General features: G+C 47.6%; 1 protein-coding gene across 1 annotated transcript; it reads right to left on the reverse strand.

Moving 5' to 3' along the window:
* Positions 1–24,273: 24,273 nt before the first annotated feature.
* On the reverse strand, positions 24,274–54,991 carry LOC136627273 (receptor-type tyrosine-protein phosphatase T-like). The gene is made up of 20 exons (XM_066602246.1): positions 54,779–54,991; positions 54,074–54,116; positions 52,464–52,572; positions 51,411–51,454; positions 47,729–47,862; positions 46,424–46,511; positions 46,229–46,299; positions 42,919–42,955; positions 41,494–41,591; positions 41,227–41,343; positions 40,707–40,861; positions 32,598–32,733; positions 32,075–32,224; positions 29,871–29,970; positions 28,266–28,345; positions 27,880–28,014; positions 26,850–26,975; positions 26,610–26,767; positions 25,613–25,748; positions 24,274–25,318 (listed from the first exon to the last, which is right to left on the reverse strand). The coding sequence occupies exons 1-20, from the start codon at positions 54,929–54,931 to the stop codon at positions 25,244–25,246; spliced, it is 2,145 nt and encodes a 714-aa protein (XP_066458343.1). The 5' UTR covers positions 54,932–54,991; the 3' UTR covers positions 24,274–25,243.
* Between the last annotated feature and the right edge of the window lie 17,098 nt (positions 54,992–72,089).

Here is a 72,089-nt window from a genome sequence, read left to right on the forward strand (position 1 = left end):
CTGCAGATCCTGCAGTCATTGCTGATGTGGCATCTAAACATCTTCACAGAAAAATATGTAAAATTATGAAACTACACATAATTGTTATTGATCCATCCATAAAATCCCAAACGGTAAAATATTACATTCCTTATCAGCGTAATTCTGTAAAATAAAGAAATACATAAGAAAATGTCAAAATAGCTGCTTTCTTTTCGTCTCTCTTCTACGGAACAGAAATAAACAAGAATCAAAAACTACAAGTCATCCTACCAAAAATAAGCTCCCATCCAGCTCCACATGGCGCTTGCTGAGAGGTTACAGCGATTATCTTTGAACATTTGTTTTTATAGACTGGTAGAGTTGGAAGGGACTCCAGGGTCATTGGGTACTCTAAGATCATTGGGTCCAACCCCCTGCTCAATGCAGGATTCACTAAATAATCCCAGACAGATGTTTGTCCGTCCTCTGAAGAATCCATTAAAGGAGAACTCTCCACCTCCTGTGGCAACCTGTTCCACTCATTGATCCCCCTCACTGTCTAATATCTCATCTGTGTCTCCTCCCTTTCAGTTTCATCCCATTGCTTCTAGTCTTTCCTTGTGCAGATGTGAATAGGGCTGATCCCTCTGCACTGTGACAGATATTTGTAGACAGCTATTAAGTCTCCTCTCAGCCTTCTCTTCTGCTGAACATTCACACATCCTTTAGCCGTTCCTCATAGGACATGATTTGTAGACAGCTCACCATCTTGGTAACTCTTCTCTGAACTTGCTCCAGTTTGTCTATGTCTGTTATAAAGTGGGGTGGCCAGAAATGGATACAATATTCCAGATGAGGAAGAGTAGAGGGGGATAATGACCTCACGTGATCTAGACTCCATGCTTCTCTTATACATCCCAGAATTGTGTTTGCCTTTTTGGCTGCTGCATCACATTGTTGACTCATGTTCAGTTTCTGATCTATTAGTTTACCCAAGTCTTTTTCACATGTGCTGCTTAGCCCAATTCTTCCTTCTGTATGTACTTTTTTTCATTTTCCTTACCCAGATGTAGGACTTTGCATTTCTTCTTGTTAAATACCATTCTGTTAATCGCCACCCACTGTTCAAGCTTTTCTAGATCTCTTCTCTATCTCTTCCCTAGTGTTAGCTATCCCTCTTAGCTTTGTGTTATTGGCAAATTTGATCAGTTTCCCATAAATTCCCTTCTCCAGATCATTTATAACAATGTTGACCAACACTGGGCCTAGGACAGAGCCTTGTGGTACCCCACTTGATTCATTCTTCCACTTGGATGTGCAGCCATTTATGACCACTCTTTCAGTATGATTATCCAGTTGTGAATCCACCTAACAGTTGCCTTGTCAATCCCATATTTAGTCATTTTTTCAATAAGTATGGTATGAGATACTTTGTCAAATGCTTTACTAAGGTCAAGATATACTATATCCACCACATTTCCCTGATGTAACCAATCGGTGGTACTATCATAGAAGGAAATTAGATTTGTCTGGCATGACTTGTTTGTTACAAACCCATGCTGGCTCTGGTTAATTACTCCATTCTCATCCAAGTACTTGCATACATGCTGTTTAATAATTTGTTCAAAGATCTTTCCCGGTATAGAAGTCAGGCTCACAGGACTGTAGTTTCCTGGATCCACCTTCTTCCCTTTTTGGAAGATAGGGACAATATTTGTTTTTTTCCAATCTTCTGGGGCTTCTCCTGTTCTCCACAAATGTTCAAAGATTATGGTGAGTGATTCAGCAATTACCTCTGCTGCTTCCTTTAGTATCCTAGGATGAAATTCATCTGGACCTTGAGACTTGAATTCATGTAAGTTAGCTAAGTGTTTCCTCACCATCTCTCGGCTTATAGATAGCCTGCATTCTTTTATTCCCCCAATAGCACAGGGAAGATCAGTTGATGTTACATCTACATTCTAAGAGAAAACAGATACAAAATAGGAATTTAAAAGTTTGGCCTTCTCAGCATCATTCTTAACCTATTCACCATTTTCATCTTTTAAGAAGCCAATTGCATCTTTGACTTTTCTTTTGCTTTTGACCCCCAAAATCATTTTTTATTGGTTTTGGCCTCTGTTGCAAGCCTCAATTCATTATTAGCTTTAGCTTTTTTGTAAATACTTTATTATTTATTAAATAAAGAAAACATTGGATCTGCGCTCCTTTAGGAATATTCACTCTCTGGTCACCGATAATGTACTCCAAAAATCTATTTATGGTACAATAAATAGATTTTGGAGTACATTATCGGTGACCAGAGAGTGAATGTTCCTAAAGGAACGCGGATCCAATTTTTTCTTTATTTACCATTTGTATGCCGCTCCCTTCATTTGGGATACGGAGGACCTGCCTGCTCTGCTGTTTTTTAGCCCAACAGGATCATAGGAATCTCTGGGTACACCGGGTAAGTCATACCCTCACTTTTTCATTTGGTATTGAACTTTGGCTAGCTTTTCCTTTGGAGCGCTGCCCTAATTTGTTTATTGTTTTATTATTTATTAAGCATTTGTACACTGAAATAGCAAGAAGTATCATTGTATAAACATTTCCAAAAATTGCTTAGAACACATAATTATTTTACCATTGTTTGTAACATACATAGGGAAGGAAGTTTGCAAGGTGGTGGTGGTGGGGGTGGGTGGGGGGTGGAAGGAGAAAGTAGATTAGGTATTTTGGGATAAGATGCACATTGAGGACAGGATGACATACTCAATCGCATACTCATACCACTAGTTATCACTAAAAAACCAACGATAGATGTCAATTGCAGAGCTGCAAGTCTAAAGAACCATAGATAACGTCAAATATAGTTTCTTAGCAGGCATCTCTAGGACAGGACCTGGACTGCCAAGGCTTCCATATCAAGTTAAATTTAGCTTTTCGACACTTGCCCTACAATTTCTGCAGACCCCATTATATTCTTCTTTAGATATTCCCCCCTCCTTCCATTTGATAAACATATTTTTCGTCCTTTTTAACATGTGTACAAGTTCTGTGTTCATCCATCCTGGGTTCTGTGTTCATCCATCCTGGTGTCTTTAAATGCTTTCCATTCTTCCTTCTTTGTGGAATTTGGTAACGATTGTGCTTTGAGAATCTCATTTCACAATATTTCCCAACCTTCTTGGACATTTCTGTCCTTAAGAACATCCAGCCATTGGATTCTTCCTATCCTCTTACAGAGTAAATTAAAATCTGCCTTTCTGAAATCCAACCTCGAGGTCTGAGTCTCCTCAGGTCTTCCTCCCCTTGTTATCCAACATTCAAGGATATCATGATCACTGCCTCCTAAGGTCCCAGCCACTCTTACTTTCTCAATCATCCCCTCCTTGTTGGTAAGAATTAGGTCCAAGATAGCAGATTCCCTTGTTTTCTCTTCGACCTTCTGGAAGATAAAGTTGTCAGCAAGAGCGGATAAGAATCTGTTGGATCCATTACTTTTACGTGAGAGAGATTCCCAACAAATGTCTGGATGGGTAACATTTCCCATGATCACTATGTTGGGCTTCTTTGAGAGCTTGGCCATCTGATGTAGAAAGAGTTCCCCCATATCTTCTGCTTGTCCAGGCGGCCTATAGTAAATGCCTACAATGGTGTCCTTTCTGTTGTTCTCTCCTTGTATTCTTACCCAAACAGTTTCTACAGAACTCCCAGCTCTGAAGCTTGAATCTCTGTGGAGATGAATGTTTTCCTAACATACAACACAACACCACCTCCCCTTTTATTAGGTCTGTTTCTTATAAATACGTTGTATCCTTTGAGCCTTGTATTCCCACCAGTTTCCGTGATGCCTATGACATCATATTTCTCTTCCTGTGTTCAGAGCTCCAATTCTCCTTGTTTGTTTCCCATGCTCTGTGCATTTGTGTAGAAACATGTTAGTTTGTGATCAGGGTCTCTTGCTCCTCTACTTATCTTCTGAATTTTTGTCTTTGTTCTTTCTTTCTACTTCTAATAGCGAGGGTCTCAAATGTATTAATTGCTGTATATTTTTGCCTTTCACTTCCCTTCCCATATTGTTATAGTTTAAAGCTCTCCTAATAAGTGAAGCAAGACGCCTACCAAATATATGCTTATTAGAGATGAGTGAGCATACTCGTCCAAGCTTGATGCCCGTTCAAGCATTAGGGTACTTGAGATGCTTGTTACTCGAGACGAATACCAAACATCGAACACCAAACGGTACTCGAGTCAATTCCATTTCCTTCCCCGGATGTTTAGCGCCATTTTCTAGCCAATAGACATGCAGGGAAGGCATTACCACTTCCTGCTGTGTTAGCCCTATCCCACCCCACAGCAGTGAGTGGCTGGCGAGAACAGGTGATCACCGAGTACTTAAACTGGTCCCGCCCACGGCTTGCCTCAGACACACGCTGGCAGAGGTTAGGAAAAGTGCTGCTGCTGATATAGGAAAAGTGTTAGAGTAGGATCCAGTCTTCAAGAAGCCTAACGGTCCTTCTTAGGGCTACATCTGACCGTGTGCATTACTGTTGTGGCTGGCTGGGAGCAGTAGTGCACCATTTTTTTTTTTCATCTCAGGCTGTGCAGGCCATTTCATCTATAAGTACTGCTGCTGATATAGGGAAACTGTTAGAGTAGGATCCTGTCTTCAAGAACCGCAACGGTCCTACATAGGGCTACATCTGACCATGTGCACTATACTTGTGGCTTGTTGGGAGTTGTAGTGCATCCATTTTTGTATTACGCATTTAGGCCTGTTCCCAGCCTTTCAGTAATAGGCGTTCTCAGCCTGCAGTGCCGTACAACCAGCTCTCACTGTGAAACTGCACTCAAATATTTCCTAGCCTACTGCTCATGACTTCATTTATACCGTTCTATGTCTGCAGTGCATTAGACAGCGGTCTCACCGCTAAACAGTACTGTAATATTTCCTGGGCCACTGCAAAGTATTTCAGCTCTGCCGCTGTGCAGAGCGTCTCACAATACCCTTTCCTTGGTTTGCTAAGCCTACTGAAGACAGGGCTTCAGAGGGACAGGCAAGTGCAGCAGCAGGACAAGTTGGAAGAGGCAGTGGGGTGGCCAGGGGTAGAGGCAGGGCCAGAGCGAAGAATCCCCCAACTGTTTCCCAAAGCACCCCCTCGCAGCAAGCCTCAGTGCAAAGGGCTAGATGTTCAAAGGTGTGGATGTTTTTCAGTGAGAGTGTGGACGACTGATGAAAGTGATGTGCAACCTGTGTCGCACCAAGATCAGCCGGGGAGCCACGACTACCAGCCTCACCACCACCAGCATGCGCAGGCATATGATGGCCAAGCACCCCACAAGGTGGGACAAAGGCCATTCACCACCTGCAGGTCACACCACTGCCTCTTCCCCTGTGCCCCAACCTGCCACACAGATCCAAACCCTCTCCCAGGACACAGGCACGAGCGCCTCCCGGCCTGCACCCACACCCTCACCTCAACGGTCCTCCACTCCATCCAGCAATGTCTCTCAGCGCAGCATCCAGCTATCGCTAAAACAAGCGTTGGAGCAAAAGCGCAAATACCCACCCACCTGCACGCACAAGCTTTAAACGTGCACATTGCCAAATTAATCAGCCTCGACATGCTGCCGTACAGGCTTGTGGAAACGGGGGCTTTCAAAAACATGATGGCGGCGCCGGTCCCGCGCTACTTGGTCCCCAGTCGCCACTATTTTTCCCAGTGTGCCGTCCCAGCCCTACACCAGCACGTCTCCACTATATCTACCTGACAGCACATTGGGTGAATTTGGTGGAGGCTGGGACCGAGTCAGAGCCTGGGACCGCTCATGTCCTACCCACACCCAGAATAGCGGGTCCTACCTTGGTGCTGGTATCTGAGGCATTTTTATCCCACCTCCTCCAAACCCTCCCCCTCCTCCGTCACCTCAACCTCTCAATTAAGAAGTGTGAGCACATCGCCAGCAGTCGGTATCGCGCGGCAGCACAGCGGTGGGCAAGCGTCAGCAAGCCGTGCTGAAACTAATCAGTCTAGGTGACAAGAGGCACACGGCCCCCGAGCTGTTGCAGGGTCCGACAGAGCAGACCGCCGACTTCTGGCGTTCGTCGCTGAGCCTCCAACTGGGCATTGTCGTGTGTGACAACGGCCGTAAACTGGTGGCGGCTCTGCAGCTCGACAGCTTCACACACGTGCCATGCCTGGCCCACGTCTTCAATCTGGTGGTTCAGTGGTTTCTGAAAAACTACCCCCACTTGTCTGACCTGCTCGGCAAGGTGCGCTGCGTCTGCACACATTTTCGTAAGTCCACCACAGACGCTGCCACCCTGAGGACCCTGCAACATTGGTTTCAGTTGCCAGAGCACCGACTGCTGTGCGACGTGCCCACAAGCTGGAATTCTACGCTGCACATGTTGGCCAGGCTGTATGAGCAGCGTAGAGCAATAGTGGAATACCAGCTGCAACATGGGCGGCGTAGTGGTAGTCAGCCTCCGCAATTCTTTACTGAGGAGTGGGCATGGATGACAGATATCTGTCAGGTCCTTGGAAACTTTGAGGAATCTATCCAGATGGTGAGCGGCGATGCTGCAATCATTAGCGTTACCATCCCGCTCCTTTGCCTGCTGAGAAGTTCGCTGCAAAGCATAAAGGCCAACGCTTTGCTGTTGGAACAGGAGACGGGGGATGAGAGTATGTCGCTTGATAGCCATACGACCCTCATGTGTAAATCTCAGCGCGTTTTGGAGGAGGGGAAGGAGGAGGAGGAGGAAGAAGGGGAAGAGACAGCTGGCCACACAGCAGAGGGTACCCATGCTGCTTGCTTCGCATCTGTTCAGCGTGTATGGGCTGTAGAGGAGGAGGAGAATCCTTAAAGTCATCTTCTTAGTGAGGACAGCGATGTGTTGCGTACTGGTACCCTGGCACACATGGCTAACTTCATGTTAGGCTGCCTTTCCTGTGACCCTCACGTTAGACGCATTCTGGCCAACACAGATTACTGGGTGTACACCCTTCTCAACCCACCGTATAAGAAGAACCTTTCCACTCTCGTTCCTGAAGAGGAAAGGGGTACGAGAGTGATGCAATACCACAGGGCCCTGGTGGAAAAAGTTATGCTAAAGTTCCCATCTGACGGCCCTCGGAACTGCGTCTTTTGCCACTAGTGCTAAGTAGCAGACGATGCGCGGGGATCAGGCAGCATGTCCAATGCAGGCAGGGGAACACTCTCCAAGGCCTTTGCCAGCTTTATGGCTTCCCAGCAAGACTGTGTCACCACTCCCCAGTCAAGGCTGAGTCGGAGGGAGCACTGTAAAAAGATAGTTAGGGAGTACATAGCCGATCGTACCACCGTCCTCCATGATGCCTCTGCTCCATACAACTATTGGGTATCAAAGCTGGACACGTGGCACGAACTTGCGCTGTACGCCCTGGTAGTGCTGGCCTTCCCTGCCGCTAGGGTCTTGTCAGAGAGGGTGTTTAGTACCCGCCTGTCAACTGCCAGTGCCGACATGCTTACACTCATAAAGATGAACAAAGGCTGGATTTCCCCAGACTGCTCTTCTCCACCGGCAGAGAGCAGCGGAACCTAATGATTCTTTTTGCTGCAACCGGAGAAATAAGCATTCTCTATCACCGGGAAAAAAGGGGGAATTAGCTTTGTCAATCACTCTGGGATACTATTACTCCTCCTCCTCCTACTGTCCCTCCTAAAACAGCATGTCATCACGCAGAACTGCCAATTTTTCCGCGGCCGAAAAGGCTCTGCTTATAATTTTTGTACAACTTTTCAAAGTTTCAAAAGTATTGATACTTTAACAGAAACCAATTTTTTTTCACAGTGCTGCCTCCAGGCTCTGTTACAAATTAAGTAACAGCGAGCTGTATCTTTAAAAAATGTTTATGGGTTTCACCAGCCCTCACAGTTGAGCAATTTTTCAGGAGTGCACTTGTACTCTTGGTCCACCAAATTTTCTGGCCCTCGTCTATACTGTTATCTGACTAATTTTTCCGGCCTTCGACTACACTTATGGTACATCAATGTTTCAGGGGTTCGCCTATACTATTGCTAGAGAAATGTTACCGGGGTCTGCCTATACTTCTGCTACAGAAATGTTACAGGGGTCTGCCTATACCTTTGCTACAGAAATGTTACTGGGGTCTGCCTATACTTCTGCTACAGAAATGTTACTGGGGTCCGCCTATACTCTTGCTACAGAAATGTGACTGTGGGTGCACAAAGACTTCCCATCGTAGTGTTTTACCTATGTGGCACAAATACACTGACTGACTAGGGCAGAAATGTGAGCCGAGGCCAAGGTCTTTGGCGGCGTGAAACTATCCCATGTTTGGTCACTCTGATTTCTTCCTGTGTAATACCATCTTTGTGCACTGACAGCATAGGTGAGCCCAAGGAACTCAAAGACCCATTGTGGTGTTGAGCTATCTGACACCTACACAGAATGAATAGTGTGGGGACACATGGATTTCCCATTGCTATGTAACTCACGGCACCTTGGGTCACACAAGGTGGAGTCTGGGACCAAGCCTGACCCTGGGCCCACTCACATACTTCCCACACAGACTATTGCGGGTCCTACCTCAGTCATGGTTTCTTGGCCTTGCTATGCCGCCACCTCCTCCTCCTGCTTGGGGTCAGGGGATCTGCACTGGGCATCATGTATTTTCTCCCGTGTTACCACAGTTATCTGAGACACTGGTTTGGGCCAAACAAAAGGAGCGTTACTGCATTAATGAAACGTTCACAGCTGTACTAGCATCGGAGTCTGCTTTATGCCCATGATTGCTGAGGGTGTGGGCAGAGGCCGAAGTCCTGGGGGAAATGCAACTGCGCCAGGTTTGGCCCGTGAAATTTCTTCCTGGTTCATCCAGTCTTTGGAGCCTTGAAAGCAACCGCAACTAATTCAATGAGACATTCACAGATGTACTAGCATCAGAGTCCTCTTTATGCCAACGATTGCTGAGTGTGTGTGCAGAGGCCACGGTCTTCGGCGGAGTGAAAGTTTTCCATGTTTGGGCACTGTAATTGCTTAATGTTTAATACTTTCCTAGGGTTCCTTTGGATCGCATATGCTGTGAGTGCACAAAGACTTCCCATTGCAGTGTTTTACCTGTCTGGTACAAATACACTGACTGACTAGGGCAGAAATGTGGGCTGAGGTCCTTGGCGGGGTGAAACTCTGCCATGTCTGATTTCTTCTTTTGTAATACCATCTTTGTGCAACGACAGCATAGGCAAGCCCAAGGAACTCAAAGTCTTCCCATTGCGGTGTTCAGCTATCTGACACCTACACAGAATGATTGTGTGGGGACACATGGATTTCCCATTGCTATGTAACTCGCGGCACCTTGGGTCACACAAGGTAGAGGCTGGGACCAAGCCTGACCCTGGGCCCGTTCATGTGCTTCCCACACAGAGTATTGCTGCATTGTGGAGATGTGTAGAAGTGCTGGCACCTGAGTCCCCACACTTTTAAAGAGGGTCGCTGCCTGGCCCTGCCAATCCTCTGCAGCGTGTGCCTCCGGTTCCTCCTCATCCAGTACGCACTTATAAATAGACATGAGGGTGGTGTGGCTATGAAGCGAGCGTGTGGCATGAGGGCAGCTGAACGCTGTGCAGGGAAACTTGTGTGTGTGCTGTGGATTTAGGATCGTGCGGGGGGGGGGGGGGGGGGTTGGACAGCAATGCCAGCATCATGTAACCTAGGAGAAGAGGCAGCGTTGTGACCCACAGGCAGTGATTGTCCTTGGTTGCAGGTAGTGTGGTGCTTAGCTAAGGTGTGCCTTGCTAAGAAGGGTTTGTCCGAAGTAAACTGTTAGGGGGGTTACAGCCAGACTCTTGCCCCCACTTTGGCTTAATAGTGGGACCTGGGAGCCTCAGATGCAGCCATGCATGCTGCCCCTGCCCTTCCATATCCGTTTCTGTGGTGTTTCCATGACTTTCTGATGTATCCTGGTGTTTGACAAGTCATCAGCTATGCGGAGCATCGGTCCCATACAAAAATGCTTGAGTCCTCCATTGACTTCAATGGGGTTTGTTACTCCAAACGAGCTCTCGAGCATTATGAAATGTTCGACTCGAGCAACGAGCACTCAAGCATTTTGTTGCTTGCTCATCTCTCTAATGCTTACCTGTTTTTGTAAGATGCAACCCATCTCTGTCAAGCAGTCCATCATACAGGTAATTCACTTCATGGTCTTGGAATACAAATCTTTGCTGACAGCACCAGCGACGTAGCCAGTTGTTCACCTCAAGAATCCTGTTCCATCTTCTTACTCCATGGCCATCCACTGGGAGGATGGATGAGAAGACCACCCGTGATCCTAGTTCCTTCACCTTCCTACCGAGGTCTTCAAAGTCTCTGCAGATAGTTGCAAGGTCCTTTTTTTGCAATGTCATTTGTCATTACATGTATTAGTAGGAATGGGTGGTGTTCAGAAGGACTGAAGAGTCTTGACAGCCTATCAGACACATCTTTGATTTGTACACCTGGAAGATAGCACACCTCTCGTGAGGTGTCAGGTCTGCAGACAGTGGCCTCTGTTCCTCTCAATAGGGAATCCCCCACAACCAGCACTCTCCTTCTCTTCTTAACAATAACACTTATTTTCCTCCATTCAAGAGCCATTTCTTGCTGTACTTCTTTCTCCTTCTGCTCAGGAACCAGTACCATGCCCCCCTGTGTGAGAACCTAGTACTGGTTCCCGAGCAGTATGGGTGCTGATTGACTCCTGATCCTCCTGCTTCTTTGGGTCACATGCTTCCATTCCTGTAGTTCTGCAGGTACACTGGACATTTCTTTTCCTTCAGCATTCTGAAGACTTTCTTCTACTCTGTCTTGGAAATCCTCAGCTTCCTTAATGAGCTTCAATGTAGTGTAGCATCACGGGGGTTAAAGAGTACGCCAAATGGTCACTTTTACTTATTGGATAGTTTATTCACACAAGCTTTAGCAGAACATAAACGACTGGGTCTCCAGAGAAATAATAATGTTTGCAAAACAAAGTCCTTTTTCAATTTGACCCTCCACAATCCACAGGAGGAGCAAGTAAATCCACAGCTGAAAAAACAGTAATAAGTTCATTGGTTTGCACAGACCTGTGGTTGTCCAGAGCGCAGCTGGTCCTTAAGCCTTCAGTATCTCCAGACCCTAGTCCAAGGGCAAGCGTTCCCCAAGGGTCCTGCTGGAACAACGTTGCTCCTTGTCCAGAGCGCCTCTCTGCTCTCAAGAGAAGTCAAGTTTCAACTGAAGTCTGGTTCTCCCAGATACACACACCTGCTCCTAACTTCCACCTGTCTCCTTAAATAGCATGCTGGTTTATGTGTAAGATCTGGCCCGGAGTAAATTGGACCGATCTACATCACAGAGGCTAATAACCTCTGTGACACATAACTGCCACTCCGGACCACACCTCTCACCCTGTTACAGTAGCTATTCTCTCCTGAAGTATGTGCACCTTTTCCTCCAGTAGAGACACAAGCTTGCATTTCTTGCAGGTGAAGTTTGGCTTTTCCTCTGATGGGTCTGTAAACATATAGCATAGGTTGAAGCTCGCTGTATGGCTCTCCTTTTCGATGTTGTAAGTTGATGTCCACTTCCAAACTTCTAAAAGTCACAAATTGCTCTTTTCCAATCTTCTGAGACTTCTCCTGTTCTCCAGGAATTTTCACAGTTTCCAGCAAGTGGTTCAGCAATAACCTCCGCTGCTTCCTTCAGTATCCTGGGATGTAATTCATCTGGACCTGGAGACTTGGATTCATGTAAGTCAGCTAAGTGTTCCTTCACCATCTCTCGGCTTATAGATAGCCTGCATGCTTGTATTCCCCCAATAGCACAGGGAAGATCAGCTGATGTTCCATCCACTTTCTTTTTTTTTTTTTTTATCAATTTTTATTGAAATTTTTCAGATAAATTCCATGCCACATAAATTTGCAAGAGAAAACAAAAACAGGGTCACTTTCATTTCAAGCAGAGAAACTTACATCCGTCTTTCAGTTGTAATCATATACAATAAAAATTATCTAACAAGACTCATATTAGTACATAGATAGATAAAAACTCTGTGAGTCATGTACGCCTAATAACGATATTGTAAGAATGAGAGAGATCAGGAATGAAAAATGAAAAACATGAAAAGTTTAGAAGAGAGAGAGAGAGATATGGAATAGGGGAATAGGTGGGGGTGGGAAGGTGGTGGTGGGGGGGAAGTTATTAAGCGAAAAACAGGCGCTGATGTTCTCACCAGTTCCCGGGCCGACACGCGTACCATCCGCAACGCCAGAATCCAACATCAATGTTCAACGTCCCAGGTCTCAATGAACTTTATGCCCTCGAAGAGATGAAACTGGATCCAGCTCCTAGGAGAGGGGTCTGTGTTGTCCTACCCTACCACCCAAGCCAAAAATTTAGGCTTTCATGTGACTAAGATTTCTGTCTCAGTTCCCTCCATGGGCTCCAAATCTGGAGGAAGCTGTCATGAGAACCTTTTGCCCAGCACGATAGTTCCTTCAGATTGCAAAGCAGATCTGCTTTTTCCTTCCATAGGGCAAAGGAGGGGGTGTTTTTTGTAGCCAGTGGAGGGGGATCAGGGATTTAGTGGCATCCAAAAGGAATGCCATCAGTTTATTTTTCAAGGGATGAAAGTTAGTAGAAGGTTTCTACAGGAAAATCATATCCGCTGAGATAGAGAGATTTGGGTTGAGAGACCTCAGGACTTTCTATACCTCTCTCCAGTAGGGGGCGATGCTTTGGCAGTCCCACCAATTATTATGATAGGATCCAACCTCAGCATCGCATCTTCAACATCTATTGTGGGGTGCCAACTTATAGTCATGAAGCCATTGTGGGGTCTTGTACCATCTAACTAGCAGCTTATAATGGCTCTCTTGCATGAGAATGCACGGGGATAGGCCATAGGCCATTTTCAAAATTAACTTAACGTCAGCAGTAGACAGAGACATGCCAAAGTCTTTTTCCCACGAACTAAGAAAGGAAGGCTTAGAAAATATTGGTGGAGCAATAAAGTATCTCCGTAGGTTTGAGGTTTTTCGCAACTTTAGATTGTTTTCATTAGGGGACTTCTCAAACTGGGTCTTAGGTCAGGTAGATTTATACTTCGCCAGAAACTCCCTGAGGACCCTCTTAACATGTGTTATTTGCAGGAAAGAGAAGGTTTGGCTAGGAAATAGAATCTGTACCATTTCCTCATGAGAGCTGTGCGCTTAGGCCTGTAAATCCCCAACCACCCCATCCTGAGCTTCCTTCCAGATGCTAGAAACCCCCAGATCATGCGGGAACCCCATTAGTTTGCATAAAATCCAAATCGGTGTCATCGGTGAGGAATTTTGGAGCCAAAGACTCGCTGATCCTGTCCCAGGTCTCGCAGGGACCTCTAAGCAGGAGGTTAAATCCTTTTGCTCTATAAGCATCTTTGGACTGAAAACAAAGGTCTTCCAATAAGGAGTCAACATGTGCACCTGCTGCAAGGTCCTTAGCTGTGATCGGGTCCAGCAAAGTAGATGCGTCCTGGTTGTCTAATTTAGTTAGATTCAGAGAACTTAAGGAAGAATCAATTTGATCTTTGATTTTCTGTCTAGCGGGGGAGGCCTCACCGACCCTAAGGTTGTGTAATTGTGAATAAAAATGTTGGAATTCTTTAGCTATCTCTAGGGTTGAAGAGACCACCGTACCTGATTGTGTTTTAATTGCGCGGATAAAGTTTCTAGTTCGGGCCTTCTTAAGAAGAGATGTCATGAACTTGCTACCCCTATTGCCATGTGCATAGATGACTTGTTTGGGAAAAATATGCTTTTTGTTAAATTTTTCGTTAAGGCAACGTCGGAGTCCATGTCTCAGGGAAGCTAATTCGTCAAGATTGTTTTTTGTCTGTGAGAGTTTAGTTGCCTGTTCTAGTTTGGTATTTGTGATAGATATTTATCTATCTCTTTTTGTTTCTGTTTTTTCACCCTGGAACCTAAAGCTATTAGTAACCCCCTCACAAACGCCTTGTGGGCTTCACAGACCATGGGGATTTGAGGCTACCATCTTAATTGATCTAAAAGTATTCTTCAATCAAGTCTTCTAACGGGATCTTTCCTCCAAGGGGTGTAACAGGGAGGACTCATTTATCTCCATCTCCACTCGCGTGGGGTTTCGTGGCCAAGATGAATATCTGCATGCACAGGTGCATGATCTGATAAGGTTATGGAATCGATTTTGGCTTTCTCAAGGCCGGACAGGAGACCAGAGGAGACCAAGACATAATCCAGTCTTTGGAAAGTGGCGTGTACGTGGGAGAAGAATGTAAAATCTTTAGTAGAGGGATGTAATGATCGCCAAACGTCCACCATTCCTAGCTCCTGCAGAGATCTGCCTAGCCTTTTTAGTTTTACCTGGGAGACCTGGGACCAACCCGTCGAGGAGTCCAGTAAAGGATTTAAGGTGGCATTTAAATCCCCTCCGAGTACAATGTGACCCTTTGCAAACTGTTTGAGAGCCTCTAGTTGTTTAATCAACTAAGGGATTCGGTCTGAGTTGGGGGCATACATATTAGCGATCGTTATTTTGGTATGGTTAATCAAGCCTTTGAGAAAGAGTGATCTTCCCTCCCCATCCGAGTGTTGAGCCTTAAGTGTAAAGGGTATAGATTTATGAAACAGGATGGAAACCCCTTTGGAAGCGGAACTTGGGTGTGAGGTATGGTAGCTTTGTTGGAACAGCCTCCACGGGAGAGGTAAATGTCTATCATTTTTGAAATGTGTCTCCTGTAGCAATAAAATTTTTGACTCCTACTTTTTTAGAAGTTGGACGACATTGTCTCTCTTACCCGGTGAGTTTAGACCCCGGACGCTGAATGACGTGAAATGGACGGCGTCTATATCGGCACAGGCCATGGGAGCGGGAGTCAATGCCTAGAGAGCTCAAGGGAATAGATACAATAAGCGCGAGGAGAACCGGCTACTTAAAGATAAGAATTAGGGATGAGCGAGCGTACTCGGAAAAGCACTACTCGCTCGAGTAATTTGCTTTATCCGAGTATCGCTGTGCTCGGGTCTGAAGATTCGGGTGCCGGCACGGAGCGGGGAGCTGCAGGGGAGAGCGGGGAGGAACGGAGGTAAGATCTTTCTCTCCCTCTCTCCCGCCCGCTCTCCCCTGCTCCCCGCTGTGACTCACCTGTCAGCCGCAGCGGCACCCGAATCTTCAGACCCGAGCACAGCGATACTCGGATAAAGCAAATTACTCGAGCGAGTAGTGCTTTTCCGAGTACGCTCGCTCATCCCTAATAAGAATCTGCTTTCAAATCAATCTGTAAAGTTTACAACCGACCCAGGGAAGAGAGACAGATGGGGAAAATGAAGGGGGATAAGGGGGAAAGTGAGGAGTTGCCTGATACTGCGTGATGACACAAGGCTCCGTTGCATAATGAGGTGTAGAGAGTTCTGCCTAGCGCGCAATGAGAGGATCAACGCGTGCGCAATAGACTTGTTGCCTGGTGTGGAAGCCCCTGGAGTGTGGTGACGTAGTTGCGTTGAGCAGGGGACGGCGCATGCGCGGTGTGATGCAGTGGTGCCAGAACGTAGTGACGTGGTGACGCAGTGACGCAGTATGGAGCATGGCGCATGCGCAGTGAGCTGCAGAAACGCTATGGTACATTGGAGGAGTTTGACTATGTATATGCGTGAATTGGAAGTTGATATCATCTGCACCTGGACACCAGATGCCATCCTATTTACATTTAATGATATGCAGGTACTGTTCTCTCACATCTGTGTTGGAGGGGATGGTGATTTGAATTGAGGATGGTCTGACTATCTGATTGGCTATACCGATACATGTTTTAGTATTTAAGGAGGGTAGGTTTGTAGTATGACTCATGCTTGAAAAAGACCGAGTAACGGTCGAAATGTTGCGTGGTCATTTTTACTCTATAAATGGAGGAATAAGCTTTGAAAAGATTTTTACTGCACTAAAGAAGTCTGCTGCTGTTTATGCTTCGAAGGATTGATGACTTATGGGGAAATTGGAGTCCACTCCCTAATACAGCGTGGCAGTGTGAGAAACCTCCCCTGAAAAGGGGGTTTAAAGCAGTGGAGCTGTTGGTCCAATTGTTGTGCATTGGACCGGAATCAAATAACAATGAGAATAACTGTGCAGTTTCAAAGTATATGTCCCGGCCCTCGACCAGCAAGTCCAAGAGAGTGTACATCTCAACCTAGATGTCATTTCCTTTCAGTCAGGTGTCATCAGGCAATATCTCCTCTTTATTCTTTTTGTTCCTTCCTCTGAGTAACTTTGAGTTCCCCGCAAAGCGACAGCTTTCTATGGGGGTCAGGTGAGGGAAAGTAGGAAGATCCGGTAATGGAAGCCAGCAAGGCAGATCAATTGGCTCCATTTCCAGTTGCTGCCAGCACTTTTGTAAGTCCTCGGGGAGCGGATAGTAATCCTCTTGCCACTGAGAGTGATTCCCAGACCGAATGGAAACAGCCATGTATATTTAATGTCCCTAGCTCTTAAGGCCTCCAGCAAAGGCTTCAACATCCGGTGTTTAGCAAGGGTTGTCGGGGCTAAATCTTGATTAAGCTGTATGGGCACCCTGTCATATTGTAGATCTTTTTTGTTTCTGGCTGCTTCTAATATTGCGAGAGCATCTGGGAATGCCAGAAGTTTACAAATTACATCCCTCGGCGGGTCTGAGGTAGATGGGGGAGGTCTCAAAGCCTTGTGAATGCGTTCGATGGAGATGTGAGACGCTCTATCAGGTCCCAATAAAAGTGTAAACAGTTCTGTGGCTACTAATGCCCATGACTCAGGGAGCCTTTAATTCTCACGCTACTGCGTCTGTTATGATTTTCCAAGTCTTCTTGCATAATCAAAGTACGGTTCAGTTGGGAGTGGTGTTCTTTGATTGCTTGCGCTAGTTCTGTTGAGTGGGATGTAGTAGTAGCTGAGGAGGACTCAAGTTCTTCCACTCTCTTAACCATATGTCTGATCTCCTCTTTTATTTTAGGTGGCTCCGACATGATGGGGCGAAGTGCTCTAGTGATCAAGTCTCTCATAAAGCTCTTGGAGATTTGTTCATTGTCTTCGCCCTCCGAGTAGACGTCCTCCTCTTTATCCGTACTATGATTTGTTGATGCTGTCAAGTTCAGAGTCTTTTTGCTAGATGGAAGGGGCGATCTGAAGCTATGTTCTTTGAGGAATCGCTGCATGTCGGCTTGCCCTTTGGCTGGACGGGGTGTGCTCAAAATATCACCATTAGTTTTCCCCATAACATGAAATGATTTGCTTTAATTAAAGTCCCGCGATGGTGCCTTTCCCAACAAGGCTACCATTTCAGGGGGCCATCAGAATCCGAAGACTGACGTTGCCTTTAGAGGTTTTCTACTAAAAGTAGATAAATTTGCTGGCAGTTAGAAAAAATTATGAAAAAATTTATTTAGAGCTCCGCTATGGGGACTCCAGAAAAATTCTGTCCGGGCCTGCACTGAGGAACTCCCTCAAGTCTTTTGTTATGTAAGCTCCACTCCTTGTGTATTAGACCTCAGAAATAGTAGAGCGTGATAGAGGGGTTGATGGTATTGTTTTGCTGCTGGAGAGTAAACAATTTCAGCAGGGGGATGAGAGAAGGTAAAGGCACAGTGATGTAGGGGAGCAGTGTAAATTCCTGTCTGCATTGGCCTGCAAGTCCAAGTAGGTGGCACTTCTTTTCCTGCCTGGTGTTTGTGCTCTGTACTAGCTTCCCTGCTCTCTACCTTTGGGCTCTGCTGTACGGGCTTCCTCCTCTCTCTCCGCTCTGACGCGCGTGGGGGTTGGCAGACCACCACACAGCTGTCAATCACCCGAACTCGCTACTCCCCAGCAGACCTTACACCAGAGGCTTTTGATGTCTCAGCTGGCTGCTGTATTATCATCGCTGCTATTGCGGCTCCTGCTAGTGGTGGACTTCTGGTCCGCTCTGGTGCAGAAATCAGGGCCCCGACTCTCCTCGCGGCACTAGGCCCCGACTCTCTTCCACGGCCGTTCCGGTCCTGGACCCCTCAACTTGCTCCTTGTCCTGCAGGGTAGCTAATGCCCATGTTGAGTGGATCGTTTAAGGGCCAGGGACGCCAGAAATCCAGCTTTTCCGCTCTGGCTACAGGAGCCCTGAGTCCGTGCGACTGCTCCCTTGGCAGGTTAGGCCACCCCCCCCCCCCCCCCGTTCCATCTACTTTATGAGAGAAAACAGATACAAAATAGGAATTTAAAAGTTCGTCCTTCTCAACATCACTCTTAACCAATTCACCATTTCCTTCTTGTAAGCATCCAATAGCATCTTGGACTTTTCTTTTGCTTTTGACCCCCAAATCCTATTTTATTGCTTTTGGCCTCTCTTACAAGCCTCAGTTCATTATCAGCTTTAGCTTTTCTGACATTTGCCCTACAGTTTCTGCAGACCCCATTGTATTCTTCTTTAGATATTCCCCCTCTTTCCATTTGATAAACATATTTCTCTTCCTCTTTAACATGTGTACAAGTTCTGTGTTCATCCATCCGGGTCTCTTTAAATGCTTCCCATTCTTCCTTCTTTTAGGGATTGGTAACGATTGTGCTTTGAGAATCTCATTTCACAATATTTCCCAACCTTCTTGGTCATTTCTGTCCTTAAGAACATTCAGCCATTGGATTCTTCTTATCCTCTTTCTGGGTTAATTGAAATGTGCCTTTCTGAAATCCAACCCTGAGGTCTGAGTCTTCTCAGGTCTTCCTCCCCTTGCTATCCAACATCTAAGGATATCATGATCACTGCCTCCTTAGGTCCAGGTCACCCTTACTTTCTCAGATGAAGAAAGGAAGGGGCGTTGGGGAAAAAATATATTATATTTCTTATTCCCAGTCATTGTTACAATGCTGTACTTAGGTTGGTTCTGGGGCTGTATTTGTGCAAGGAGCTTGGTCCTGGTATTGTATCTATGTACTTAGCTTTTTGTTCTGGTGTTGTATCTATGTACTTAGGTTGGTTCTGGGGCTGTATTTATGCACTGAGCTTGGTTCTGGTATTGTATCTATGCTGAGTTTGGTTCTAGGGCTGTATTAATGTACTGAGGTTGGTTCTGCTGCTTTATGTACTGAGGTTGGTTATGATAATGTATTTGTGTATTGAGCTTGGTTCTAGTACTGCATTTATGGTATGATCTTTGTTCTGGTACTGTATCTATGCACTGAGCTTTGTTCTGGTGCTGTATGTATTGAGCTTGGTTCTTGTGCTGTATTTATGTCATGAACTTGGTTCTGGTACAGTATTTAGTCACTGAGCCGTTCTGCTGTGGTTGTGCTACCATCTTGCTGCTTTCTATACTAGCAGAATAAAGGCAGACTGCCTATCAGTACATTATATATTTTATTTTTTTCTTTGGACCGGGAGAGGCACCAAAGTAATTCCACATAGGGGGCCATATAAACTTAGGCCAGCCCTGGGTGTGGTCAGGGCTGATCATAGATAATTAGGTATGGTCATGGCTGATCGGTGATAGGCGTTTCAGGGCTAGTTAGGAATTGCTGAGCTGCCACCTCTCCACTCATGGTGTGTTTGGACTCAGAGCTGATATTTCTGCATTAGGTGGAGTCATTTATAGAGCAGAGGCAAGAAGTATTTCTATATCCTCTCCCCCTGTGTATACAGTACAGGCGCACATCATAAGTGCATATGGCTGTGACTGGTGATGGATGGAGTAATGACAGCGCAGCCGCCAAATGTATCATCTGGCAAAGAGAGACATACATGGACACCCAGAAGCAGACAAGCCCCCCCCCCCCCTCCCGTGCACGTGTGAGCACACAGCACCCCCTAGTGCCCAATAAATTACACTGCCCAATTATGATTTTGTTTCAGGCTCAGAATTAGCGTATTCTTATGTATTTTCATCTGCTGAATTAAAAAATCACCATAAAAACGACGGATCAGCTCTTGCTTTGGAGAAACGGTGATGTCATTTTTATTTAGTGGGAATTGTTTTGGAGGGGGAGTTGTCACGCCTCTCAGCGGACAGAACTCGACGTTCTCCATGTGTTTGTAGGCTATAAACATAGTAAATGTTGCTATGACTGAGTTTCCTTTTTCTTTTTTTTCAGAATTTCTTTTTTCAAAGTGCTTATGAAGTGTAAAATTTGTTATATCAAAATGCCCCGAAAATGTGTAAATTTAGTGAAAAATTCTTGTTATATTTGTGGTGAAATAACATTTTCCTCACAGAAACGCAATGTGACGCCTCTTGTGAAGACCGCCCATCATCATTATTGTGGTGTGAAGGTCGGGGACCAGGATAAGTCACGGGCTCCACATACATGATGCAACTCTTGTTCAGTTAAACTACAAGAATGGCCGAAAAATAAACAATGATCTATGGCTCTTGCTGCACCCATGGTCTGACGGGAGCCTACAAACCATACAGATGACGGCTATTACTGCTTGACTCCGCCTCTAAAGGCAGGATTGTCAATGAAGGAAACAGGAACAGACCAATACCCGAATTTTTGATCTGCTGTTCGACCTCTTCCACATTCAGATAGTTTACCAGTTCCTTCTCCACCCCAACATTATAGCTTGAAGCCTTCCACATCCCATGACCCTGACTGTGAGGTAAAAGATGATACACCGCACAGACTGAGTCAAGCGGGACTGAGTGATCTTATTTGAGACCTTCACTTGTCAAAGGAGAAGGTGGAACTTCTAGAGTAAAGACTGCAGCAATGGAATCTTCTCCAACGTGATGTCAGGGTCTCACAGTACAGAGAACCTCAGAGGGATCGACTTACTTCTCGTTGTTTGCTGCGACGTTAATGGCTTGATGAAATGTTTGAATTTGAATCATAATCCAACTGAATGGAGGCGATTCATAGACTCCTCCAAACTTAGTTTGAAAGCTGTATTACTTCACAATGGCAATCGTCTTCCTTCTGTTTCTGTTGGTCATGCAGTTCACATGAAGGAGACTGATGCAAACATGACGGCCCTCATCGACTCAATCAAATATGCTGAACACAAGTGGAAATCTGTGGTGATCTAAAAGTCATCGCTGTACCCTTAGGATGCAACTGGGGTCACTAAATACTGATGCTTCTTATGTATGTGGGACAGTAGGGACAGGAAATCACATTACATTCAAGCAGACTGGCCTGCAAGAAATCTTGACTCTACCGAGAAATATGTCATTGCCAAGCCTCTCGGGGACCCAAAAGATGTTCTTCCACCCCTTCATATAAAGCTGGGTTTAATGATACATTTTGTCAAAAGAATGACCCAGGAAGGACGGGCATTTAAGTACTTAAGAAACAAGTTTCCTATATTGAGTGATGCAAGGGTTAAGGAAGGTATTTTTGTTGGGTCACAAGTTTGACAACTTGTAAAGGATCCTGCGTTTGACCAAGTTTTGGAGGAAAAAGAAAAGGAAGCTTGGCAGCCTTAAAGGGAGGTATTCATGGATTCTTAGCCAACAGATGATAACTACACTCAGCTGGTGACAGGACTTCTGGAAAATGCCATCAACTCAGATGCAACATGTCCCTTAAAGTCCATGTTCTCCACTCCCATCTAGACTTCTTCCCTCCTAGTCGTGGAGCGGTCAGTGATGAACATGGAGAAAGATTCCACCAGGATATTCCTGTAATGGAACAAAGATATCAGGGCCGTTGGAATGAAGCAATGCTTGCGGATTACTGCTGGTCTGTGTGTAGGGATGCTCCGGAACTCACTTACAAGAGGCAAGCCAAAAGAAAACGATCCCATGAGGTCACCGCATGATTCTCTTCCCACCGAACCGCCGGCCAGGAAGTCTTCCAGCAATTTACAACTCTTAGAATGTAACTGGCATTCAATAGAATGTTAAATGCACTGTCACTGTAGTTAGCATATGGAATTAAAATGTATCATTTTCTCTTAATCCGTTAAAATAACACACTTCCACCTGTTGTGTATCACAGGAACGAACACTGATAAAACTTTCTTTGTCATATTTGTTTTTCTCACCCCAAATTAGTAGGATTTGACTCATGAAGTTAAAGAAACATTTCAAAATATTATTTTTGTTGGCCAGTGTTATCGATATTAGAACAGTGATAATTGTCTCCTGTCACAGATAGGGAGGAACGATCGCTCTAACCGTAGCATCCAATTTGTCACAGCAGAGTCCGATCGCTCTAGCAAGATTGCGGATGTGGATTTACCACACTACAGGTGGGTTTGTAACCAGTTTTTATGGGGTCCTGCCACATGTAGATCGAGGGCACAAATCACCTCCTGATCCGGTCTAATGCACTCCAGCACTCTACAATGCCGCTCACACACACTGCCACCACCAGATGTTAAGGTAAGATGGGACCCAAAGTATGAATTATGAACACAGTCTCTTCGGAGTTATGGTTTGTTTTAAAATGGACAAAGCTGACTAATAAATTGCAGTATGAAAAGGTAAAGAGCCAGCTTCATGTGAAAAATGCTTTGCCTTTATTTAAATAGTGCCAGGACAGAAAGTCTGTCTGATGCATCCTGGCATTATTTAAATAAAGGCAAAGCATTTTTACGTGAAGCTGGCTCTTTCCCTTTGCATTAATCTCATGTGTAGTGCCGTCAGGACTGGAAGGTGAAGCAGGTGATCCGTGAGTTGCTGCCAACGTAAGCCTGGGTGCCGGTGGGTGAAGAAAGGGTGAGCAGAGACTTCTGTTTTATGTATATGCTAAGAAATTGCAGGTTTATTTAAGAAAAATTAGCAGTGCAGATTATATACATACATACATACACACAGGATATACATGTTACGTCGGAGTATAAGCATATACAGGCATACACAACAAACAGTATTGTAAAATAAACAGGAAGGCAATAAAAGAAGACCCCAGATTTGGGATGTCCGGCCCAAGGTTCTGATTCGTGCAGAGTCACTGAAGCAAACGGGAACAGCCTTACGCTGAGGCGTATCTCTGGAGACTGACCCAGCAGAGAGGGAACCCCTCCGTTTTAAGGTCCCTTCCGGCCTCCTTTAGACATCACCAAGGGGTGTGCTCAGTGTATGCGAAGCCCACTTCAATCAAAACTCAATTTAATTTTTTGGCCATATTTCCACAGAAGAACCTCCCATCGGGAATAAATCACCCCCGACCCCAGGAGCTCCCAATCTAATCTCCTTATAACACATAATGTATCATTCCTGTGGGAGTATTCCTTTGTGGTATCGTGGCCTTATCAACCAGATATTCCTGATTATTATCCGATGCGCAGCGAGGAGCAGTCAGGTGATGTCTATTATCTCCTTGAAGGGTTTTATTATTGGATGATTTACAGAGAAATGTAAATCAGTGAGAAGAATCATCCGACTACCGGAAGTAACACAAGTACAGCCGATGGTTACAAATCACAAACAAGGTCTTCTATGATGTTTGCATATATTAGTGCTTTATACATCCTCTACAGCTTGTTCTGCTTCTGACCACTTTCATGAGTCTTAAGTGAACGATAATGACCCAGAGGAACAATGTGCAGAAACAACTGCTGGATTACTCTTACACTCCCATCATCCCTGACCCCAGGAGCTCACAATCTAATCCCCTATCACACAATGCATCACTCCCATCATCCCTGACCCCAGGAGTTTATAATCTACTCCCCTCCATCACTTCCATCATTCCTGACCCCAGGAGTTTACAATCTAACCCCCATCAAACACAATGTATCACTCCCATCATCCCTGACCCCAGGAGCTCACAATCTAATTCCCCCCATCACACACAATGTATCACTCCCATCATCCCTGACCCCAGGAGCTTACAATCTAATTCCCCCCATCACACACAATGTATCACTCCCATCATCCCTGACCCCAGGAGCTTACAATCTAACCCCCATCATACACAATGTATCACTCCCATCATCCCTGACCCCAGGAGCTCACAATCTAATCCCCCATCAAACACAATGTATCACTCCCATCATCCCTGACCCCAGGAGCTCACAATCTAACCCCCATCACACACAATGTATCACTCCCATCATCCCTGACCCCAGGAGCTCACAATCTGATCTCCTCTCCATCACACACAATGTATCACTCCCATCATCCCTGACCCCAGGAGCTCACAATCTAATTCCCTATCACATAATGTATCACTTCTATCATCTCTGACCCCAGGAGCTCACAATCTAATCCTCTATCACACAATGTATCACTCCCATTATCCCTGACCCCAGGAGCTTACAATCTAACCCCCCATCAAACACAATGTATCACTCCCATCATCCCTGACCCCAGGAGCTAACAATCTAATCCCCCCCCCCCCCCCCCATCGCACACAATGTATCAGTGCCATCATCCCTGACCCCCGGGAACTCACAATCTAATCCCACAATCACACACAATGTATCACTCCCATCATCCCTGACCCCAGGAGCTCACAATCTAATCCCTCCATAACACACTGTAGTAGACATGATGATTAATTAGCGTAAAATGTCTATTGATTTGTATAAACTAGATGTATTACGCAGCTGTAGTGATTTAACTCTATAGAGGCTAATGGCCACATATTCTCATTATGGAAATTGCTGGACAATGGCATGGTGAAAGATGTGTGCTATAAGTTAACCTAATGTAAAGCTCCTCTTCAGCCTCTTAAGGGTTAAAGTCACATTGCTATACGGCAAGACTGAAGAACTGTATCCACGTTGAGCGTTCTCCCAGCCCTCCCCCACCCTCAACTTCTGAGACAAAGAAGATACTTTTGCCTGGCCACTTGGTGAGGAGACAAAGACTGGCTCATACACTGGACTTGAGAGGGGTGTGGGGAGGGGGCGCAGAATTCTATATGGCCCAACGAATGAAAACCTATATATGTTACTGATGTAATGTGTTATACGCCCATAAAGGGCAGGCATTATGTGTTTCAATAAAATGAGGGTCTGATCAATGTACTGCCCAGATCCAGTTTAGACCTGAGACTTATAGCTTGCATCTGACTGGTTGTTATAAGGCGTGCACATGCCATACTACACAATTAGGAAGCTGCAGCATACCCCAGAACATGCTGGAAAAAATACCATCCAGTTCAACAATCTAATCCCCCCATCACACACAATGTATCACTCCCGTCATCCCTGACCCCAGGAGCTCACAATCTAATCTCCCGATACATGATGATATTTGGTCCCGATGTCTCCAGAAGAGTGAGGTGTGATGAGGACATCTCTGGTCCCACATTGTCAGCAGTCAGTGAATGGAACTCGGCGTCCTCGGGGATCGTCCGCAGGGGTTGTTACTACTTAAAGTTTCCATATGTTTCAAATGACTCCAAGTATTTCTGAGCCATCAGATAGCAGAAGGAGTACTGCGCCTGCCAACGAGAAGGAGCCGGAGTGAGACTGACAGCATTGACAAAATGGGCGGGGCTTAAGGAATTTGGCGATGTTTTGGGGGCGTTCGCAGTGTATTTGGGCAGGGCCTAAAAGAGCCCCAAGAATAAACATACAAATTATGGCGGGTAGGATGTGTATATATGATAAGGGGTGAGTGGAAATGATGGAAGGCTGTGTGAGGAGCTGCAGACATGATACGACACACCAGCCGGGTCACCCTAAACTTCACTCCACCTGCATTATACAAAGGGGTCACACGATGGGGCACCTACCTTACTAGGGATAAACTGGCAGCGTCTCTTCCGGAGCAACCGCACAGCCTGAGACACGTCTACCATTCCATCACTGCGGATCTGATCACAAACCATCAGGCCGGCGCAAAATAGGCCGGAGCGACTCGCCCCATCGCTGCGGAGATAGAGGGACCAATTACTACTGCTACTGCTAGGCAGACGCTGAACTCCACTGCAGTCACTATTCTGCTCCCACATCATATTTTATCCTCCAGTCACCTCCAGAGCTGCAGTCACTATTCTGCTCTCACATCATATTTTATCCTCCAGTCACCTCCAGAGCTGCAGTCACTATTCTGCTCTCACATCATATTTTATCCTCCAGTCACCTCCAGAGCTGCAGTCACTATTATGCTGCTACATCATGTCTTATCCTCCAGAGCTGCAGTCACTATTCTGCTGTTACATCCCATCTTATCCTCCAGTCACCTCCAGAGCTTCAGTCACTGTTCTGCTCTCACACCATGTCTTATCCTCCAGTCACCTACAGAGCTGCAGTCACTATTCTGCTGTTACATCATGTCTTATCCTCCCACTCACCTCCAGAGTTGCAGTCATTATTATGCTGCTACACCATGTCTTATCCTCCAGTCACCTCCAGAGCTGCAGTCTTTATTATGCTGTTACATTCCATCTTATCCTCCAGTCACCTCCAGAGCTGCAGTCACTATTCTGCTGCTACATCATGTCTTATCCTTCAGTCACCTCCAGAGCTGCAGTCACTATTCTGTTGTTCCATCGTGTCTTATCCTCCAGTCACCTCCAGAGCTGCAGTCACTATTCTGTTGTTCGATCGTGTCGTATCCTCCCATTCACCTCCAGAGCTGCAGTCAATATTCTGTTGCTCAATCGTGTCTTATTCTCCAGTCACCTCCAGAGCTGCAGTCACTATGCTGATAGTCTCCTACATCTCACTGCTGCCCCCTGCTGGCTTACAGCATACCGAGAACTATATGGCACCAGGGCGGTCACTTACCTGCAGGTGACTAGGATGTGGCTGCCTGCCATCTGCTGCTGACACCTCTCCACCTCCCCAATGACGGTAACAAGGGCAGCGGGGTTCTGCGGCAGATCCTGGTCCAGCGGCCATGAGTCCAGCTGCCACAGCTTCACCTCCAGGCTGGGGTGCAAGGGCTGAAAGATAACAGGTGCCAGGAAGAATAACCCCCATCATTAGTCACATGACCAGCCCACTACAGCACCCATCTATACTCACCTCGTCCTCCCTCCGGAGGCTCAGCGACGTCCACCTGTAGCCACTCCCTGACCCTTTTGTAGTTGCAGCGACAGTGAAGCTGCCATAATGGGATTCTCCTTTGTGTGGCCAAAAGCGCAAACCGAACTGGAGGACGAGACGAGAGAAAGCGAAATGTAAACCGTTGAAACCTGTGCTGTGTCTATAGTACCTCAGTACAATGTATCAGTGAGGGCAATGCTCTGTGAGTGCAGCACTAATCTCTGCTGTCCCAATAATTTGCTACAATGCATCAGTGAGGGCAATGCTCTGTGAGCGCAACACTAATCTCTCCTGTCCCGATAGTCTGATACAATGTATCAGTGAGGGCAATGCTCTGTGAGTACAGCACTAATCTCTCCTGTCCCAACACTCTGCTACAATGTATTAGTGAGGGCAATGCTCTGTGAGTGCAGCACTAATCTCTCCTGTCCCAACACTCTGCTACAATGTATGAGTGAGGGCAATGCTCTGTGAGTGCAGCACTAATCTCTTCTGTGCCAATAGTCTGCTATAATGTATCAGTAAAGGCAATGCTCTGTGAGTGCAGCACTAATCTCTCCTGTCCCGATAACCTGCTAAAATGTATCAGTAAGCACAATGCTCTGTGAGTACAGCACTAACCTCTCCTGTCCCGATAATCTGCTACAATGTATCAGTGAGGGCAATGTTCTGTGAGTACATGACTAATCTCTCCTGTCCCGATAATCTGCTACAATGTATCAGTAAACTCAATGCTCTGTGAGTACAGCAGGTATCTCTCCTGTCCCGATAATCTGCTACAATGTATCAGTAAGCTCAATGCTCTGTGAGTACAGCAGGTATCTCTCCTGTCCCGATAATCTGCTACAATGTATCAGTGAGGGCAACGCTCTTTGAGTGCAGCACTAATCTCTCCTGTCCAGACAGTCTGCTACAATGTAGCTACGATGCAGAATTGTTCCGTGTATAATGATGGTGGCATGTAGGTGGGGGCAGGGCACATCAATGGGCGGGTTTAGATGGTGCTGACCTGCAGCACGTCCTGTGCTCGGTGCATCACCACCACGGACGCGCACTTATATTCCCAGACCAGTGACCAGAAGTCCTCCAGAGTCTCCCTCATGGGAAGCTGTGTGGCAATGACCACATCGTCAAGACAGTTAGACTGCAATGGAAAAGAGAGTTGTCAGTTGGCGTAAGGTGGGCAGAGCTCCAGGAGCCGGGGCCCTCTGATTCCCAGAGAGCCCCACAAGTCGGGGTGTGAGACATAGCTCTGACTGTACTGACAGACCGGGGCTTCAGGAGGAGATCTCTACCCATTGACAGCAGGGGCCCCTCTGTGCTGTAGGACCCGGCTCCTGGGCCTCTGAATGTCCATTATAGTGTCAGGGACCATTCTAGAAGGCTCTGCCTTACATGTACAAATACAGCATTGATGTAGACCGGAGCGCCATCTCTGGTCAACTGAGACAAAAGGAGGGGCCGACAGTCATCACCTAAGGAGAGAAGAGGAGAGTACAGGACACTTCTGTAACCAGTCCAAACATATTCCACACCCTTCACCAGCATCCTAATCCATTCTCCAGCTCACCAGAGTCCTGACCCCACCCCCACCTCTCCAGAGTTCTAACCCATCCCCCACCTCACCAGAGTCCTAACCCCATCCACACCTCACCAAAGTCTTAACCCATCCCCCACCTCACCAGAGTCCTAACCCATGGCCCACCTCACCAGAGTCCTAACCCATCCCCCACCTCACCAGAGTCCTAACCCCACCCCCACCTCACCAGAGTCCTAACCCATCCCCCAGCTTCCTAGAGTCCCAACCCATCCTCCACCTCACCAGAGTCCTAAACCTACCCCCACCTGCCCAGAGTCCTAACACATCGCCCACCTCATCAGTGTCCTAACCCCACCCTCACCCCACCAGAGTCCTAACCCATCCCCCACCTCACCAGAATCCTGACCCAACCCCCACCTCACCACAGCCCTGACCCATCCCCCACCTCACCAGAGTCCTATTCCCCCTATCACCAGTGTTCTGACCCATCCCCGACCTCACCAGAGTCCTGATCCATTCCCCACCTAACCAGAGTCCTGATCTATCCCCCACCTCCCCAGAGTCCTGACCCCATACCCACCTCACCAGAGTTCTAACCCCATGCCAAGCTCCTAACCCAAACCCCAGCTCATCAGAGTCCTAACCCATCCCCCACCTCACCAGAATCCTGACCAAACCCCCTCCTCACCACAGCCCTGACCCATCCCCACCTCACCAGAGTCCTATTCCCCCCATCACTAGTGTTCTGACCAATCCCCACCTCACCAGAGTCCTGATCCATCCCCCACCTCACCAGAGCCCTGATCCATCCCCCACCTCACCAGAGCCCTGATCCATCCCCCACCTCACCAGAGCCCTGATCCATCCCCCACCTCACCAGAGCCCTGATCCATCCCCCACCTCACCAGAGCCCTGATCCATCCCCCACCTCACCAGAGTCCTGATCCATCTCCCACCTCACCAGAGTCCTGACCCATCCCCCACCTCACGAGAATCCTAACCTATCCCCACCTCACCAGAGTTCTAACCCATCCCTCACCTCACCAGAGTCCTAACCCATCCCCCACCTCACCAGAGTTCTAACCCCACCCCCACCTCACCACAGCCCTGACCCATCCCCCACCTCACCAGCGTCCTATTCCCCCCATCATCAGTGTTCTGACTCATCCCCCACCTCACCAGAGTCCTGATCCATCCCCCACCTCACCAGAGTTCAGACCTATCCCGCACCTTACCAGAGTCCTAATTCCACCCCTCAACAGAGCCCTGACATATCCCCTACCTCACCAAAGTCCTGACCGATCCCCACCTCACCAGAGTCTTTACCTAACCCCCACCACACTTGAGTCTTAATCCCCTAAATTCCCTAAAGAAATCCTAAAATTGGCCAAATAACAATCAAAAAGGAAACAGTATCCTATAATGGGACCCTAATGCTGGCACGGCGCTCTGCCTCTCACCTGGCAAGATGCTGGAGCTACGGTTCTTTTTCTGGTTTTCTGGTTTTGTTGCTTCACTACACGAATAAATCTGATATAATTCTGTCATTTTTTCCAGAGCCTGAAAAAACAAAAATTCCCATCAGTGCCCTGAGCCCTCACTAGTGCCTGGGGTCACCGGGGCTCACCTTACTAGATCAGTGATCAGCACCGCCGGCTCCACTGGATCACCACAACACTAGTGCATTATTATCAGTACTAGAACCAGAGTATAATCCTATATAATACCTTGTGATGCTGACCTATCACTAGTACCTGGTGTCAACGGGGCTCACCCTACTAGATCAGTGCACTGCCGGCTCCACTGGATCACCACAGCACTAGTGCATTATTATCGGTACAAGTACCAGAGTATAATCCTATATAATACCGTGTGATGCTGAGACACTACTAGTGACTGTTGTCACCGGGGCTCACCCTACTAGGTCAGTGATCAGCACCACCGACTCCGCCGGATCAGCACAGCACTAGTGCATTATTATCAGTACTAGAACCAGAGTATAATCCTATATAATACCGTGTGATGCTGAGCCATCACTAGTGCCTGGTGTCACCGGGGCTTACCCTACTAGCTCAGTGCACCGCCGGCTCCACCAGATCACCACAACACTAGTGCATTATTATCAGTACTAGAACTAGAGATGAGCGAGCATACTCGTCCGAGCTTGATGCTCGTTCGAGTATTAGGGTGCTCGAGATGCTCGTTACTTGAGACGAGCACCACGCGGTACTCGTCTCGATTAAACGAGCACTGACCATTGAATTCAATGGAGCCGGCAATACAGCCGGCTCCATTGAAAGCAATGGGCTGCCGGCGAGCGCGGGATGAATTTTCGGGAAGGGCTTAAAAATATAAGCCCTTCCCTGAAATTCATCCAGAAATGTGTAAAAAGTTAAAAAAAAATATATACTCACCTAGTCCCGGCAGACGGAGTTCAGCCGCGGCCGGCCGGCAGTTCTCCTGAACTGCTGTGAGTAGTATTCAGCAGCCGGGGATTTAAAATCCCCGCCTGCTGAATGAGCTGCCTCTGATTGGTCATAGCCTCACCAATCAGAGGCAGCTCTCACTCACCCATTCATGAATTCATGAATGGGTGAGTGAGAGCTGCCTCTGATTGGTGAGGCTGTGACCAATCAGAGGCAGCTCATTCAGCAGGCGGGGATTTTAAATCCCCACCTGCTGAATACTACAGAAAGCAGTTCAGGAGAACTGCCGGCCAGACGCGGCTGAACTCTGGCTGCAGCGGAAAGGTGAGTATACATTTTTTTTTAATTTTTACACATTTTAGGATGATTTTCAGGTAAGGGCTTATATTTTTAAGCCCTTCCCGAAAATTCATCCCACGCTAGCCGGCAGCCCATTGCTTTCAATGGAGCCGGCTGTATTGCCGGCTCTATTGAATTCAATGGGCTAACATCGTTCTGCTCTGCCACAGCTGTTACAGCTGTGGCAGAGGAGAAGGATCGTTATGCTGACAGTGCGGGGGGGGGTCTCACTCTTGCCACTCTTGCCCTGCATGTTGCTCCTCGCCTGCCCTATCCATTTCTGTGTTTTTACATGACTTTGGTGATTTGCTAAGATTTTCACAAATGAAAACCTTAGCGGAGCATGGGTCATATACAAAAATGCTCGAGTCGCCCATTGACTTCAATGGGGTTCGTTACTCGAAACGAACTCTCGAGCATCACTGAAAGTTCGACTCGAGTAACGAGCACTCGAGCATTTTGGTGCTCGCTCATCTCTAACTAGAACCAAAGTATAATCCTATATAATGCCATGTGATGCTGAACTATCACTAGTGGCTGGTGTCACCAGGGCTCACCCTACTAGATCAGTGATCAGCACCACCAGCTCCACCAGATCACCACAGCACTAGTGCATTATTATCAGTACAAGAACCAGAGTATAATCCTATATAAGGCCTTGTGATGCTGAGCTATCACTAGTGGCTGGTGTCACCGGGGCTCACCCTACTAGGTCAGTGATCACCACAGCACTAGTGCATTATTATCAATATGAATTTATATGAATTGATATCAGTATAAATACCAGATAAACACCAGCACCAAATTAACTCGGGCGAAGCCGGGTATATCAGCTAGTCTTATATAACACCGTGTAATGCTGAGCCATAACGTCTACCACATGAGGTGAATACGCTTACCTGGAATTCCCGGTCGTATCCATCCATTTGTGTGTGGGGGTCCCATTTGGTCATGTGACTGAGATGTTTTTCTATGTGTGGCACGGGAACGCTGGTCATGCCGCACAGCAGCATTTCCAGGAGGACGTCATATAGGAAGGCATATTGTTCCTGTAATAACAGTGATGTCATCATTAGAATTAGGGGGTTGAGGGGGGGGGGGGGGGCGGGAGTGTTGTTCATTTCAGGGAATGTTGGAGCTTTGACCTCCAGTAGCCCAATAGATTACACATTGTAAATGATAACAGTAATAGTCATCTTCTCCTGCAGTCATAGACATGATGTGCTTGTTCTGGGGTTACCATAGTAACATCAGTAGACTTTCTATCATATAAAAGGAGCCTATGGAAGGTTACCACCCCATCCTCTTCCTCATTTATGCTTTGTAATATACTTCACCTCAGAGAAGGGACCTGCTCAGGATGATATGTACAACTAACACAACCTATAAGGAGTGTAGTAGAAGGCAAATCATCTGCTGCACCTTGTTTTGCACCATGTTTACACGGTTCTTCCGTAGCTGGTGGACGCAGCCAAACACGTTCACCTTCTTCACCGTTTTTGCCATCTTCAGTAAGATGTCCAAAGCCACGAACGTTCCAGTTCTACCAATCCCAGCACTGCCAACATAGGAAAGACACATCTTCATTAATGGGGTACCAAGGGGGACTAATCAGGCATCTAGAGGGAAATAATGGGAGATCCAGGGGAGGCTAATGGGAAAATTCTGAGGGTTCTAATAGGGGATCTGGGGGGGAAGGAGGGGGCTAATGGGAGATCTAGGGAAAAACTAATGGAAGTTTCAGAGGGGACTAATGCGGAGCCAAGGTGGGAACTATTAAGGGGATCTAGAAGTGACTAATGAGTAGAGATGAGCGAACACGTTCGGCCCCGCCCCTTTTTCGCCCGAACACCGAACTTTGCGAACACTTCAGTGTTCGGGCAAAAAAAGTTCGGGGGCCGCCGTGGCAGCGCGGGGGGGTGCGGCGGGGAGTGGGGGGGAGAGGGAGAGAGAGAGGGCTCCCCCCTGTTCCCCGCTACTGCCGCCCGCGCCGCCGCGCATCTCCCCGCCCCCCGGCGGCACCCGGACCTTTACGCGCGAACACTGCAGTGTTCGGCAAAGCCGGTGTCCGGGTGCGGATGTGTCCGTAACGGACATGTTCGCTCATCTCTACTAATGAGTGATCTTGGGGCTCTAATGGGGCAATCTAGGGGTGGACTAATGGAGGATCCATAGGGAGAATAATGGAGGATGCAGGAGGGGACTAATGGGAGATCTAGGGGAGACAGATGAGGGAATTTAGAGGGCACTAATAAGGGATCAAGGAGGGGACTAATGGGAGACAAATGAGATATCCAGGGGAGACTAATTGGAGATTCAAGAGGAGAGTAATGGGGGATCCTGGGGAGACCAATGAAGGGTTTTAGAGGGGACTAATGGGAGATCCAGGAGGGGACTAATGAGGGAATTTACAGGGCTCTAATCGGGCATCTATAGGGAACTACTGGGAGATCCATGGTAGACTAATGAGGGGATTTAGAGAGCTCTAATAAGGGTTCTGGGGGGAAGGGGGAACTAATGGAAGACCTGGAGGGGATTAATAGAGTATCCAGGATGAGCCTAATGGAGGATCAATGAAGAGACCTAATAGAGGATCTAGGAGGCGTCCAATGGAGGAACCATGACGGGAATAATGGAGGAACCAGGAGGAAAGTAATGGAGTAACCAGGAGGAGAGTAATGGAGGAACCAGGAGTGGACTAATGGAGGAGCCTGGAGGGGACTAATGGAGGAGCCTGGAGGGGACTAATGGAGGAGCCAGGAGGGGACTAATGGAGGAGCCAGGAGGGGACTAATGGAGGAGCCAGGAGGGGACTAATGGAGCAGCCAAGAGGGGACCAATGCAGGAGCCAAGAGGGGACTAATGCAGGAGCCAAGAGGGGACTAATGCAGGAGCCAAGAGGGGACTAATGCAGGAGCCAAGAGGGGACTAATGGAGGAGCCAAGAGGGAACTAATGGAGGAGCCAAGAGGGAACTAATGGAGGAGCCAAGAGGGAACTAATGGAGGAGCCAAGAGGGAACTAATGGAGGAGCCAAGAGGGAACTAATGGAGGAGCCAAGAGGGGACTAATTGAAGAACCAGGAGTGGACTAATGGAAGAGCCAGGAGGGGCGTAATGGAGGAGCCTGGAGGGGACTAATGGAGGAGCCTGGAGGGGACTAATGGAGGAGCCAGGAGGGGACTAATGGAGGAGCCAGGAGGGGACTAATGGAGGAGCCAGGAGGGGACTAATGGAGGAGCCAGGAGGGGACTAATGGAGCAGCCAAGAGGGGACCAATGCAGGAGCCAAGAGGGGACCAATGGAGGAGCCAAGAGGGGACCAATGCAGGAGCCAAGAGGGGACCAATGCAGGAGCCAAGAGGGGACCAATGCAGGAGCCAAGAGGGGACTAATGGAGGAGCCAAGAGGGGACTAATGGAGGAACCAGGAGTGGACTAATGGAGGAACCAGGAGGGGACTAATGGAGGAGCCTGGAGGGGACTAATGGAGGAGCCAGGAGGGGACTAATGGAGGAACCATCCCGGGGTGGAGGACTAAAGAAGGCTTCATAATAATGCCAGCTTTAGTGTTTCTATAATAGTGCGAGATGTACTGTCACTATAATAGTACCAGCCTTTGTGTCTTTATAACTGTTACCATGAGGCCCGTTAGGGACCACGGGTGGCAGTGGCGCGGTTCGCAGCGGCAGCCTGGGATGGTGTTGCGTCCACGTTCAGGTTGGTGAGCGGCAGCGCCGTGCTCCAGTGTGCGGGCGCCTGTGCCTGCTATGGGAGGTGCGTGCGCTCTACCTCTGTGAGTTATAGTGGCTGGCTGGGAGCTCTAGTCAGCCGGCTTGATTGGTCTCCACCAGACTCCTGAAAATAGTCTGGCAGCTGCTGATAGCAGTTGCCAGTTATTGGTTCTGTTCCCTGCGTGTCTGACCTCGGTCCTGCTCCAGTGGAAGGTACCTTGTTCAGATTCAGCGCTGCCTGTGTTCTGTGGTTTTTCTGTCATGTTGGTTTATTCTATCGGCCTAGCCTGTCGGTACTAGTAAGTTGTCATCTGCATAGGTACGGCGGTTACTTCCTGTCCTACCACTAGGCAGCCTAGGGTCAGTGTTGGCAACCTGGACCTGTCCACCTTTGGGGCTACCTCCAGGAAAGGACATTGGCGTGGGTGAAGGTCCGGGAGTCCCGTGCCGTGCGTACCGGTGCACACTACTAGTACTGTAACATAATAACTGGCCCCCAAAAAATATTTTCCTGTGGTTTTTTGAGGTGGGATTCACGGTCTGAATGGAGTCCTACAATACGATTACCGGTCAGATTCATGACCCGGCCATGATGGTTCAGGTCCTGTCGGGGGGTCTCAGCCATCATGAGTAGCGGTTAGTTGTGCCCACTGATTCAGTACCCGAACCTAAATGCCCATTACCCAAGGTGTTCTTGGGGGACTGGAAAACATTCTTTGTCTTCCGGGAGGCTTCTAAGTTGTTTTTTCGCTTGTGGCCTTGTTCCTCTGAGTCCGAGCCGCAACAAGTGGGGATTGTCATGTCTTTGCTCAGAGAAGGGCCGTAGTCATGGGCCTATTCTATACCGGCTGAGTCTGCTGGTCTTCAGTTGGTAGACTCTTTTTTTCATTGAGCTTGGGAATATTTTTGATGAACCCGAGCGTGCAGGTTTTGCAGTCAGTAAGTTGTTAGCCCTACGCTAGGGGTGCCAGTCTGCAGAAGAATATTGCTCTAGTTTAAGGCAGTATTCAGGTGAATCTGCATGGAATGACTGTGCGCTCAAAGATTTGTTTTTGGTAGGCCTCTCTGACGCAGTAAAGGATCTATTGCTGTCCCATCCGTCACCCTCTACTTTGAATCAGGCTATGGAATTGGCAGTCAGAGCTGATCGTAGACTCAGGTCTAGAAGGGAAGCTAAAATAGAGTACTGTCAAGAATGTGGTGCTAAGCCTCTGACGACTTCTACAGCCTGTACCCCATTGTCAACCCCCGGAGCTGAAGGTGTGGAAGTGGACCGGTTGAGTCCTGAAGAACAGAGGCGGTTCCGGGTTGCTAACCAACTCTGTTTCTACTGCAGCAAGGCTGGTCATCGCATCGCGTCCTGCCAGGAAAGGCAGATACGGAAGCAGCAGGAAAACTTCAGCTCCTGGTTGACTGTCGGGAGGGTCATCTAGGAGGTCAGGTACTCCCTAAATTACTGGTGCCTTGTAGTGCGTCTTACAAGGCTTTTGACAGGGTGGGACAGGCCTTTATTGATTCTGGGTCGGCCACGAACTTTATCCATTTGCAGTTTGTAAAACCACTGTTATCAAGTTTTACCACGTTAGGTGTGCTGATCCACTTTACCAGTATCGATGCAACCCCTTTGTCCTCAGGGGTAGTGCGGTGAAGGACACCAGAACTTCGGTTCATGGTGGGCGCATTACATTCGGAGGTTATGTGTAGGGTTCTGTCAGGATCATCTAGTGCCTGTTACATTGTGCTCCATTGAGACTATTAGTATTTCGGACTATTTACGGGATTTTCAAGATGTGTTCTCTAAGAAGCTTTCTGAGGTATTGCCCCCACACCGCGAATGGGATTGTAGGATTGATCTGGTCCCGGATAGTCCCATCCCTAAGGGGGCCATATTTAATCTGTTGGGTCGGAAACATGAGGATCTTAAATCCTATATTTCAGAGGCTTTAGCCAAAGAACATATCAGACCATCAAAGTCACCAGCTGGAGCAGGCCTATTTTTGGTTGAAAAGAAAGATGGGTCTTTGCAGCCTTGAGTTGACTATCGGGCTTTAAACAAGATCACCATAAAAAAATCAGTGCTCGCTCCCTCTGATCCCTGATCTGTTGAATCAGGTAGTGTGAGCACGCTGGTTCTCTAAGCTTGACCCCCGGGGGGCTTATAATCTTATACGTATTAAGCCTGGTGACGAGTGGAAGATCGCGTTCAACACCCTGTTGGTTATGCCCTTCAGGTTATGCAACGCCCCTGTGGTTTTTCAGGGGTTTATGAAAGCGGTCTTCCACAATTATCTAGGGCTTTTTATAGTTGTCTATTTGGATGACATTTTGGTGTACTCGTCGGATTGGGACACGCATGTCAGACATCTCCATTTAGTGTTAGAGCGGCTACAGGAGTATCAATTGTATGTTAAATTGGAGATGTGCTCATTCGGGGTCAAACGCAACTTAAGAGGGCTTTTTCCACCGCGCCAGTGCTTGCTCAGCTGGACCCTCAGAAGCCCTTTTACGTCGAGGTAGACGCTTCTGAGGTTGGGGTGGGTGCAGTCCTCTCCCAGGTATTGGAGGGCTATTTAGGGTATAGTCGGTGTGCCTTCTTTTTCCGTAAGTTCAGTAGCGCCGAGTTCAACTACGATGTTGGGAACAGAGAGCTGTTGGCAATTAAATGGGGATTTGAGGAATGGCGTCATCTTCTGGAGGGGGCTCGACACCAGGTTACTGTCTTCACCGATCACAAGAACTTAGTGTATCTTGAGAATGCTAAGTGTCTTAATGCGCGGCTTGGCATGGCATGGGAGGTCCGGGAGTTCATAAATCGGTGTTCAGCTTTTGAATGTGATGAGAGTCGCCGTATGCCGCTGTCAGTACCTGGTAGTCCATGGTCGCATGTGTCCATGTATTTTGTCACTGACCTGCCTCTGTCACAAGGTTGTTCAACCATTCTGGTAGTTGTCGACAGGTTCTTGAAAGTGGCCCATTTTGTTGTTTTGGAAAAATTGCCGTCTGACGCTGAATTAGCGAAGATTGTCATTAGAGAGATTATAAGGTTGCACGGAATACCGGTCAATATAGTTTTGGATCGGGGGGATGCAATTCGTGGCCCAATTTTAGAGGGCCTTCTGTAAAAACTTGGGAACATCTCTGTCCTTCTCATCAGCATTTTATCCGAATGGGCAAACGGAACGTAAAAATCAAGACCTAGTACAATACTTGCGTCTTTTTGGGTCAGTCGGTGGGTAGAGACTAAAATATAGAATCTTTATTAAGGATATTTATTTTAAAAACATAAATAGGCTAACACACAAACACCACACACAAAGAACCAAAAGGTCAAAAAGTTATCACGATACTAGCCTCTGTCTCGATGTCAAAATTATAGAGGCTAAGTAATGAGTCAGTGCTAATGGAAGACACAAGCAACAATGTTTTAGGCTCTTTTGGATAGAGAGAAGAACAGGAAAGGGAATCTTCCTGCAAAGAAGACTCTTGTAGAGAAAGGTACTCACAGTAGGATTGTTCGGATATAACAAACTCTTCCTACAGTGCAGACCTTTAAAAAGTGAGAAACTCACAATAGAATTGTTTAAATATAGTAAGCTCGACGCGTTTCCCCACAATGAAATTGTGGTTCATCAGGAGCCTAGATTGAACATATAGATACTAGTACGGCATTTTTTGTCATAATAGACCAGTAGACTGTACAAAGGGATACTAGTATAGTCCTTTTGTGTCGTAATAGATCAAGGGGATACAGAAATAGCAGTTTTTTTGTCGTAATAAACCAAAGATATAAAGATATTTAGGATATTAACATAGGGTGATTCGAGGATGATCACTATAGATACTTGATGGATAAGAGGCTTAGGTCCCAGAGAGTGATTTTCAAGTGACTCATGTGATATGAAAAAACTCCAAGCTTGCTATATTTAAACAATTCTATTGTGAGTTTCTCACTTTTTAAAGGTCTGCACTGTAGGAAGAGTTTGTTATATCCGAACAATCCTAATGTGAGTACCTTTCTCTACAAGAGTCTTCTTTGCAGGAAGATTCCCTTTCCTGTTCTTCTCTCTATCCAAAAGAGCCTAAAACATTGTTGCGTGTGTCTTCCATTAGCACTGACTCATTACTTAGCCTCTATAATTTTGACATCGAGACAGAGGCTAGTATCGTGATAACTTTTGGACTTTTTGGTTCTTTGTGTGTGGTGTTTGTGTGTCAGCCCATTTAGGTTTTTAAAATAAATATCCTTAATAAAGATTCTATATTTTAGTCTATAACTGTGAAAAGGCCCATTTTGATTTCTATAGATTTTCTCCGTCTCTGTGACAAAGTCGGTGGGTAGAGTTTTTACCTTTGGCCAAATTTTCCATAAATAATCATATCAGTTCTGCGACGGGGGTGTCACCTTTCTTCTGTGTGTTCGGTCGGCATCCCCGGTTCCTGACTTCCATTCCAGTACCTACAGTTTGTCCCGCTGTTGATGTTGTTACTAGTGAGTTGCGGGAGGTCTGGAATGGTGTGCACAAGAATCTGGAGGAAGCAAGTGGTTGTATGCAACTACGTAGTTGTAAAAGGTCCACTGTGTCGGAGCCATTTGACGTCGGTCAGAAGGTCTATCTGTCCAGGAAGAATTTAAAATTGAAGCTCCCCTCGGTAAAGCTTGCGCCACGTTTTATCAGTCCCTTTGCCATAACGCGAGTTATTAATCCGCTAGCTTATGAGTTGGATTTACCGAGTTCTTGAAGGGTACATAGGGTGCTTCATAAATCCCTTTTGAAGTTGTTTATCCCTCCGCTCTACCTCTGTGAGTTATAGTGTCTGGCTGGGAGTTCCAGTCAGGCAGGTTGATTGGTCTCAGCCCAAGGGGCGGAGACTCCTGAATATAGTCTGGCAGCTGCTGATAGTAGTTGCCAGTTATTGGTTCCGTTCCCTGTGTGTCTGACTTCGGTCCTGCTCCAGTGCAAGTTACCTTGTCTCGATCCAGCTCTGCCTGTGCTCTGTGGTTCTCCTGTCGTGTTGTTTTTTTCTATCAGCCTAGCCTGTCATCTGCATAGATACGGCGGTTACTTCCTGTCCTGCCACTAGGCAGCGTAGGGTAAGTGTTGGCGGTCTGGACCTGTCCACCTTTGGGGCTACCTCCAGGAAAGGACATTGGCGTGGGTGTGGGTCAGGGAGTCCCGTGCCGTGCGTACCTGTGCACACTACTAGTACTGTAACATAATAACTGGCCCCCAAAAAATATTTTCCTGCGGTTTTTTGAGGTGGGATTCACGGTCTGAATGGAGTCCTACAATACGATTACCGGTCAGATTCATGACCCGGCCATGATGGTTCAGGTCCTGTTGGGGCGTCTCAGCCATCATGAGCAGCGGTTGGTTGTGCCCACTGATTCAGTACCCAAACCTAAATGCCCATTACCCAAGGTGTTCTTGGGGGACTGGAAAACATTCTTTGTCTTCCGGGAGGCTTCTAAGTTGTTTTTTCGCTTGTGGCCTTGTTCCTCTGAGTCCGAGCCCCAACAAGTGGGGATTGTCATGTCTTTGCTCAGAGAAGGGCCTTAGTCATGGGCCATTGTGTCTCTATAATAGTGCCAGCCATAGAGTCTCTATAATAGTGCCAGTTGTAGTCTCTATAATAGTGCCAGCCATAGTGTCTCTATAATAGTAACAGTTGTAGTATCTCTATAATACTACCAACCATAGAGTCTATATAATAGTGCCAGTCATAGTGTAACACACATACTTATGGGGAAATGATGGAAGACAGTGGGCAGTCCTGCACCCCTCTGCGGCCACTAATTTTACCTGCAGTGCACTATGATAGCGCCCGATCCTGGGGTGTTACACTTGTTCATCTGCTCCACCAGCTGCAGTAAACCATCCGTCTTTTTGGGCACCCCATGGTCCGGCCAGTCCAGATAGTGCAGCTGCTCCACCGTCATCTGCACTGTAGACTGTACCTGTGGAGGAGAAGAGTATCAGCAAGGTGCCACCATATAATGTGTGTGACAGGAGTGTCATCATGTGACGGGGCTGGCAGGAGGGGAGGGGGGGAGGCAGAGCAGAGTATTTTAGGAGAAGAGTAGAGTGCCATATAATGTAAGATAATGTGTGCGACGGTCATCACATGAGGGGGCCGAGCATTACATAGGAAGAGGGGCAGGTTACCGGCAGAACAGAGTATTTAGGGACAGATGTGTTCCAATGTTGGGTAAGTCAGACTTGGAGTTCCACAGTGGAAGGAGCAGGTGTCCTTAGTGGACAGGTGTGAGGCTTACAGGTACAGGTATGCTTAGGTAGAGTGTAGCACATGTGAGGCTCTCACCCTCTTCAGGCTGAAGCTCCTAATGGTGATGGCCCCAGTCTGAGCTACTTGCTGTAACGAGACTGTGATGTCCCCGTAGGTCTGGGTGTGTTCTGGCCAGTAGCACTCACATTTGACCTGCATGGCATGAGCATAAAAACATATAAGACTTCTATATACAGGACTAACCTCTGAAGAAGAGTGTAAGGAAGTCGCACGGTGACCATGACCTCAGTGCACATCTACTGACCTTCAGCACACCCAATCGTATATCATCCGCCAGCTCACCTTATTCTGCTCCTTCAATGCAGTCAGCATGACAATGACTGAGCTGCGCTCCTGCCACACCATGCTCCAGAAGTCCGCTACTGTCTCAGGGAGGGGGCCTGCCAAAAATAGGGCACATTTCACATTTACAACCATTTCTAGCAGTCATCAACCAGATTGTTATCAGACCCCGGAGATATTGAACTGTATTAAAGGAGTTCTCTGTTTTGGACAATCCCCACTTGTTAGAAGAGTAGTCGGACCCTGCTGGGACCTCCAGATATCATCTGCAAAGAAACCTGGTACTACATGTGCTATCTCTCTGCAGCTCCCCCATAGGAGAATTGAAGTATTACACAGTGTCCATTCACATCAATGAGTTAATGTGTAATGCAGGACAGGACGGTCCTCCAGAGTGACAGATGCTTTTTGTGACCTCTCTGGCGAAGAGATGAAGACACTGAAGAGATGACCTCTCTACTACCTCTCTAATAGGGTGATGGAAATGGGTTTTCTGGACTGTACAACCCCCTTTAATGAAAATGGAAAGGAAACTATTCCACAACACGGTGGGAGCCAAACTAATGTCTATAATTACCATCAACAGCAGCTGGGCCTTATCACCATCACCATACGCAATACCCCCCTCATTTTACAGGTATTGAAAGTGCCAATACCCAAGATACCCAACACATATTGGAAGCAATGAGACTTTTCTGAAGTGACAGAGTAATAGTAGTAGTGACCCCCTTAACTGCCCCCAGTAGTAATAGAGATCCCCATTAGTTGCCACAATATTATTAATGCCCCCCTAATGGCCCCCAGTAGTAATAGAGTCCCCAATAGTGGCTCCATTTGTAACAGTGACCCCAACAGTGGCTGCAGTAGTAATAGTGACCCCCGTAATGGCCCCAGTAGTAGTAGAGTTTCCAATAGTGGCTCCATTAGTAACAGTGGCCCCAGTAGTAATAGTGATCCCTATAGTGGCCCCAGCAGTAATAGTGCCCCCAGCCATGCAGCAACCTGACCATCATTTAACTCATTGCTTTGGTGGTGGTTGGGACCGCCGTTGATGTGATTAGAGTGTGATCCCTGACCTCTTCACCCAGTGTCTGTGTGCAGGAACCCCAGAGGAGAGGTGAGGGGTAACACTCTGATCATAGGAGCGGCGGTTCCGACCACCACTGGAGTGGCAGAGCAATGAGTTAAATGATGGTCAGGCTGCTGCCCAGGCCGCTTACAGGTGCCCATTATTTCCTACTAGCCAATATTATAGAACATGCTGCGTATTTCTTTCACAAATCAAATGCGTGCGCACAATACGCTCCAGTGAATGAGTGCGATGCGCAAAAAGCTGCCTTAATTCACCCGTGTGACACCGGACTTACACCCCATTTACTGCCCCTACAACGACCCCGGGTTATACTGAATGATACAGTGACTTACCTTGCGCTGCAATGTAGCATTTTGGGGCTCTGTAACCCTGTAGATGGACACAGTAATGAGGATACAGCTACTTGTAGCATACGCACGCAGCCTGGCAGCGCTCATGTGTATGAGTTCCCATAATAAATAGAGGGAAGGGTCATTCCAAGGGGGGCCAACATGAAGTAGAGCGGGTGTTGGGTCCCAAATGTGGTGGTTCTAAGACGTGGGCACCAAGATTAGGGAGGATTCACCAGGTGCCTCATGGGATGTGTAGAACCACCCTGAGGAAACCAAGGGGTAAGACTGATCAAACCTCCGTCTGCTCGCTCCTTTAAGGGGTGGCCTCATAAATGCCAGAAGAAAACAGTGCAGCCAAGTGTCAGAACCCCTGAAATGGGACCGGAGGAAAGACATTATGGCCAACGGCCCCATCAGGCACCACCAGGGTCTCTCGTTTTGACAGAACAGAGCGGAAATATGAACCAAGTCTAATATTGCACAACTATCCTAACGGTCTTCCTCAGTGCTCTGATGGGCGCTGCGAGAGTCATACCCTCCACATAACCTACCTACTGATGGGCGCTGCGAGAGTCATACCCTCCACATAACCTACCTACTGATGGGCGCTGCGAGAGTCATACCCTCCACATAACCTACCTACTGATGGGCGCTGCAAGAGTCATACCCTCCACATAACCTACCTACTGATGGGCGCTGCGAGAGTCATACCCTCCACATAACCTACCTACTGATGGGCGCTGCGAGAGTCATACCCTCCACATAACCTACCTACTGATGGGTGCTGTGAGAGTCATACCCTTCACATAACCTACCTACTGATGGGTGCTGCAAGAGTCATACCCTCCACATACCCTCCTTGTGATGGGCACTGCTTCAGTCATACCCTCCACATAACCTACCTACTGATGGGCGCTGCTACAGTCATACTCTCCACATAACCTACCAAGTGATGAGCGCTGCAAGAGTCATACCCTCCACATAACCTACCTACTGATGGGCGCTGCGAGAGTCATACCCTCCACATAACCTACCTACTGATGGGCGCTGCGAGAGTCATACCCTCCACATAACCTACCTACTAATGGGGGCTGCGAGAGTCATACCCTCCACATAACCTACCTACTGATGGGGGCTGCGAGAGTCATACCCTTCACATAATCTACCTACTGATGGGTGCTGCGAAAGTCATACCCTCCACATAACCTACCTACTGATGGGCGCTGCGAGAGTCATATCCTCCACATAACCTACCTACTGATGGGCTTCTTTAGGATTGATGTGCAGGACAGGGATAATCCAGTAATGACCTTAGAGGTTTTCTATACGTTGAGGTGCCTGATGGAGCTGAACTTCTCAGGGAAACTTTACATTGTTTCACAGAGTTTATTATTGGGAAAGTGCGTTTCTAAATCAGATCCCGGCTCTAGGATTTCAGAGACCTCCATATGCCCAAGCGCAGATTTAAGGGAAAGTGTCACCCGAACATGGCTTATTGTTTAAATGAAGATTTATGTTAAACACTTTTTTTTTTTTTGCAAGAAGTTTTGCAGATTTTTTTATAACTTTCACATCATGATGTATATTTAAATATATAGATCCTAAAATGCTGCAGTTCTTACACTCACCACTAGGGGCCCTTTTACACGGAACAATCATTCAAAGAAAAAGAAAAAAAATGCGGTATCGTTTGAATTTGAATGATATCATTCAGTGGAAAGAAGGCCAACGACTGAACGAGCCAGGTAAAATAAAAGAAAAGAAAATATTTAGGTTTGTGTTTAAACTGAAACCCGAGCAGAGAGTCCGAGAGTCCGAGAGTTAGTGTTTCCTCATTCATTGGGGTAATCAAATTCTCGCTCCATGTAAAAGTACCCTTAACCTAATAACAGTCCGACACTTCCTGTTCTGCAGAGAACTTCTTAGCTGTCATCTCATCATCACAGGCAGGATTACACTGGAGAGGAGACACCTATATATGGATAATACAGGGCCCTCCATTCACAATAGTCACAGCTCACCTCCTCCCCCTCCCTGCACAGACAGGATTACACTGAGAGGTGACACCTATATATAGATAATACAGGGCCCTCCATTCACAATAGTCACAGCTCACCTCCTCCCCTCCCTGTACAGACAGGATTACACTGAGAGGAGACACCTATATATAGATAACACAGGATCCACCATTCACAATAGTCACAGCTCACCTCCTCCCCTCCTTGCACAGACAGGATTACACTGAGAGGAGACACATATATATATGGATAACACAGGACCCACCATTCAAAATAGTCACAGCTCCCCTCCTCCCCTCCCTGTACTGAGAGGAGACACCTATATATAGATAACACAGGATCCACCATTCACAATAGTCACAGCTCACCTCCTACCCTCCGTGCACAGGCAGTATTACACTGAGAGGAGAAACCTATATATAGATAACACAGGACCACCATTCACAATAGTCACAGCTCCCCTCCTCCCCTCCCTGCACAGACAGGATTACACTGGGAGGAGACACCTATATATAGATAACACAGGATCCAACATTCTCAATAGTCACAGCTCACCTCCTCCCCTCACTGCACAGACAGGATTACACTGGGAGGAGACACCTATATATAGATAACACAGGACCCACCATTCACAATAGACACAGCTCACCTCCTCCCCTCACTGCACAGACAGGACTATACTGAGAGGTGACCCCTATATATAGATAATACAGGGCCCTCCATTCACAATAGTCACAGCTCACCTCCTCCCCTCCCTGCACAGACAGGATTACACTGAGAAGAGACACCTATATATTGATAACACAGGATCCAAGAATTCTCAATAGTCACAGCTCACCTCCTCCCCTCCCTGCAGAGGCAGTATTACACTGAGAGGAGACACCTATATATTGATAACACAGGACTAACCATTTACAATAGTTACAGCTCACCTCCTCCACCAGCTCCCTGCACACGTCACTAAGTATTCCCACAATACACTCCTAGAGAAGTTCATAAATGAAGGTAACAGTTAACCTTCTCTCCCTCCCTGCATATGTCCACAAACACTCTTCAATAGAAGACAGATAGATGATGATCACAGCTCACCTCCTCCCTCTCCCTGCACAGTGACCTCAGCACATATCACAGAACATGCGTGCTATACTTTCCCATAAAACTCCAGTCAATGGGTCATTTCACAGCTCACCTTCTTCCCATCCTCTCCCTATGCAACGTGACCTCAGTTGTAGAGTAACACATATAATAGTAGCTGTAGTATAACTCACATATAATGCCAGTATAATACATACATCAATATAAGAAGCATTAATGTAATCAGATCCTGAGGGACTCGAACTCAGAACCACCCGGGAATCATCATCTGTAAGAACCAAGAGGACAACAGTCAGTAGATCCAAGAGTTTCCAATGATTGTGGAAATGGGTAAATGCTGGAAACTTCTAACACTGCAACACAGCAGAGGATGGCTGATCTTCTGCACTCACACGGTATGACTTTTTTATAGCGATTCTTCATCCGGTTTTCCTCGGCCTCACCGATTTTACATGGATACAATAATCCGCTGGGAAGTTCCTGGGGAGAGAAAACTAGATAAATAATGGAAGCCTGCAAGACAGATACACTCATTGTCAAAAACACCCTACCCCCAGAAGAAGTTGTGCTTTAGCTGCACAACCCGTTCTGAGCTTCCATCTCAGGCAGATCTGTAAATGATGAGAGTTGTGGTGATTAGATGAACGGTCTTGTCACCAGAGGCCCTAAAAGTGGTTCCACCCTTGACCTATAGGTGTTGGGACCAGTGGATGTGTGAGGGCACACAAGGTGACCATGCTAAGGACCCCCAATAGACCACCAGTAGAGAGGAGCATCTAACCAGACTGTTAGGAGGTGCTGGGACCGGTGAATGGGGTGACACAAGGTGACTGGGCTCAGGACGCCCCCTACAGACCACCAGTAGAGAGGAGCGTCTGACCAGACTGTTAGGAGGTGTTGGGACCAGTGGGTGTGTGAGGGCACACAAAGTGACCAGGCTCAGGGCGCCCCCTACAGACCACCAGTAGAGAGGAACATCTAACCAGACTGTTAGGAGGTGTTGGGACCAGTGGATGGGGACACACAAGGTGACTGGGCTCAGGACGCCGGACAAACCACCAGTAGAAAGGAATGCCTGACCAGACTGTTAGGAGGTGTTGGGACCAGTAGATGAAGGCACACAAGATGACCGGGCTCAGTACGCCCCCCCCCCCCCCCCACACACACACCCTATAAACCACCAGTAAAGAGGAACGTCTGACCAGATTGGTAGAAGATATTGGGACCAGTGGATGGGGACACACAAGGTGACTGGGTTCACAACGCCCCCTACAGACCACCAGCTAGAGGTGGTACAACAGGGTACTGGATACTCCTTGCCCCCATAACACACCTTGTATCCAAGCTAAAGGCGAAACAGCAGGGTACTTGAGCCTCCATTCCCCCCATATCACATCTTGCATCCAATCTAGAGGCGGTACAACAGGGTACGAGAGCCTCCATGCCCACCCATATCACATCTTGTATCCAAGCTAGAGGCGGTACAACAGGGTACTAGAGCCTCCCTACAAGGGGTCAGTTTTCCTCAATAAATTCTCCTTTTGCTCTGATATTGTAATCACTTTCTTATATCATTGTTACAATAACACTGAGAACGTTTCATCCCATCCAACAACTTCTGGGGGAGGGATGTTACTGACAATGAGTGTTTTAAGTATGTGCCCCCTCCTGGTGTCATGTACAGTCTCAGTAGTGACCTTGTACTCCAGATAACGTCCGGCGGGCAGGATGTTGGCATTCTCCTCGTTTTCTCCTTCATTGTCACATATTTCCTGATAGCGCAACATCTTAACGGCGTCCAACAGCTTGTCAGCAGGAAGGTCCCGCTTACCTGTAGATATAAGTGAGGTCAGGGTCTCTACTGTTATTACCATCATTACTGGGAGTATGTCATGTTGTTCCAGGCTTCATTCAGCTGTTGTTCCAGTACATATAACTGATAAATATGCATGGTCAGGTGATCGGATGTCGCTCATTTTACAGTTATAGTGACCCAGAGTTAGTGGGGCCCCTCCATAATGTTATATGTCTGTCTCATACCATTGCCCTGCCAGTGTCTTAATTGTGGAATGCATCAGAGTGTATTGCACCTGTGCAGCACTGAATGAGTTAATGTCTGGGTTATATCTGGAAAATGTATCATGTTGTGTGTCATGTGACTATGTCTTATATATGTGGTTGCAGGGATACTATGCTAGGGCAATCTATGTTAAGTTAGTCATGCAACAGTTGGGAGTCTGAGTTTGCAAGTGAGAGTAGTCTGACACCCACACTTCATTGATCGGCCTGTGGGTGGAAAGAATGGAGGAAACTGAGCGATTCCTTATGCTTGGCCTGAGATCAGTCTACCCAGAGATGCCAGTGCTACCACTAAGCACTGAGTGAGAGAAGAATTGTTACTTGGTAAGAGAAGGGCACCAGAAGCATAAGTGTTGACCGGTAGAGAGTTGGAGAGAGAGTCGCTGGGAGCAGGATCACACCGATAACTAGGACTGTGGATTGTCCAGAATACCCCGAGAATCCTCCCTGTCACACCACCTTCTCTGGTTGTAATTGTGCCAAACCGTTGTTGTAAAGTGGACTTTGTTGAAGTTGCAGTAAACGGACATTACCGACCATTCCCGGTTTGTCCAGAACGTTTCCCTGTGTGTGGACTACTTTATTCTACCATCAAGGTTCACCACAAATTACAGGTAACCTCTGGTTACTTTTCCTCATGACCTCCCCCAGCAGTAACTGGTGCTGATCTACCCCCATGGAAGAAGATGGTAGAGCCCCATGACAAGGCCTTTATCTACCCCGCTATCTCCTCGGCTGTGGGCCCGCTCCTCGGACGCTGCACAGGTACAATCTGCTCCCGTTAGCTCTACATTTTTGGAAATTGATTTAATGAACAGAGTGATGGCGGTGCGGTCAGTGACTGGTGGGCTCACTGTTCTTGCTTTGAATCAGAAGAGATGAAGGATATATGAAGGATACCTATTATTATACAGTGTAACCTGCTGCTGAGAAGCTCTGCAGCGGCTCCGAGATTCCATGTTCACTAACAATGAGACATTCCTGCAATACACAATCCGTCCACTGAAAGCATCATCAAAATAAGTAAGCTAAGATGTCACTACTATGTGGGGGTATTATACTGTGGGAGGCATCACTAGCGGAACTTTCTCTGTTTGGTGGCACTAAAAGAGCATCTCTACTGTTTAGGTGGCATTGTATTGTGGTGTGGCATTACTATCAGCACTTCTGTGAGATGGCGCTAAAGGGACATCATACTGTGTGTGGAGGCACTAAAGAGGCAGGCTTATTTACTGTGTGAGCGCACTAAGGGGGCATCCTTACTGTTTCAAGGATGCTATTACTGAGTGCCACACAAAGTCACAAAGTACTATAAAAGACTGTGGAGCACAAAGAAGCACTATGATTGTGTTATATAAAGGGGCACTATGACTGTGTGGGGGCACAAAAGGGGCACCATGACTCTTTCACAAAGGATTGCTGTTGTAAGAGGTACAAGCAGTGCCCTGCTCCTCTCTCACTTATGTTAGCAGCTCAACCACTTAGTGGCTCTCCAGCCTGAGCTGCTAGAAGTTCGTGGAGCAATTAGAGAATATGGACATTGAGAATATGGAGATCGATTCAAGACCTCCTGTGCTGCATGCTCTGGGGCTCATGGGAGAATTCCACAGGAGGCATCAGGGGATGCCAGCCCCTGGGATGTCTGGGGGCCATTCTAGAAGGAGGAGGTTACTGTCAGGGATTGAACCAGGAACCTCAGGTGCTTCAGTCGGCAGCTCTCCCTACTGAGTCATCCAGCCCTTTGGACAGTTCCCCTTCATGACCTTAGCCTTGTTCCCAGATCCTGCAATCCACTCCCTGTTCTAGCTCCGTCCTATTCCTGATTAGGCCAACTATAAAATCCTGACCCTGCTACTGCACAGGTGCATGATTATTGTGCCTCACAACTATAGCCAAGCTCCTCTACCATCCTTCTCCTCTACAAATGAACCAAGACCTCCTGTTACCGACCACTGGCATTCCTCCTGACAATGTTAGGCGCCTCCTCCCTTGTACTGTGAACCAAGATCTCCCATCACCGACCACTGGCATTCTTACTGTCAACATTGAATTGAGACCCCCTATTGCCAACTCCTGGCTCTCCCCTGACTACTGTCTGCATTTTCATGGCTACTACACCCATGGCTCCAATCCACTGCCTGAAACACTACACTGAGCTTCCAGAAAAATGACTCTGTTTGGCTGTGTAGCCCCATATGATTCAGTGCAGAAAGGGTCAGCAGCCGTGTTGGGACTGTGACACAGCCCTGTTAAGTGTGATGCACTTAACAGCAGAACAGAGAGCTGGCACAGAGCCTATCGAAATAGTGAAGGATGCATATTAAAGAAAGTGGAAAAGGCTGCATTCCCCTGCAGGCGGAGCAGCTGGGAGAAGCACCCATGACCCCAGCAGTCAAGTGGACGTCTGCAGCGTGGACTGAAAGTGGCGCCAGCTGTGAGTGCAACCATTCCCCAGTCTGGTCAGGGACAGCTAGGGGCTAAGTGACACTGAGAGGATCCTGATGAGCTGTAGACCAAAGATGTCTATGCACCTTGTGAAATAAAAGGGAGTCTCCTTTCCCACATGGGACTCAGTCCTGGAGCAGATGACAGCGCCATGGACCTGGGACAAAGACAGAGCGGCCGACACATGAGACCAGTCTCCAGCATAACTATGTATTGTGAACACTATAGGGACTTTGACAACTATATTTGGACTGCGGTGATATGGGGAGGCGATGACATACTATTGTACGGTTAACCTGCTATGAAGAAGATAAATATCACTACTAGTAATCTGATGTGATGTGTGGAATACCATGTGACAGTTGTGTATGATGTCATGTGACATGATGTAGTAGAGCATTATGCACCAATGAAAATGTACGGTTACAGGAGTGATGTTCTGCATTCTATGTAGTCCGCTACATTTGTAGTATACCGCGGATCTCTGAAATGACAGGAAGCTGACTTATGGAGAAGGAAGATGGCGACGAGTGAAGCCGAAGTGACTTGTCACTCCGATGTAAATATTGTCAGTATGTGTCCTCCTTAAAATCAAAACATTTAAGTAACTTGCGCCCTCCTACAGAGTGATGTACAGCGACACGCTTGTTTGATAAGTTTATTGTGTTTGAGAAAAAAAATTGTCGCCATCTGCCAGCTACTGCGCCATCATGTGACCTGCAACTCAGGCGCCTCACCTGTGACCTATTTCACTATGATTGTGTTGTGGGTGCACGGGGAATACTACAATTGGTGCTTGTCCCTCTTTGAATGTTGGGCGATACGGCACATGTGATATACATTACATATACTCACCCAGTCCGGACTTTAGCGGGATTTCTTCTGTACGCTGAAATTTTCTGCCAGAAGATTCAAATGGAAATAAAAATTAGTACTGCAGGCTATAACAAGAAAGCGGAGGAGGATGCCTCAGGGTAACCAGGAATGGAGCCAGGACTATACTGAACATACCAGCACCAGCCCAGGTGCTCTCCATACAAAGAAGCCTCCATACATAAGTGTCTATACTGTAGTATCAGCCCCAGTAGTATCTATGAAACGGATATGACTCCATGTTCTATCATATGCGTAGATATTCTGTAAGCCTGTAGCATCTTCTGTACCTCTTTTCACTGTATCATTTGTCCTCTTTCTGGAGGATTTATGGATATTAAATGGTTATTTACTAAGCCTTTAGTAAAGCACTAAGGCTATATGGCATTTAGACTGGCCGGCAGGTCAAATTGACATGTTTCTAGCTGTTCACATATGTTCCCAAACATTCTATGTAAACAACTTGTTGTTTAGATTTACTGTTCCAAGAAGTTAATCATGTATGGTCAGCTCTGCGCCTGCGTGTGTTTTGTGGGCTTTTCAGATGTTAAATTCTTTATCTTGTATATTTATATTTTGTTTATGTTCTTTGACCAATGGTAACAAATAAATTATAATAGATTTGAATCATTGTAATTGAACATGTGACCCTATAAAAAGTATGGCCTGTTACTCAATAAACAGATTACTATGGATCACATGCCGTGCTGTGGGATTTAATATTAGTCTCCTAAACTCAGATTACCTCTAACAATTTAATTTGGACCCCAATAGCATATTGTATAGCAAATATTGGTTTGCATTAACATATCCTTACAAGTGTGCCTTTATATACCAGTGACTATATAGTAGAGGCAAGATGCTGTGTGGGAATTTGGAAAGCGTCAGATAATAATGAAGGGCGTACACTGAAGGTACCGGGGTGCCAAGAACAATAATCGGTGGGATCAGAGTAATGTTAATAACACATCATTTCTGGGTTTTGTAGATGTTTCCTCAAGAACTTTCCATATACAACAATATGAGAAGACAAACCGATAAAATCCTGTCCTCCACAAGACAGCCAGAACCAGCACAACCAGCAGTAAGAGGAGAGCAGTCACCAACCCCGCGATCACATGACTCGCACTGACAGGAGTTTCAGCTGAAATAGAGATCGATATATGGATTATCCTCCCCATACAGGCTGGAAGACCACGCCCACTTTTAATGTCAATCTTCAAATTTGGCTATAAAAATCACAAAATTTGCTGCTAAAATGAACAACGTAGACATGTGCTTTACACCCTAAAATGGCCCCAATGACCCCATTGTAATGATTTTATGCTCCAGGAAGTCTATGTGTAAGACTCCACCCATTCATGTAATTTCCCTTTTCCTGTCATGTGACAGCAGAGATCTTCCCATAGTGGACTTCTTTATAACATTGTCTGATGGCTGTATGCATACATACCCTTCCTAAGACCTTGAAGAGGCATACGGGCCAAACCAAAGGTATCCAGCGATCCTTTGTTTGGCTGATATCCTTAGTCATACAAGGCTCTTTAAAGAGAGCAATAGCTGGAGGACAACTTCAACCGCTTTTATTCTTCTTTATTGAATTAAAAGAGCACTAGGCTCACAGACATGGTACGCACGGATGCTGAACGCGTTTCACCAGAATGGCCTTTGTCAACAGCATCGAGGTACTGCAGGAGAGGTAGCCCACTACTTTAAAAAAAGGACTTGTTGCTGCTCTTTAAAGAGGTTGTCTAATTGTAAACTATTGATGGTCTACCCTCAGGATCAGTCACAACTAGTAGATTGGTGGAGGTCGGTGTACTTGTATACGGAATCGAATTCTACAGGAAGCAGACAGCTCCGTTCTTACTATATTCACCAGGCTTGGTATTGCAGGCATTGAAATGAACAGGAACTTTGCGCTTAGTCTCAATCTATCTATTTAGTGGTGTCCGACTCTCAGTGACTCTATAGGCGAACATTCTCCATGCTTCCCTGGTGAGCATGGCTTCTTTTGACTGCTTGATATACATATTGGTATCCATGTTGATAGTGTCGAGCCAGCGAGTTCTTTGTCAGGCCTTTATTCTGGTTCCACTGATCATTCCCAACATTATTGACTTCTCTAATGAGTTTGCAGGCATAAAGCGGCCCAAGTAAATCAGTCAGTCTAGTGACTTCAGCTTCTAGCAATGTCTGTGATTTTATGGTCTGCTCATGCCAACTTGGTGCTTTCCGCGAGCAGAAACTGTGCCCATTCAAACCCACATCACAGGCTTCTCACTCAGCCAAGCAGAACCCTACTGTGCACTGTCAAAAAACAAACAAACTGCTGTGTGTAGAAGGGTATGTTGGCCTTAGACTTTGAGAATTGAAGGAGAAGACTTTGGTTTGGCTTATATCCTAAGTCATGTTACAGGAAGGTCAGACATTGATTTATAGGGAAGTCACCTTCCAATAGGTGGCACAGTAGAGGCATTGTACCATCTGTGATTTGCATACTTTTCACCAGGAAGCTTTGCCTATAAAATGCCCTACACCAGTTGGAACTTCAAAGAGCTCCCTACAACCCCCCATTGGTTTCATGTAAGTAAACAGGGACAATGTAATAACTGCAGGAATATTTGATGATCGGTTTGTCTTACCTGTGAAGAGGCCCAAAGACACGCACGATGACTTATCCTGATCCTTCAGGGCACAAAATAGAGAAATCAATTTAAAAATAAATAAAACAGCAAAAACAACAGATTTTAGGTTCATTCATTTATGGGGAAAATATGGGACCGTAATAGGACATTTTCACGTAACGCACATAATTAGCTACTCACTCATCCCCAGAAAGGGTTTTTCTGGTAGATAAAACAGCTTACAGCAGTCCCATAGTCATGAGCCCGAGGCATTATGAGAGGAGCAGTTTAACCAGACTAGCCCCATTGACTGCGGATGTAGCAGTGGCATAACTATAGATGTATTCACCACCACAATCAGAGGGTTAGGGTTAATTCGTGAAGTCTCTAAGGTCTCCAATGACTGAAGACATTTGGAAACATGTAGGATAAAATATTGAGGTCCCATAAAACTATCATGTCTCCGTGGTGCAAGCCGCGAAGCATGGAAGTTAGGGGTGACTTTGGGGTCTAGGACATTGTGGAGAAACATTGGACATCTCCAGAACAGGAGCAGAAACCACCATGATGGAGAAGAGTAATGATAGGAGACACTTGGACACGTGTTATAAATTCCATAAAATAATGGGCAAACCATCAGGTTCTCGGATTACATAGATAAAATCTCCAAAAGCGAACATAAAATGATGATCTGACAATAGATAATATCACTAGATCTCCTACCTTCCACTTGCTGGTGACCTGCACAAACACGGAGTAATTGCGGTTTGGGATGAGAGGAGAATTAAGGAAGCCGCCATAATGTTGGTTATCTCCCAGGGTTATCGACTCCGTAAGGTTGTGTGCAGGGAGGAGTGCCGCAGTGTACGGAGTCATCGTGGAGTTGTAAGGTGTGTGAGTGACTTGTAGGCAGTCACTTGTGTTACTTCTCCCATCAGTAAAGATAATTATTGCATAATGACTGTGTATAGAAGAAAAGAATAGACATCAGTCGCAATGAGTCAATAATCTATGTCAGATCCCCTGGACAGGGGGTTGTGATACTGAGATACACTATGTTGACAAGAGTATTGGCCCCCCACCAATCCTGTGCAGTCAGGTGATGTGTGAGAATTAGGTATAAAGGAGAGGATCACGCAGAAGATCCCAGTACAGAAACCATCAGATGCCACCAGGTGTAAAGCTAACAATAGGGTCTGGTGGGGGGGATGTCACCATGCGTACATCTGACAACAGGGTCTTGTGGTGGGATGTCACCAGGTGTAGAGCTGAGAACGGGGTCTTGTGATGGGATGTCACCAGGTGTAAAGCTGACAACGGGGTCTGGTGGTGGGATGTCACCAGGTGTAGAGCTGACAACGGGGTCTGGTGGGGCGATGATGTCACTTGGTGTAGAGCTGACAACGGGGTCTGATGGGGGGTTGTCACCAGTTGTAGAGCTGACAATGGGGTGTGGTGGGGGGTTGTCACCAGGTGTAGAGCTGACAATGGGGTGTGGTGGGGTGTTGTCACCAGATGTAGATCTAACAATGGGGTCTGGTGGGGGCTGTCATCACCAGGCGTAGAGCTAACAACAGGGTCTTGTGGTGGGATGTCACCAGGTATAGAGCTGACAACGGTGTCTGGTGGTGGGATGTCACGAGGTGTAGAGCTGACAACGGGGTGTGGTGGTGGGATGTTACCAGGTGTAGAGCTGACAACGGGGTCTGGTGGTGGGATATCACCAGGTGTAGAGCTAACTATGGGGTCTGGTTGTGGGATGTCACCAGGTGTAGAGCAGACAACGGGGTCTGGCGGGAGGATGTCACCAGGTGTAGAGCTGACAATGGGGTCTGGCAGGGAGATGTCACTAAGTGTAGAGCTGACAACAGGGTTTGGTGGGGGGATGTCACCAGGTGTAGAGCTGACAATGGAGTCTGGTGGTGGGATTCCTCAAGGTGTAAAGCTGACAATGGGTTCTGGTGGTGGTAAGCCCCCAGGTGTAGAGCTGACAACAGGGTCTGCTGTGGGAATGTCGTCAGATGTAGAGCTGACAATGGGGTTCTCTTGGTGGGATTTCATTAGGAGTAGAGATGACAACAGGCTCTAGTGGGGGGAGGTCACCAGGTGTACAGCTGACAAAAGGGTCAGGTGGTGGGATGTCACCGGGTGTAGAGCTGACAACGGGGTCTGTTGGTGGGATGTCACTAGGTGTAGAGCTGACAACGGGGCCTGTTGGGTGGATGTCACTAGGTGTAGAGCTTACAACGAGGTCTGGTGGGGGGATGTCACTAGGTGTAGAGCTGACAACCGGGTCTGGTGGAGGGAGGATGTCACTTGATGTAGAGCTGACAACTGGGTCTGGTGGGGGGTTGTCACCAGTTGTAGAGCTGACAACCGGGTCTGGTGGTGGGAGGATGTCACTTGGTGTAGAGCTGACAATGGGGTCTGGTGGGGGGTTGTCACCAGGTGTAGAGCTGACAACGGGGTGTGGTGGGGGTTGTCACCAGGTGTAGAGCTAACAATGGGGTCTGGTGGGGGGGAAGTCACCAGGTCTAGAGCTGACAACAGGGTCTGGCGAGAGGATGTCACCAAATGCAGAGATGAATGGGGTCTGGTGGGGGATGTCACCATGTGTAGAGCTGACAATGGGGTTCTCTTGGTGGGATTTCACCACAGGTAGATATGACAACAGGCTTTAGTGGGGGGATGTCATCAGGTGTAGAGCTGACAACAGGGTCTGGTGGTGGGATGTCACCAGGTGTAGATCTGACAACGGGGTGTGTTGGTGGGATGTCACTAGGTGTAGAGCTGACAACGGGGTCTGTTGGGTGGATGTCACTAGGTGTAGAGCTGACAACGGGGTGGGGGTGGGATGTCACCAGGTGTAGAGCTGACAACTGGGTCTGGCAGGGGGTGTAACCAGGTATAGAGCTCACAACGGGGTATAATGGTGGGATGCCACCAGGTGTAGAATTGACAAAAGGGTATGCTGGGGGATGTCACCAGGTGTAGAGCTTACAACGGGGTCTGGCGGGGGATGTCACCAAGTGTAGAACTGACAAGGGCGTCTCGTGGTGGGATGTCACCAGGTGTAGAGCTGACAATGAGATCTGGTGGTGGAATGTCACCAGGTTTAGAGCTGACAAAGGGGTCTGGTGGGGGGATGTCACCAGGTGAGAACTGACAACGCGGTCTGGTGGTGTGATGTCACCAGATGTAGAGCTGACAACGGGGTCTGGTGGGGGGAGGATGTCACTTGGTATAGAGCTGACAACGGGGTCTGGTGAGGGGTTGTCACCAGGTGTAGAGCTGACAACAGGGTCTTGTAGTGGGATGTCACCAGGTGTAGAGCTGACAACTGTTTCTGGTGGTGGGATGTCACCAGGTGTAGAGCCGACAACGGCGTCTGGTGGTGGGATGTCACCAGGTGTAGAGCCGACAGTGGAGTTTGGTGGTGGTGGTGGGGGGGGATATGTCACCAGGTCTAAAGCTGACAACAGGGTTTGGCGGGAGGATATCACCAAATGTAGAGATGAATGGGGTCTGGTGGGGGATGTCGCCAGGTGTAGAGCTGACAATGGGGTTCTCTTGGTGGGATATCATCATGGGTAGATAGGACAACAGGCTCTAGTGGGGAGATGTCACCAGGTGTAGAGCTGACAACAGGGTCTGGTGGTGGGTTATCACCAGGTGTAGAGCTGACAATGGGGTCTGTTGGTGGGATGTCACTAGGTGTAGAGCTGACAACGGGGTCTGTTGGGTGGATGTCACTAGGTGTAGAGCTGACAATGGGGTGGGATGTCACCAGGTGTAGAGCTGACATCGGAGTCTAGTGGTGTGATGTCACCAGGTGTAGAGCTGACAACGAGATCTGGTGGTGGGATGTCACCAGGTTTAGAGCTGATAAAGGGGTCTGGTGGGGGGATGTCACCAGGTGAGAGCTGACAAAGGGGTCTGGTGGGGGGATATCACCAGGTGAGAGCTGACAAAGGGGTCTGGTGGTGGGATGTCACTAGGTGTAGAGCTGACAATGGCGTCTAGTGGGGGATGTCACCGGGTGTAGAGCTGACGATGGGGTGTGGCAGGGGGATGACACCAGGTGTGGAGCTGACAAAGGGGTTTGGTGGTGGGATGTCACCAGGTTTAGAGCTGACAATGGGGTCTGGTGGTGAGATGTCACCAGGTAAGAGCTGACAAAGGGTCTGGTGGGGCGATGTCAGCAGGTGTAGAGCTGACAATAGCGTCTGGTGGGATGTCACCAGGTGTAGAGCTCACAACGGGGTTTGATGGGGGGATGTCACCAGGTGTAGAGATGACAACAGGGTCTGGTGGGGGGATGTCACCATGTGTAGACCTGACAACGTGGTCTGCTTGGGGAATGTCATCAGGTGCAGAGATGATAACAGGGTCTGGTGGGGGATGTCACCAAGTGTAGAGCTGACAACGGGGTCTGGTGGTGGGATGTCACCAGGTGCAGAGCTGACAACGAGATCTGGTGGGGGGATGTCCCAAGGTGTAGAGCTCACAACGGGGTCTGACGGGGGGATGTCATCAGCTGTAGAGCTGACAATGGTGTCTGGTGGAGTATGTCACCAGGTGTAGAGCTGACAATGGGGTCTGGTGGGGGGATGTCACCATGTGTAGACCTGACAACGTGGTCTGCTTGGGGAATGTCATCAGGTGCAGAGATGATAACAGGGTCTGGTGGGGGATGTCACCAAGTGTAGAGCTGACAACGGTGTCTGGTGGAGTATGTCACCAGGTGTAGAGCTGACAACGAGATCTGGTGGGGGGATTTCCCCAGCTGTAGAGCTCACAACGGGGGTCTGATGGGGGGATGTCACCAGGTGTAGAGATGACAACAGGGTCTGTTTGGGGGATTTCACCAGGTGTAGACCTGACAACAGTGTCTGCTGGGAGAATGTCATGAGGTGTAGAGATGAGAACAGGGGCTGGTGGGGGATGTCACCAGATGTAGAACTGACAACGGGGTCTGGTGGGGGATATCACCAGGTGTATAGCTGACAATAGGGTCTGGTGGTGGGATGTTACCAAGTGTAAAGCTGACAACGGGGTCTGGTGACAGATGTCACCACGTATAGAGCTGAGAACACGGTCTGGTGGTTGGATGTCACCAGGTGTAGAGCTGACAACGGTGTCTGGTGGAGTATGTCACCAGGTGCAGAGCTGACAACGGGGTCTGGTGGTTGGATGTCACCAGGTGTAGAGCTGACAACGGTGTCTGGTGGAGTATGTCATCAGGTGTAGGCCTGACAACGGGGTCTGTTGGTGGGATGTCACCAGGTTTAGAGATGACAACAGGGTCTGGTGGGGGATGTTACCAGGTGTAGAGCTGACAACGGGGTCTGGTGGAGGGATGTCACCAGGCGTAGAGCTGACAACAGGGTGTGGTGGTGGGATGTCACCAGGTAAGAGCTGACAAAGGGTCTGGTGGGGCGATGTCAGCAGGTGTAGAGCTGACAATAGCGTCTGGTGGGATGTCACCAGGTGTAGAGCTCACAACGGGGTTTGATGGGGGGATGTCACCAGGTGTAGAGATGGCAACAGGGTCTGGTGGGGGGCTGTCACTATGTGTAGACCTGACAACGTGGTCTGCTTGGGGAATGTCATCAGGTGCAGAGATGATAACAGGGTCTGGTGGGGGATGTCACCAAGTGTAGAGCTGACAACGGGGTCTGGTGGTGGGATGTCACGAGGTGCAGAGCTGACAACGAGATCTGGTGGGGGGATGTCCCAAGGTGTAGAGCTCACAACGGGGTCTGACGGGGGGATGTCATCAGGTGTAGAGCTGACAATGGTGTCTGGTGGAGTATGTCACCAGGTGTAGAGCTGACAACGGTGTCTGGTGGAGTATGTCATCAGGTGTAGGGCTGACAACGGGGTCTGTTGGTGGGATGTCACCAGGTTTAGAGCTGACAACGAGATCTGGTGGTGGGATGTCACCAGGTTTAGAGCTGATAAAGGGGTCTGGTGGGGGGATGTCACCAGGTGAGAGCTGACAAAGGGGTCTGGTGGTGGGATGTCACTAGGTGTAGAGCTGACAATGGCATCTAGTGGGGGATGTCACCGGGTGTAGAGCTGACGATGGGGTGTGGCAGGGGGATGACACCAGGTGTGGAGCTGACAAAGGGGTTTGGTGGTGGGATGTCACCAGGTTTAGAGCTGACAATGGGGTCTGGTGGTGAGATGTCACCAGGTAAGAGCTGACAAAGGGTCTGGTGGGGCGATGTCAGCAGGTGTAGAGCTGACAATAGCGTCTGGTGGGATGTCACCAGGTGTAGAGCTCACAACGGGGTTTGATGGGGGGATGTCACCAGGTGTAGAGATTACAACAGGGTCTGGTGGGGGGATGTCACCATGTGTAGACCTGACAACGTGGTCTGCTTGGGGAATGTCATCAGGTGCAGAGATGATAACAGGGTCTGGTGGGGGATGTCACCAAGTGTAGAGCTGACAACGGGGTCTGGTGGTGGGATGTCACCAGGTGCAGAGCTGACAACGAGATCTGGTGGGGGGATGTCCCAAGGTGTAGAGCTCACAACGGGGTCTGACGGGGGGATGTCATCAGGTGTAGAGCTGACAATGGTGTCTGGTGGAGTATGTCACCAGGTGTAGAGCTGACAATGGGGTCTGGTGGTGGGATGTCACCAGGTGTAGAGCTGACAACGAGATCTGGTGGGGGGATTTCCCCAGCTGTAGAGCTCACAACGGGGTCTGGTGAGGGATGTCACCAAGTGTAGAGCTGACAACGGGGTCTGGTGGGAATTCTCACCAGGTGTTGAGCTGACAACGGGGTCTGGTGATGATGTCACCAAGTGTGGAGCGGAGAACACGGTCTGATGGTTGGATGTCACTAGGTGTACAGCTGACAATGGGGTCTCGTGGGGGGAGGTCACCAGGTGTAGAGCTGACAACAGGGTCTGGTGGTGGGATGTCACCAGGTTTAGAGCTGACAACTGGGTCTGGTGGTGGGATGTCACCAGGTGTAGAGCTGACAACGAGATCTGGTGGGGGGATTTCCCCAGCTGTAGAGCTCACAACGGGGTCTGATGGGGGGATGTCACCAGGTGTAGAGATGACAACATGGTCTGTTTGGGGGATTTCACCAGGTGTAGACCTGACAACAGTGTCTGCTAGGAGAATGTCATGAGGTGTAGAGATGAGAACAGGGGCTGGTGGGGGATGTCACCAGGTGTAGAACTGACAACGGGGTCTGGTGGGGGATGTCACCAGGTGTATAGCTGACAATAGGGTCTGGTGGTGGGATGTTACCAAGTGTAAAGCTGACAACGGTGTCTGGTGAGGGATGTCACCAGGTGTAGACCTGACAACGGGGTCTGGTGACAGATGTCACCACGTATAGAGCTGAGAACACGGTCTGGTGGTTGGATGTCACCAGGTGTAGAGCTGACAACGGTGTCTGGTGGAGTATGTCACCAGGTGCAGAGCTGACAACGGGGTCTGGTGGTTGGATGTCACCAGGTGTAGAGCTGACAACGGTGTCTGGTGGAGTATGTCATCAGGTGTAGGGCTGACAACGGGGTCTGTTGGTGGGATGTCACCAGGTTTAGAGATGACAACAGGGTCTGGTGGGGGATGTTACCAGGTGTAGAGCTGACAACGGGGTCTGGTGGAGGGATGTCACCAGGCGTAGAGCTGACAACAGGGTGTGGTGGTGGGATGTCACCAGGTAAGAGCTGACAAAGGGTCTGGTGGGGCGATGTCAGCAGGTGTAGAGCTGACAATAGCGTCTGGTGGGATGTCACCAGGTGTAGAGCTCACAACGGGGTTTGATGGGGGGATGTCACCAGGTGTAGAGATGACAACAGGGTCTGGTGGGGGGATGTCACCATGTGTAGACCTGACAACGTGGTCTGCTTGGGGAATGTCATCAGGTGCAGAGATGATAACAGGGTCTGGTGGGGGATGTCACCAAGTGTAGAGCTGACAACGGGGTCTGGTGGTGGGATGTCACCAGGTGCAGAGCTGACAACGAGATCTGGTGGGGGGATGTCCCAAGGTGTAGAGCTCACAACGGGGTCTGACGGGGGGATGTCATCAGGTGTAGAGCTGACAATGGTGTCTGGTGGAGTATGTCACCAGGTGTAGAGCTGACAACGGTGTCTGGTGGAGTATGTCATCAGGTGTAGGGCTGACAACGGGGTCTGTTGGTGGGATGTCACCAGGTTTAGAGCTGACAACGAGATCTGGTGGTGGGATGTCACCAGGTTTAGAGCTGATAAAGGGGTCTGGTGGGGGGATGTCACCAGGTGAGAGCTGACAAAGGGGTCTGGTGGGGGGATGTCACCAGGTGAGAGCTGACAAAGGGTCTGGTGGGGCGATGTCAGCAGGTGTAGAGCTGACAATAGCGTCTGGTGGGATGTCACCAGGTGTAGAGCTCACAACGGGGTTTGATGGGGGGATGTCACCAGGTGTAGAGATGACAACAGGGTCTGGTGGGGGGATGTCACCATGTGTAGACCTGACAACGTGGTCTGCTTGGGGAATGTCATCAGGTGCAGAGATGATAACAGGGTCTGGTGGGGGATGTCACCAAGTGTAGAGCTGACAACGGGGTCTGGTGGTGGGATGTCACCAGGTGCAGAGCTGACAACGAGATCTGGTGGGGGGATGTCCCAAGGTGTAGAGCTCACAACGGGGTCTGACGGGGGGATGTCATCAGCTGTAGAGCTGACAATGGTGTCTGGTGGAGTATGTCACCAGGTGTAGAGCTGACAATGGGGTCTGGTGGTGGGATGTCACCAGGTGTAGAGCTGACAACGAGATCTGGTGGGGGGATTTCCCCTGCTGTAGAGCTCACAACAGGGTCTGGTGAGGGATGTCACCAAGTGTAGAGCTGACAACGGGGTCTGGTGGGAATTCTCACCAGGTGTTGAGCTGACAACGGGGTCTGGTGATGATGTCACCAAGTGTGGAGCGGAGAACACGGTCTGATAGTTGGATGTCACTAGGTGTACAGCTGACAATGGGGTCTGGTGGGGGGAGGTCACCAGGTGTAGAGCTGACAACAGGGTCTGGTGGTGGGATGTCACCAGGTTTAGAGCTGACAACTGGGTCTTGTGGTGGGATGTCACCAGTTGTAGAGCTGACAATGGGGTCTGGTGGTGGGATGTCACCAGGTGTAGAGCTGACAACGAGATCTGGTGGGGGGATTTCCCCAGCTGTAGAGCTCACAACGGGGTCTGATGGGGGGATGTCACCAGGTGTAGAGATGACAACAGGGTCTGTTTGGGGGATTTCACCAGGTGTAGACCTGACAACAGTGTCTGCTAGGAGAATGTCATGAGGTGTAGAGATGAGAACAGGGGCTGGTGGGGGATGTCACCAGGTGTAGAACTGACAACGGGGTCTGGTGGGGGATGTCACCAGGTGTATAGCTGACAATAGGGTCTGGTGGTGGGATGTTACCAAGTGTAAAGCTGACAACGGGGTCTGGTGAGGGATGTCACCAGGTGTAGACCTGACAACGGGATCTGGTGACAGATGTCACCACGTATAGAGCTGAGAACACGGTCTGGTGGTTGGATGTCACCAGGTGCAGAGCTGACAACGGTGTCTGGTGGAGTATGTCACCAGGTGCAGAGCTGACAACGGGGTCTGGTGGTTGGATGTCACCAGGTGTAGAGCTGACAACGGTGTCTGGTGGAGTATGTCATCAGGTGTAGGGCTGACAACGGGGTCTGTTGGTGGGATGTCACCAGGTTTAGAGATGACAACAGGGTCTGGTGGGGGATGTTACCAGGTGTAGAGCTGACAACGGGGTCTGGTGGAGGGATGTCACCAGGCGTAGAGCTGACAACAGGGTCTGGTGGTGGGATGTCACCAGGTTTAGAGCTGACAACTGGGTCTGGTGGTAGGATGTCACCAGTTGTAGAGCAGACAACGGGTTCTGGTGGTGGTAAGCCCTGAGGTGTAGAGCTGACAACGGAGTCTGTGGGGGAATGTCACCAGGTTTGGAGCTGACAAAGAACTCTAGCAGGGGAATATCACCAGGTGTAGAGCTGACAGCGGGGTCTGGCGGTGGGATGTCACCAAGTGTAGAGCTGACAATGGGGTCTGGTGGGGGATGTCACCAGTTGTAGAGCTGACAACGGAGTCTGGTGGGGGATGTCACCAGGTGTAGAGCTGACAACAGAGTCTGGTGGGAGATGTCACCAGGTGTAGAGCTGACAACGGAGTCTGGTGGGGGAATGTCACCAGGTTTAGAGCTGACAAAGGAGTCTAGCTTGAGAAAGGCCATTGCAATGGCCGAAACATCGCATGAGTTTTTGATGAAATAAAGAAGGACCTGTTTTACTGCATCTTGAATTTTGCTGTTGTCACTTCCTTCTACATTGGACGCATTAAAAGGGAGAAAGAAGTTAATCTTCCATTGGTGGCGGTGCAGCATTAAAGAACCTCCCCTTGCAAGGGTATTCTCCATTTGTGCTGTCGGTTACACTTATTTGGAAAGGAGTCTAGCGGGGGGATGTCACCAAGTGTAGAGCTGACAGCGGGGTCTGGAGGGGGGATGTCATCAAGTGTAGCGCTGACAATGGGGTCTGGTGGGGGGATGTCACCAGGTGTAGAGCTGACAACGGGGTCTGGTGGTGGGATGACCCCAGGTGTAGAGCTGACAACAGGGTCTGGTGGTGGAGTTTCACCAACCAATCAGTGCGGGACATCGCAGCACTTCTCAGCTTCCAGAGGCCACTGTTAGCCATGTTACTGGGAAATGAAAACCATCCAGTGTGTGCGATGCGCCATGTTCAGGGTGACCTCGTAAACTGACAGAATGTGGACAACGTAGCCTTGTAGGAGCTGTGAAGACATCACACACATTGTCTGCCCTCACTTATGAGGTTCTATAGGCCATTGGGACTTTTATTAGCACCCAAACCACCCATAGGGAATGCATGTGAATGGTTGCCATGGATGAGTGGCTGCTTGACAAAGACCCCAATAGGGTCAAAACTTAGAATTAATAAAGGAATAAAATCACATTGGCCTTTGCTTGCCAGATATGCTGTCACTCTTACTGCGTTTGGTGGACTGTAGATATGCATCCTGGGCTCTAACTCTTTTAAGTGACATGCATTAGACAAAGGGGTCTGGTGGTAGGAGGTCACCAGGTTTAGAGCTGAAAATGGGGTCTGTTGGTGGGATGTCACCAGGTGAGAGCTGACAAAGGGGTCTGACGGGGGGATGTCACCAGGTGTGGAGCTGACAAAGGGGTCTAGCGGGGAGGTGTCATCAAGTGTCGAGCTGACAATAGGGTCTGGTGGGGGATGTCACCATGTGTAGAGCTGACAATGGGGTCTGCTGTGGGAATATCTTTAGGTGTAGAGCTGACAACGGGGTCTGGCAGGCTGATGTCACAAGGTGTAGAGATGACAACAGGGTCTGGCGGGGGGATGTCACCAAGTGTAGAGCTGACAATGGGGTCTAGTGGGGGATGTCACCAGTTGTAGAGCTGACAATGGGGTGTGGCAGGGGGATGTTACCTAGTGTAGAGCTGACAGCAGGGTCTGGCGGGTGGATTTCACCAAGTGTAGAGTTGACAATGGGGTCTGGCAGGGAAATGTCACCGTGTGTAGAGCTGACAATTGGGTCTGGTGTGGGATTTCACCAGGTGTAGAGCTGACAACGGGGTGTGGCAGGGGGATGTCACTTGGTGCAGAGCTAATAACGGGGTCTGGTGGTGGGATGTCACCAGGTGTAGAGCAGACAATGGGGTGTGGCAGGGGGATGTCACCAGGTGTAGAGCTGACAACGGGGTCTGGTGGGCGATGTCATCAAGTGTAGAGCTGACAACGGGGTCTGGTGGGGGATGTCACCAAGTGTAGAGCTGACAACGGAGTCTGGCGGGGGGATGTCACTAGGTTTAGTGCTGACAACGGGGTCTGGTGGGGAGATGTCACCTAGGTCTGGTGGAGGTCTGTTGGAGGGATGTCACCAAAAGGGTCAAACATAGCATTAATGGAGGAATAAAATCACTTTGGACTTTGCTTGCCAGATATGCTGTCACTCTTCCTTCGTTTGGACTCTACATATGAGCCATGGGCTCTGACTCTTTTAAGTGACGTGCATTGGAGACCTTAAGGGTCGAGTACCTGTATTGATGCCCTAAGGAGTGCCATGGATTTACCTAAATATTATACATCACAGCAGTGACTGCAGAGTGATGCCTGCGATGGGGCTTGGAGTGACAGACTGCAAATGAGTGTATATAGTGGATATGGAGCATGCTGGTATAACTTGGGTATAATGATATATGTAGAGCTCCTCATACCCTAGGACCAGAAAACAGGTGTGGTGGAGGAGTAGGTGTTCTTCTCTCCCCGCAATGCACCATCCAGGTCAACTACTATTGGGGTTTAACTACTCCCTACTGATCCTCCTCAACCTCTCCGCCGCGTTTGACACTGTTGACCAGAAACTCCTCAATATGTTTCGCTCAATTGGACTAAAGGACACTACTCTCTCCTATATATAGTGATATGGAGCATGCTGGTATAACCTGGGTATCTCCTGTATATAATTATATATGTACAGCTGGTATACGTTACACATCCTGTATATAGTGATATAGAGCATGCTGGTATAACCTGGGGATCTAATGGGTCCCAACTCCATTATTCAATTCTATGCGCAAAAGAATTAGCGTCCAAATTTTACGTACGGAATGTAATTTTCTCACTTTCCGGTGTCATAAAAACCTGAAATTTGGCACGAGCATTGATTATGTCATAAATAGTAAAAGCTTTTGGGTCCCAACTCGATTATTCAATTCTATGCGCAAAAGAATTAGCGTCCAAATTTTACGTACGGAATGTAATTTTCTCACTTTCCGTTGTCATAGAAATGTGAAATTTGGCACGAGCATTGATTATGTCATAAATAGGAAAAGCTAATGGGTCCCACCTCGATTGTTCAATTCTAAGCGCAAAAGAATTAGCATCCACATTTTACGTATGGAATCTAATTCTCTCACTTCCTGATGTCATTTTATATGAAGGAAACGTTGCATGGTTACCTCCTGTGGTGTTTCCTGGGTAACACAGAGAACTAAGCAAAATGGTGAACATATGTTTTTCCGGTATCTCTAAAGTAACCACGACTTCATAAGATTTCCGTGTGAACATCAGATAAACACCAGTACCAAATTAACTCGGGCGAAGCCGGGTATATCAGCTAGTATAATTATATATGTACAGCTGGTTTAAGTTATACATCCTGTATTTAGTGATATGGAGCATGCTGGTATATAATTGCACACTTTACATACATTTAAAACATGCTTCAAAAACCTGCAGTAAAAAAAACTTGTATTATTTAAATCCACAGGTGGTTTTTAATAGTGAATGCAGTTTGTTAAAAATGCAGATAGTTTTTGAATACTGTGTGTTTTATTGTGGTTCAAAAATGCAACAACAATCATGACCAGCCAGAGGGGCTACAGACACCTTATGCCAAGGGGCAGATCATGTACCCTTTCATTAAGCCCCTCCCCCTCTCCTATTCTGCCTGCAGACAGCGGACCTGACTGCACACATTACTACATTACCAGTAATATACTCCTTGATATGGCGGATGGTTTGTCCAGCTGCTTCTCACCTGATTGGTCCGTGGACATCAGACACCGGCTGAAGCTGTAACGTGAAATCCTTCTTCACAACAGTTGGGATGGGAGGATCTGAAGAGAAAATGGAAGGTCACATCTACCGGGTCACCATCATCTACCGCCATGTACAAACCTGATATAGAAGTCATTTATAGTATAGTAAGAAATGACAGAGCTAACATCCCTGACCGACTGCAGTCCAGAGCTCATCACCCGCCAGCACTGATGTACCGGATTCATCCACCTCCCACATGAATATAAATATATAGCTTTCATGTCCTCAGCCAATCATAGCAGCAGGTTCTCTGGCTGGCTGTGAGGGCAGGCAGAGGTGTGTCTATTCTCTTGTCCTCAGCCAATCATAGCAGCACGTTCTCTGGTTGGCTGTGAGGGCAGGCAGAGGTGTGTCTATTCTCTTGTCCTCAGCCAATCACAGCAGCACATTCTTTGGTTGGCTGTGAGGTAAGGCAGAGGCGTGCCTTTTCTCCTGTCCTTAGCCAATCACAGCAGAGCATTCTCTGGTTGGCTGTTAGGGAAGGCAGAGGCATGTCTTTTCTCCTGTCCTCAGCCAATCACTGCAGAACTTTCTTTGGTTGGCTGTGAGGTAAGGCAGTGGTGTGTCTTTTCTCCTGTCCTCAGCCAGTCACAGCAGAGCTTTCTCTGGTTGGCTGTGAGGGCAGGCAGGGGATCACAGCTCATCTTTCTAGTTTGGGAATAGTGTAGTTTGAAGCGGTGTAAGCAGCCATGGATTATAGGAAGGGTAACAGGGTGGTCAACACTCAGGGGGAATGAACCTTTTAAGGATGCCGCCCTTTTTTTTATCATTTTCAGTCTTCCCTCCCCAGTTTTAAAGATCCTCACTCTCTTATTTATCCACCGCTGTCAGATGGCTTGTTGTATAAGTTGTATATTTCAAGGATACAATTTAATGTTCCATATAACGTGCTGAAAAACTCTTAAAAATTCTTCAAGTGAAGTGAAATGGAAAAAAGCTCAATCCTGCCATCGTTATGGGGATTTTGTTTGCACAGCGTCCACACTGCAGCGGACATGACCTCATGACGTTATTCTGCGGGTCAGTAATATTACTACAATATCACATATGGAGATATTGTTTGCTGTATTACTTTTAAAATATAAAAAATCTTTGGAAAAAAATATAATTACTTTCTGCCGCCATAATAATTTTTTTATGTTTCCGACACAGTTGTGCGCGGCTCGTTTTTGTGGGATGTCCTATAGGTTCTATTAGTGTAATTTTGGAGAACATGTGACTTTTTGATCGCTTTTTATTACATTTTGCTTTGGAGACGGGGATACCAAAAAAGGGCAATTCTGGCAGGTTTATTTGCTCACTGTGTGCGGTAAATCATGCATTACTTTGAGAGATTGGACTTCTACAGATACAGTGAGGCCAAATATTTTTTTATTTACATTTTTTAAATTCTAAATATGGGAAAAAGGGTTTTTAACTTTTTTTATTAATTCAAAAAATAAAAGGTAATAACTTTTTAAAACTAATATTTGTATTTTTTTAGTACCCATAGGCGACATGAAATTGTGATGGTTTGATCGCTTCCACAGTATGATGAAATACTGCAATCTATCGGGCCACACACACGGTTTAACAGAGAATCTACAATGGCAGCCATGAGGGGCTTTCAGAAGGCTCCCAGCAGCCATGACAACCGAATGGCACCCCTTGATCTCATCGTTGGGGGCCATTCAGGACCTAATAACTCCAATTGGGGCATTTAAATGCTGTCAGAATTAACGCCAGCACTTAAAGGGTTAAAAGCCACAAACAGCATGATTGCTGATCACAACTGTTGTGGGCGGGTGTCAGCTGTAAGAAACAGCCGGCACCCGCATTGTATGGAGTGAGATCAACTCCCGACCCCCCCCCCCCCCCTCCATACATACCCCAAACCTTCTTGACACAACTGTATGTCATGGATCTTTCCTCATTGATTAAACCTCAAAAACTACTGCAGAAATCCGTGGTTCAGCCTCAGGTATGTGCTGGAGTGTCCACAGATCCAATTTGATTGATAGATCCACATCAAATTGGATTTCCCAATGCAGATTTGGTGAGAAATCTGCAGGAAGAAATGACAAGTCACTCCTTTCTTTTACACACTGATATAAAAATCAAAGCAGAGAATAAATCTGTACTGCATAAATTATGGCCCCAATGCTAACAGTGCCCCCAGTAGTACTAGTGCCCTCAGAAGTGGCCTCACTACTAACAGTGCCCCCAGTGGAACTAGTGCCCTCAGAAATGGCCTCACTACTAACAGTGCCCCCAGTGGAACTAGTGCCCTCAGAAGTGGCCTCACTACTAACAGTGCCCCCAGTAGTACTAGTGCCCTCAGAAGTGGCCTCACTACTAACAGTACCCCCAGTAGTACTAGTGCCCTCAGAAGTGGCCTCACTACTAACAGTGCCCCCAGTAGTACTAGTGCCCTCAGAAGTGGACTCACTACTAACAGTGCCCAGCGTAGTAATAGTGCCTCCAATAGTAACAATGCCTCCATTAGTGGCCCCTATACTAACAGTGCCCGTAATGGTAACAGCAACCCAAGAAGTGTTCAAATAATAACTGTGCCCACAGAAGGAACCTGTCGCCACTGGCCTCAAACCCCCAAGTATATTTTATCCAATAGAGCATAAAGGTCCCTATATAGAAATTTTCTACAATAAAGTCATTAATGACTTTAGAACCTTCAATCAAGGTGACCACAAATCAAGTAACAATATTAATAGAACCCGACGGACAACCCTAAAAGAGCTAGCTAACAATGAAATCATCACGATTAGAAATGCTGATAAGGGTGGTGGTGGGGTGATTGTGAATGAGGAATCATAGTATCCTGAAGCCACGTGCATACTGGGTGATGACGAATATTATCTTAAATTAAGAGGCGACCCTACAACATCCCTTGCAAAACCCTTTTTTTCCCTGGGGGACGATGTTCTGGTAAATAACTGCATTATTAAAAATTAGAGAGATTTCATATGTATTGGTATCCCAGGAATTCCTTATTTTTACTTTCTTCCTAAAAAAATACTCAAATCCCTCACAGACCCACCGGGTAGGCCAATCATCGCAGGCACTGGCTCCATCACAAGTAACTTCTCTCAACATGTAGATCATCAATTACAACGTTTTGTATCTTATCTGCCCTCCTACTTAAGAGATACAGACAGCTTCTAGAGCACACTAAAGATGTATCCTGGTACGACCCTAATCTCTGGGCATCGTTGGATGTTAAATCTTTATACACCAATATCCCCCACGAAAAGGGCATCCAAGCCATTAAGTATTTTTAAATTAAGATCCTCTGATGCCTACTCACCGACAGTCCGTTATTATTAATGCCATTCACTTCATTTTCACAAATTATTTTACATATAATGGTTGCTTTTATCTTCAGAAAGAAGGCACCGCCATGGGCACCTAATTTGCCCCTAGTGACGCCCATTTGTACATGGGTGCCTCTGAAGAGAATTTTATACAGCACTCCAGATTGATATTTTATAAATGTTTTATAGATGATATTTTAATTATCCGGAATGAGTCAGGGAGACCTCTATAGTTTTATTCACAGCATTAACAACAGTACCTGGGCCTTGAATTCTCAGCCAAACAGATAGGATTCCTAGATCTTGGACTCTCCAATCAGGAGGGATGAATTGAAACTAAAACACATTTTAAAACGGTTGACACAAATAGCTATTTAGATTTTAGAAGTTGTCATGCCAAACAATGGAAACTGAACATTCCATTTCATCAATGTTATAGAATTAGAGGAATTGCACTACAGTGTTGGATTTTGATGAACAATCCAAGTTATTGATAAGATGTTTTAAGGAGAAGGGATATCCCGAGACGCTAATGACATCAGCCTGCTCAAAAGCACATTCGATTGAACCTACAGCCTGTCAGAAATGTAATAGATCCAGTGAGATTACGACTCCATCATTCGTTACCAAATACAACTCCCACCATTCTCTCTTGAGAAAAGTTTTATCTAAACACTGGAGCATCTTAAAAAAGTGACCCTTCCCTTATAGAACTCATCACTGACCGCCCCGGGACATTTAAAAAGAACACTCCACAACGTATTAGCACCTTCTAGACCTCAGAGAGCTACAGCTTCTAACTTTCGAGCGCCATCTCTTCTATGGGGCGCACGTCTATATGGGGCTTTTAAATGTGGGGTGAGAAACTCTAGATCTTGTTTTAATATTTACCCTTCACAGAGGAGACTTAAAGATAAAGCTTAATTCTTATTCTTGATTATAATAAAAAGATGCAGACAAAAAGGGCTGAACTGGCCAGTAGAGACTGGAAAGAAGTCCAATCCCCCTGGAGACTCAAGACAAACCCTGTTTGACATACAA

Source organism: Eleutherodactylus coqui, chromosome 5 (genome assembly GCF_035609145.1).
Source record: "Eleutherodactylus coqui strain aEleCoq1 chromosome 5, aEleCoq1.hap1, whole genome shotgun sequence".
Classification (NCBI taxonomy): Eukaryota; Metazoa; Chordata; class Amphibia; order Anura; family Eleutherodactylidae; genus Eleutherodactylus; species Eleutherodactylus coqui.

Coding starts and splice junctions, on each gene's coding strand:
- LOC136627273 (XM_066602246.1), bottom strand. CDS start 54,931: ATGACTCCGTACACTGCGGCACTCCTCCCTGCACACAACCTTACGGAG. Junction 54,117..54,778: donor AGGTCACCAGCAAGTGGAAG/GTAGGAGATCTA, acceptor TGTGCCCTGAAG/GATCAGGATAAGTCATCGTG. Junction 28,346..29,870: donor TAGCTCCAGCATCTTGCCAG/GTGAGAGGCAGA, acceptor TTCTCTCCTTAG/GTGATGACTGTCGGCCCCTC.